Raw genomic sequence first — 72,089 nt, 5'->3', positions numbered from 1 at the left:
AAAAGGAACATGTAGATATCTTGAATTGAATTGAGGTGAATTAAAGATATCTTGAACTGGAGTTATGACTAGTCAGAATCAAATTGAAGATATCTCAAACTATAATTACAGATATCTACAATTCAATTGCAGATATCCGTAATTCACATAGTGGATATCTGCAACTGAATTGTAGATATCTGCAATTATAAACCCCATACAAATAAATGGCAAAAGTGACGTCATTTGTCCTAGGAAGAATGTCTTTGTGGATATCTGAAATTACAATTATGGATAGGAAGAATGTAGTTGGGGATATCTGAAGTGTTCTTTTTGACTAGGCAAAACTGAATTACAGATATCTGTAACACATATCCAGTCTAGCTGTTAAATGTTAAAATGGCTTGCCATACCCAGAGACACTCTGGATCTGCCATAACCAATCGCTAACGTTTGGTCGTGACGTATGTCTACAACTCAAACTAGCGCACCTCAACATCATCGTTCTCAGCCACTCCCTCTGTTGTTCGCTGATTGGACCGCCAAAAAATTGGCCGGAGAAATATGGGGTGAGATTTCGGTCAGAATTCTACGCGCGCAAGATCACATTTTGAGCGTGCAAAAGGGCATTTCGCACGCGCGTGAAATGAGTTTTGCGGAGAAATGTTCGTCTCGCAGATAAGAAAATCAATTTTGCATTTAAAATAAGTATTTGGATGTGCGCGGACGTTCTCTTTCGTGTGTGCAAAGTTTCACTTTCTTGCTCCTTTCATACCAGCCGTGAGCGCTCTCTAAGCGCAGACGGCTCGCTTGCTCAACACAACCCAGCGTTACAATATGCCATAATTCCAGCCAATCATAGATGAGACTGCTAAATTCTGATTGGCTGGCTTGAGTAAAGTTGGCAGTAAATTCACAGATTCGAACTTCCCGGGTCAATAACTCGTGAGCTAAACGTTGTTACACAAATAACACCTCTTTTTAATCGTAGTAATGTAGACAAGCAGCTACAACCTAATTTTCCTCCAAACGAGCTTTCCCTCGCAGTGGACAAAATACATTGATCGCAGGCGGGACCGTCTGAAAAGTGCAAAACCCGAAAAGCGTTACTACGAAAACAGTCAATAACTTCACTGTCACACACTATAGTGTCATCAAATTCAGTTCACACATCACTGCTGTCCTGATGGTTATACTACAACACTTATTTTGTATAAATATCGTTTTGCATATTTTTTATGATTATTATTTATGAAAAATATTCAAAAACTTCACTGTAATTCACTGTATTGTTGCCTAATTCAGTTCACACATCACTGCTGTCCTCAAGGTTATACTACAACACTTATTTTGGTAAAATATATATTTTAAATTGTATATACAATTGTAAATGTATAATTTTTATGATTTTTATTAAACATATTCAATAACTTTACTGTAATTCACTGTATTGTTGCTAAATTCAGTTCACACATCACTGCTGTCCTGATGGTTATACAACAACACTTATTTTGGGGAAAATATATTTTAAGTTGTACAATTGTACATTTGTGATTTTTTTTATGATTTTTATGAAAAATATTTAATAACGTCACTGTAATTCACTGTATTGTTGCCAAATTTAGTTCACCCATCACTGCTGTCCTGATGGTTATAAAACAATCGAATCTGTGAATTTACTGCCAACTTTACTCAACTGCACTAGTTCTCTTCTGCAGTCGGTGATGCAGGGAGTCTTGTGATTGGTATTTCAAGCCAGCCAATCAGAATTTAGCAGTCTCATCTCTGATTGGCTGGAATTATGGCATATTGTAACGCTGGGTTGTGTTGAGCAAGCCAGCCGTCTGCGCTTAGAGAGCGCTCACGGCTGGTATGAAAGGAGCAAGAAAGTGAAACTTTGCACACGCGAAAGAGAACGTCCGTGCACATCCAAATACTTATTTTAAATGCAAAATTGATTTTCGTTCGCTCGCAATATTTTCTTATCTGCGAGACGAACATTTCTCCGCAAAACTCATTTCACGCGCGTGCGAAATGCCCTTTTGCACGCTCAAAATGTGATCTTGCGCGCGCAGAATTCTGACCGAAATCTCACCCCATAGAGAAAACCCAAGAATATACCGCAAATCCAGACGGAGTACTTAAGGAAAATGAAAATGAGCTGACGTACGTTGGAGGGCGGAGCCAGGCTACACTTTACCTGCATTCACTCTACTAAAAGGGGATTTTAACATCGATGCCATAGAATAATCATTCCCCCAGACATTTTTACTTCTACCTGCAAAGACAATTAAATAAAAGTCCAGTTCCATGTGAAATATAGGCTTGTCAGGTTTGGGACAGAGTCTGTAGAAATGGTTTCTTGAAAAATAACAACTTATGTGAGATGAATATCTGCTATAAGAAGTGATGTCAAGCATGAAATTCATGTGTAACTGAACACTAACTGAGAACTGAGTCACAGTTGAGTTACCAAATGAAGAGGAGAGGAATCTATAGCAGAACTTCTTTTAATAAACACAAAACAACGACAATAATCTACACTGGAGAACACATTGTGCAATGCAAGACAAAGAACTGAATAAACTGAGTGCTATATATACACAGGCAAACAAAGGGAGCTAAATGAAACACAGGTGAACTTAATTAGTGACTAACAGACTATCATGGTTAACTTGTAGCTCCACATGAGTTCCTAAAAGAGCAGCCAAAAGTGTGATTGCAAAGGAACATTCTCTCAACCCCAGTTCAGGACTGCACACGGATTAAGCGTTGTAGTATTTTTGCGACTGCAATATTCAGGCTCCACACGGATTGAGGACAACTTTTCAGCTATACGGTGATGCACCTTTGCTGTTTTATGCTTGTTCTTTTTTCTCCATTCTTGCAAACTGACTTGATTTAGTATAACTAAAAAAAGTTAGTTTAAGCAAAAGTATAGATATTGTCTTTTTATTTTACCTGTCCTTGTAAAAAAGTACAAATGTTAACATGCCTTAAAAAGACGAGTACGTTATTGAAAATAAACCTATAAAAAATATACTTCAGTGCAAGAATGTAATGTTTTCAGACTTAATTGCATGTTTATGCATATTTTAAATGTATATTAAACAGTCCTTTGTTTGACTGAAGTACATCTTTATTTGTAATCCATTTCATAATTACTTGTATTGTCTTTGAAATATGGTTAAAGTGTACTGATATTTATTGCGCATTTATGGTCAACTAAAATATATTTTAATATAATTTCTATTTAAACTTATGTAATGCATTTAAAAATATACATGCAATGAAACATGAAGTTGCAATTGTGTACATTAAGAAAATATTAACTTTTTATATTTAATATTGAATAACATAGGCTACAACAGATCAAATTAAGTGTACTTTAAAGCACAACAAAAAGTTGTTTTTTTAAACCAATGTTCTTTAAAGTAAAACTCCTAGTTTGACATTACTTTTTTTTAAAGTGTACATATGCTTAATGCCACTCCTGCCAGCAAAGCGCTATGATCGCCACCAGAGGGCACTTCTCCCTAGACCTTTTCCATTTCCATAAACCTTTGCCTGGACTCATTTTAGTGTGATTACATCCACCTGTATGTCATTGGTTTGTTAATGTTTGTGTATATATAATCCCTCTAGTGGCTATCATAGGCACTTCAGCTAGCAGGTGTGACACTTATGAAAGTGTACGGTGTGTACGGCTTTTTATAATTCATCAGTGTTATTATCTGCAAGTGGACCTACAGTTTTTTTTAATTATTATTGTACTTTCAAGATACTACAGGTACACATCCAATACCAATAAGCGCACTTTTTTTTTTTTTTTTTTTTTTTTTTTTTTTTTTTTTTCACAAGGGTACATAAAGCAATTCAAAAATGATACAGTTTTTTTCCAGACAGCAACATAGTGTCAGCCCACATCTGGTACACATGGATTGCACACGGCCTAAATGTGGGCCGGATCTGGGCCGACACTCTTGCTGTCTGTGTTCTTGTATGGTTTTCCGTTGAAAACTAATCTGGTTGTGCTGTTTTACCTAATGCAACTTCCATTCTCAAAGCTCCCTGCAACAAAGCTTTGACCTTTATTCTATCAAAAATATTACATTCTTAAACCAAACGGCATGATTTCACTGAATCCACTCTTCATTGTAGGCTTTAAAGATCAACATGGAGAAAATCATCCTAATATTCCCTCTGATATTGCTGGTGCTGCATATACAAGGAGGAGAGTTCTCCAAAAATCAAGTTTGTTTGCCTGCCGAAGCTCCACAGCCAGAAGTCGTGGAGTTCGACAACACAATCTATGCCACTTGTGAAGTAACTCCCAGCCCCAATTTGCCACGTAACCAGCCAAAGATCTTTGGGCAAATCCTCTTCAAGCAGGTCTTCCCCAATGGAGATTTAGAAGTGAAAATCAACCTCCGTGGTTTGCCTGCCATCGATCATCAAGAGCGTGCCATGCACATCCATCAGTATGGAGACCTCAGTCAAGGCAGCAGCACTGTTGGTCCTCATTATAATCCAAACGGCGTTGACCACCCTCATCATCCTGGAGACCTAGGCAACTTTGCTTCCAAGCAAGGAGTTATAAGGCAGTTCCTGAAGCTTCCAGACGCCAAGCTCTTTGGGCCTTATTCCATTCTGGGACGTGCGGTGGTGGTTCATGAGAAGGAGGATGATCTGGGAATGGGTTCAGATGAGGAGAGTAAACTCAGTGGGAATGCTGGACAGAGAATTGCTTGTGGTGTGATTGGTATTACTACTCCAAATCTGTGGCAGAAGACTGAAGTGCCCCCCAAGAAAACCTGTGGAGGAGGGAACTGAGAGTCGGATATGGTGGAAGGGCAGATTCAAATAGGATAATCATGATTTTTCCTTTTGTATTCTTTGTATGTGTCCTACATTAAAGTATATTTCATAACCTGAACATTCCCATGTTTTTTCTTGGTCTTTTCAGAGGCTTTTTGGCCATAGCTTCCAATAGTAAATGTACCCTTAAAAATAAATGTAGGGTGAATGCAGGTAAAGTGTGCCGTTTAGTTTGATTTACTGTGCTCGGTGGGTTAACACTTTAAGAGCATGACAATGGCCTTTAATTACACTACACTATTTCTTTAAATGATAAAATGGTTTTGGTTGATGCAATATGACACTGGAGGGTGTGGCTACATCTCAAGGGAGGACACCCTTATTGTTGAAGGTAGACATAACCTCTGACATAAGATTTTATTTTCTAAATAAGGTTTCTCGCTAAATGTAAACAAATGGGTATATTATTCTGACAGTTTATTACTACAGTTAACAAGGACTCAAAATGCAAAAAAAATTTGTTTAAAATGTGTTGGTTTTCTTGTAAGATGTTTAAAGCTACAATATGTAAGATTTTTGTAATAACCAAAAACCACTTGCAAAGTGTGATTATATTTCCTGCAGTTGTGTACTTGCAGTATCCAAAAAGTTCCCAAAGATTTTTTAATTTAAGAGAAATTCCAATTTTAAATAATGGCTCGTCCATGTTCACCTGCTGCCTGTCAATGACGTAATATCCGCGTTATCCCTGGTTTCTGCTCGCACTGCCATAGTAACCATGGCGACAGACGTTGACAACTGCGTTACGTCTAGCCTAGCGGCACGCTCATGGAGTTATTTCGTTCAAACATCATGGACCATGGCAAGCAGACTTTGGGACAAAATGAGAACTAAAATGAGGATCAATATCGGCGTGGTGTTTTGGAGATGCCGAGAGTTCCACATCCGTGACAAACTTTGACTTGACAGACATCTTGCATGTATTTTAGTAGACAGGAGAGCAAATGTACATAAAACTAATCCATGTTATACAGCTCAACATGATGAAATGTTAGAATATGATCAGTATGTTATTCTAATGTTCATCTAGCTGCTAGTCTCATACAGACAAACAAACACATAGAATAACATAACTTTCAACACACACAAATGTAGTTTAGTGTGACAGTGTAGACCAAGTGAAACAGCGCTGCGTTACCTCACAAGTTTAATTCGCCAAATAAACTGACTTGTTACCCCTTTTCCACCAAGGTGGTGCTGGTTCGCAAGAGCCTAGTATCAAATCGGTTGTTTGTTTTTCGACACACAAAGCACCAGGGGCCTGTACCATGAAGGTAGCTGAACAAACTCGGGGTTACAGGATTAGTTTTGAGTTGACAAAACCAAACCGATGCAATCAGACTTTATTGGTACCATGATGCAGCTCATCAACTTTCTCTGTCAACTCAGGCTTTGATCCTCAAGCTATGATTACTCCACGCGCTCGTGCACATAAAAGAGTGACGTCGACACTGAACAACCAATCACGAGTAGAGCGAGAGCGATATATTTTTCCACAGAGCAAGAGATAATCATTCATAATTACGATGAATTTAAATATGTATTTCAAGCTCGAAACAATACGGTCTCTGCTGCCAAAGCAAGAGAAGACTGTTGGAGAAAGATTGCTGATTGTTAATGTGTAAGAAAAACAAATACGTTCTATATTTATGTAAAATGATGTATATGTATGTAGCCTATACGTGTAATATAGCCTATAGCCTATTTTTATAATATATAAAAATGTGCATGTACTAAGAAAGATTAATATTCATTGATTTTTAGATGCAACCCCAACTCCAAATGTTCTTGGCAGCAGATAAAGACAAAATATAAAAATATAATTCAAAGTGGTGAGTATTTACCTCAGCCTTTTATTATTTTTGTGAACATTTTATCACAAACACTTGTTTGCAGCAAACAGAAATAAAGAGTTAAATTCAGAAAACCAGAATACACCTGACTGTGGCGGAGGAGTTGGCTCTGAGTAGGCAATAAGGGACGGCCTATTATGGATGGGATTACAGGTGCTGTACAATCTGACCCTGGTGCTGGCTCCTTTAAGCAAGTAACACTGGGTACGTGTGCAATACATTACTACTTTTTTAAGTTTTAAATATGGCTGACTGTATGATCTGCAGTATAGGGAAATACAGTGTCTTTGCTGAAGCCAGCACACATACACACAGTCTCCCACACAGAGGTCAGTATGCAGCAGACAGAACACCAAACTAACCTGCTTTACAACAGTTATGCTTTACATTGGCCTATTTTTATTTATTAGGGTGGAGGAAGTGATGAAGACACTCTGTCTGTGTGTTCTCAGACAGTTGCTGATGTGAATGCACTGGGCTTTTTATTATGGCAAACATTTGAATGTGTGGCATAAAAAAGGGACTGGCCCTTACACATCTCTTTTATTGTAGGATTTTTCACAACCTGCCCCAGAAACTGAGGCCTCTACCTCAATGGGCTTCAGAAGAAATGTGTAAGGATTTAAAACCCTTGACATAAATTACAGTCAGTCCTGTTTTTGTAGGAAGTCAAGGAACTTTTTGTGATTTGATGAGCCTCCAGAAAAGTTGTAATGATCATGTTTGTGGTGGAATTATGTTTCAGGTGGAAACAGACTCAGTCAGGGCCCTGTACAAAAGGAGTCTTGAACTAGACTGCACACTAAAGGAGTCTTGAACTAGACTGCACACTAAAGGAGTCTTGAACTAGACTGTTCACTAAAGGAGCTGGACTGAGCTGAGGAGGCTCCAAAAAAAAAAAAAAAAAAAAAAAAAAATTGGAGATCAAACAGTTGGATAAAACTGATCTCAGTATGTGAACTTATTTAACCAAGTAACACTTTAGTATGAATATTTATTAATGCAACTTTGTCTTGCTCTCTTTCTCCCTCCCATCCCACAAAACCAATAAAACAGTTTGAGACCTATCTGCAGTTTCAATGTGCTTTTATTAAGTGTAATATTGTATGGTGATTGCATCTACATCTGCAGCAGCTGGGTGGTCCTCTCTGGTGACTCTGAAGCGCCGAACACAGTTGAAACGTGCCTTTAGGAGGCCAAAGGTCATGTCTATCTTCACTCTGGTTTTACTGAGGGCCACACTGAAGCGGTGCTGTGACCCTGAGGGTCATGATAGGGGGTTATTGTGTAGGTTTTTCTATCTCAGTTCAAATTAAGTGTTTTGTACTGTACCAAATTTAACTTGCTTTCCTCAAAGCGCTGACACAACAAAGACTCACGGAAAATTTGTGAGTCAAGCACTGGAGCCAGGCCATTTGGCATCCAAACTTGTGATCATACATTCATGACCACCACAAGTCGTCTGCAGATGAAATGTTTAGTAGATCATTGTTATATCTGTTAATGTTACTATTAATTTAAAGATTCATATCACAGAAAATAATCATCTCACATATTCACATCATCTCTACCTGAACATTATGGCTGTGATAGGACTTCCTATTAACATAATCTGCCTCATGTTCCCCTAGAGCAGTGGAGATTGGAGCAATAGACTGCATACATGTTGCAATGACTCTAGGGAATCCTATCATAAGATTAACAGAATAATAATAAAAAAGATTTAAAATAATTCTTAACATGTATTGTATAGTACATTTGTGAAATTTGCTTTTTGAAAAAAAAATGTGTTCATGTGATGTCACCCTATCAATATATCTTACCGGCAATTTTATAAAAGCCCTATTTTATGGACATGGTCGATAAATGTCCGGGGAACACTATAATGAAACTATTCATATACTCCTGCAGAGCGAGGACCACCTTGCGAATGGTTTGACAAACCGTGTTTTCCCCTAGCTTCTGTGCGTCACCCACCGTGCAAGAATGTAGCCTACCACTTGCAAAAAAACGCAACGCAATATTTGCGATACAGTAGGCTAAGTGCATGAATCCGACGTGTTAAATTCTTTATGTGCGGCTCAAGAAGTTCGCAAAGATAAGACATTGCTTCCGTGGAAAATCTGTATCTTTCATACAAATAACTATCAGTTAAGGCAAGGGGATTTTGTCTGGCTAAAAACTCTTTCTCTAGGAAGTGCTCGTCAAACAATTTGCGCTGAGATGTCCACCGGATTTGGAAGAAAAGGTGAAGTCATTGCAACAGACACTGGGAATAAGTTACGTCACCTATATGTTTCTTTGCTCTCAGCTGATTGGTCAAACTTCAGTCTGAGATCTTGAATCCAGAACATAACCTGCCCCGGAGCAGGTTAGCCGTGCAGCGTAAGATACCATGGCGACGAACACCGATTAAAGCCAAGCTACTTTCATACCTAAAACCCAGGGTTGGCGGAAACCAAACTGAAACATAGCTGGCTAGCCACCTAATCCGGCTTCATGGTACAGGCCCCTGCTCTGAACCAGGAAAAGTGTTTTTTAGTAGTGTATACTTTGTCTGTGTCCTACATTAAAGCAGTATTTAATACCCTGAAATTCCCTAGATTTATTGCCATTACAAACGCCATTACAAACGCTGCTTTAAATGTCTCTTTCAATGCTTTTGAATGGTTTCCAAGCATCCAGCAATTCATGTTTATGTTTTGGTCTTTTCAGAGTCATTTTGGCCATCAGGGACGTGGCTTTGGTATTCAGGGCCTCTGTGCAACTAGTTGCTGTGGGCCCCCTTGAAATCATATTTTGGGGTGGGGGTTTTGGGTCTCTGGTTTACTGGTTGCGAGGGCAGGAGAACCTGTCTCTCATATAAGATCTGATCAACCAATAGCAAACCACAAACATCCAACCATCCAGTCAACCCCCTTATGGACAAAATTAAATCCAGCCCTACTTTTTTTTTCTTTTCAGAAGCCATTTCACTCTGATATATGCTGCAATATGGAAGCAAAGACTATCACAACTTGTGTTTTATGATGAGTTTAACACACATTTCAAAGTGACAGATACCAACCACCAGAAGTGACATGACTTCCACTCACTAGTAAATATCTGAAATCCAGAAGTTTTCCTGGCTCGGTTTCATGATTTATGTACTGAACAACCACCGACAGACAAGCTGCCTCAATTCCCAAGGCATAAACAAATCAAACAGAATATAAATAAGGGCATAAAACGCAATGTGCCGTGCGCTTCCTCTTAAAGTCTGTTTGGGACACTGCTCTTGAAGGGAAAACTGCTGAAATAATTGGATGCAATGAATTTCAGAAGAGAGATGCGATGTCTGCTGTGAGAGGCTGCCATGGGCTAAGTGAACAGATTTGAATTTAGGATCAGTGCTATGCTTGAACTAATAATGTTTATGCATAAAGTCTGAATTGGGATTACTCTAGTGTTTGCCTGATATCGTGAACTGAAAAGAATTATAATATTTTACTGTGCGTTGATGTATTCAAAGCTGTGAGCTGTAGGCCTATGTAAGTTCCACATGCCTGATGACAGAGTCACTCCAGCGGCTACTTGCTGGGAACATTTTGCTCCTTAAAATATTGGGAGATACAAACTTATAAGCGAAACTGTATTTACTGCTTCCATTACTCAGATCACAGCTCAGGACTAAACTCTAAAGCCTTCTGAGTTGTTACTGTATGTGGTACATTTCTTAAGAAAACTAACTGGAGGGTGTGCAGTTATCCATTTAAAAATTAATAAATTACCCATTTAAATTTGTTTTTGTAAGGAGTAGTATGCAAGAACAATTTATGTTAGTCTAGCATTTGAGCCTTTAGATGAAACCGGATCTATCACGCAAAACAAATTCAGTCCAAGTGTCTCCACACAGTTAAATAAATAATGTTAAATGAAAGCCATGTCAATATCCTGGAAAGCATATCTCATTGAGGTTATTGACCCCATGGAAGCATCAGTTATTATTATTATATTTCAGTTATTATAATCAGTTTTAGTTATTTTAATATGTTTATTTTGATTTAAACTAACAAAAATGTTTATGGTTTCAAGTTTTAATAACCCTGGTTGTAACACACAACAAATTAACATAACATAAAAAAAGGCATCAAGTGCAACAGACTTTTCCATTTCACCTGCTGCCTGGTGTCTTTTTGACCCATCATGAAACATTGGCATTAGCTTCTGCCAAATTTGAATAAATTCACAACAGTAATCCCAGCTTAATATGCTAAAGTCCCCCTGTGGTGAAAATCAAGATTTTAATTATGTGGCATTTTTATTATACTTTAAGACAAACCATGTGCAAATTCATAAGTCAACACCATTGTGGAGTATTTTCTCCTTAAAACTGCAGTGAACCAAAGACAGTCTCAAAAACATGGTTTGAAATCGCTGGTGTTTCTAAGGTCACAAGCTACCTTATAACCAATTACGTGTGATCATCATCAAGTGAATCTCTGAGCTGGTGCGAGTGAGTGGAGGTAGGGCTAATTTGCATATTCATTTAAATGAGGCAAGGGTGTAGAGTTACATTCAAGCTATTTTATGACATGAAGATATTTTTTTTCAAGGAAAAAACTTTTAAATATGTATAATTTTGATGATCAAAGATGAGTTTTAAGGGAAAAAATTATTGACTACATAGGGGACTTTAATTTTCTGAACTAAATAGGCCTATGATAAATGTAATATAGCCTAACGTTTTATATTTCACCTGGAAGATAATTATTTACCTGTATATTTTTTTCTTCAGCAAAAAAAAAAAAAGGATGTGAATGACAAAAGTTTCATCACCATACTTCCATCGAAAGCCATTATTTTCATATATGAGTAAGAACGGTACAGTACAGGCTGCTCAAAATGCACGCGCTCCTGTAAAATGAATCCCACAAGATTTCATACAACCACCCTATCACCTGCTTCTGAATATGTTTCTCAATGAATAATTCAACAATGTAGCCTATACGTGCGCATCCTCCTGTACAAATGCAGCGTTTCTTGTCTAATAGGACCAAAGAGCAAGAAAAAGCATCTGGAGAATATGTGTAGCAGTGGGAAGACAGTGACTGACGACCTGCCATAAGGCAGCAGGGAGATGCCAGCGCACCGTGGAGTCAATCAGTGTGTCACGTCAAACTTCTGATTTTAGTCCTAGTTGAGAAGTTTTACAGTACTAGAGTGAAAGGTAGTCAGTGGCAGCAAGGGGACTGTGACAGGAGATGGTGGAGACGACAGATTTGCCTCCTACTTGTGGAGAGATCCTACAGTGCATCGTGCTGCACTGTAACACAAAGTTTTTTGGTTCTTTCTCTTGCTTTTACATTCTATTTTCAGTTTATTTTGCAATGCGAAAGCTGTTTTCTGTGAATGTGCATGACTTCTGATTCAACAATCAGATTGCCGAAACACGCCACCCTCAGCCGGACTGAGTGGCAAAAGAGCTGCTGCGTGACTGGAGTTAAAGGGTTAGTTCACCCAAAAAAGAAAATTTTGTCAGTAATTACTCACCCTCATGTTGTACCAACCCCGTAAGACTTTCGTTCATCTTCAGAACACAAATGAAGACATTTTTGATTATATCTCAGAGCTGTCTCACTCCTCCATAGGCTTCTCTGTAATTGAAACTTGCCGGCCCAGAAAGTTAGTAAAGACAATGTTTAAAATAGTCTAGTGACTACAGTGGCTCAACCTTAAGTTTATCGAGCGATGAGAATACTTTTTGTCGAAAAATAACGACTTTATTCAACTATTCATTTTCTTCTGTGTGGGCCTCTGAGTGAGTTCACGTAGTGTAACAGCGCAGCGCTTCTGGGTTGTACGTCAGAACGTAGGCTCACTATTGGTCAGCATCACACACATGACTAGCGTCGGCCAATAGTGAGCCTACTTTCTGACGTACAACCCAGAAGCGCTGCGCTGTTACACTACGTGAACTCACAAGTCGTTATTTTTGGGGGGGTTTTGCCGGCAAGTTTGGATTACAGAGAAGCCTATGGAGGATTGATCCAGCTCTCAAAAAAACTTAATTTGTGTTCCGAAGATGAACGGAAGTCTTACGGGGTTGTAACAACATGAGGGTGAGTAATTACTGACAGAATTTTCATTTTGGGGTGAACTAACCCTTTAATATGGGAAACTGCGACAATGCGAGTAAAACAAACAATTATCAGTTTATACTAAAGGTTGGACTCGATATAGTGTTCCTTACAACTTACCAAAGATCCAGTGATCCATGGATATTGACATGCAGCCAGGAATCATGTTTCCTGATATTTATATATGTGCATGATTTTGACGCAGGGGAAATACATAAAGCAAAGCCTGTGAACACTTTATATAAATACAAATAGTTCTAAATCCATGTGATCACTTATGTTAATGTTATTTATTTCATCATATCATCCAGCCCTAAAACTTAGTTTATTTAAAAACATCCAATTATGCAGAATATACGATGATAAATATTTAATTGATGAGTTGTCAATACAATATAACAATGCAATATATAGGGTTTGATTTTACCCTTAAGTAATACCCCAACTGACAACTGTGTCAGCATATTGACACAAAATGATTACTGCAAAACCACCTTTCGCTGCCTGGATCAAGTTGTTCCTGTGAATCGCATCGATCCATTTGCTTCTCTGTTCTGTAGCTTTCGGCAGTAAGAATATATCTGATTTCTTGTCAAATCTATTTGTACAAAGCTCTTTGCCGTTTTAGATGCGTTTTGTGTGTTTTTCGTGGCATTCACGCTGAAAACAAATGCTGCCGCTCAGTCTTTTTGCCACTCAGTGGGCGTAACCACAGTCACTGCGGCCTACGGTGATGTCACACGCATACCCTCTATAGACCTTATGTAGCCCCGCCCCTTTTCAGCACTGCGCTTGTCTTTTGTCTTCCGATTTGTTATGACATCCGCTTCAAACATTACAATGCTCATGATAACTTTTGTTAACTCTAATTAGCTGGTGAAGTGGATTTACTTATTGTAGTCTTCGACAGCGAGGCCATAGAAATATGGTAGCGAACGGAGTGGCCAGTGCTCTTGCCTCACACAGTCCAGCGAACCTCGAACTTCTGTAACTCTTTTCCCAAGATCCCGCCAGAGCCGGACAGTAACAGAGTACATTTACTTGAGTACAGTACTTAAGTACAATTTTGAGGGATCTGTACTTTACTCGAGTATCATTTTTGGGGAGTACTCATGACTTTACTCAAGTACATTTGAGAGGCAAATATTGTACTCTTTACTCCACTACATTTCTATCCATAACCGTGAGTACCCGTTACTTCTTCTAAAAAAAAAAGAAAAAAAAAAAAGGAAAAAAGACACATCTCGGAAACCCTCAATTTGTTGTTTCCCTCTCAAATGTGATTGGATTGTGCAGGCGTCACTGATTGGGACAGCCTATCAGCAATCACCTTCAGATTTCTGCCAAAGTCAACTCCATGGTCAGATTTAGATAAGAGACGAAACCATGGACTAAACAATGGATGAAGACGCAGCAGGTCCATCCCGGGAGCGATATTTTTTTTTCCAGGATGGTAGGGGAAGACTCATGAATATTCATTAGGGAAGTCATCCCTGATTGGTCTTAATCCCAGTGACGGGTAGGTTTAGGGGCGGGGTTAGGGAGGTCATAAGACCCCCAGTGACGGGTAGGTTTAGGGGTGGGGTTAGGGGTAGGTCATCAGACCAATCAGGGATGACTTCCCTAATGAATATTCATGAGTCTTCCCCTACCATCCTGGGAAAAAAAATATCACATCCCGGGAATGTGCCAACCCGTGCCCCCACCTCGCCAGACTATTTCAATTTTCTGAACAACTTAATGATATTTTTCGCTTCAAGTGTTTGCTGTGCTTACCAATGTAGTAGGCAGTAGTAATGCAATATTTAGAAAATGTACTCTTGTACTCTTGATACTCAAGTACTTTTAAAAACAAGTACTTTAGTACTTTTACTTAAGTAGACATCTGACTGTAGTACTTTTACTTGTACTTGAGTAAAATTTAGCAAGAGGTATCTGTACTTTTACTCAAGTAATGTAGCTGTGTACTCTGTCCGCCTCTGGATCCCGCCCACACATAACTGCACAGGATCGTTCTTCAGAAGAACAGCCTGCGCATTAAAGCCCCACACAACCAGAACACATGAAAGAACATACATGCACCTAACCCAAGTCTTTAGACTTACTACAATATACAGAGCTACCGCAAAAACGGAAGTTCAAACACAAAATTCTAAAGGTGGCTGTGCGCTTGTTTCTCTGGAGCATAAGATCTATAGAAGTTTACCCAACTATGACGACTTCCACTTCTGAGAAACCCGGAAATGTGAAAGGGTCCATAGCTTCCGGCGAGCAGCTGAAAATATTTTCAGACCTGAAAGTTTATTACCATGGATCATTTAAAACAAACAACCTCCGGAGAATCACCGGCTGTAAAACAACAACAACAAAAAACTTGATTTATTTGTTCAGCCACTGATGTCATAAATCCATGTGTTTACCGGTGCCTCAGACCACATTCATCCGCTCAGTGGAGCAGAGCAGCGGCACAATCACAACAATGTTCTGTCCAAAACGTGGTGCTCTTCTATTCTTAACCACTAGGGGGCCATAATTAACAGTGTCTCTTTCATTTTTTAATGAAATATATAATTTGTTGTTTTTTTCCTCCTGCTTCATTATTCTTGAACTAGTGAATGGGTAACCAGATTAACCTCAAACCTGCAGAGACTGTAAGCCTCATAACTCCATTAGCTCTGACTCCCATCTGTCTCCCAAAAGCCCTTCCTGCCGCATCAGCTGCCTGGCATCATGCCGCCCGATGTGCCCGGTGTATGTGAAATACTGAGAGAGATTAAATAAGAAAAAGCTTCTCTTCTGCAGAACAAGCAGTTCAAACTTTGCCTTTTGATGTATTTGCAGTCAGGAGCAGCTGCCAGCTGAGTCCACTCTGAGGTGTGTGTGCCGCTTCTCAAGAAGTATGGATGAATGTGTGTGAAAGGGACAGAAAGCAATAACTTATACAAGTCTATATGCATGCATTAGGTCATAATCCTTCTAAGTATTTTCAAGGTCAAAATGAATACGTTTTGTTTTCTGAATTAAATAAGATAAAATACAATAAGACAATAATTTTTGGCAGTGAAACAACACATACAAAACATTCAAAATCGAGCGGTTTATATGGCTTCAGTATTGCATACTGTCTGTAATCTGGATTGTGTTATGGATTTTATTCAGATGCTTTGATTCTGACCAGTACATTGGCACATTATCTAAAGTAATTTCATTTCAATATCTTGATTTAAAGGGATAGTTCACCCAAAAATGGAAATTCTGTCATTTACTCACCCTTAAGTTGTGACCTGTATGAATTTCTTTCTTCTGCTGAACACAAAAAGATATTTTGAAGAATATTTGTAACTAAACCGTTGTTGGGCACCATTGACTTCAATGTTATTTTTTATTTTTCCATACAATGGAAGTCAATGGGGTCCATCAACTGTTTGGCTACCGACATTCTTCAAAATATCTTCTTTTGTGTTCAGCAGAAGAAAGAAATTCATACAGATTTGGAACAACTTGAGGCTGAGTAATTGATGACAGAATTTTCATTTTTGTGTGAACTATCCCTTTAAGAATAAATAAATATTTATATATATTTGTCTTATATTTAAGACAAATCTACTAAGTAAAAAAATATTTTTTTTGCATTGAATGATACATAAAACTAACAGTCGAGGGGTTTATTTGCTTCAGCATTGCATACTATAAGTAATCTGGATTGTGTTATGGATTTTTATTCAGCGTCTTTGTATCCAATAAATCACCACATTTTAGACATTTCTAAGGAAAGTGTCTTCAGACCCTTCAGACCTTCAGTTCCACCTCCTATTATAGAATAGAAGAGTCACTTGGTTCAATCGGCTCTTTCTTTATGGAGGCACCTTCCAAAATATTTTCAAAGTAAGCTCTTTGAATCCCCACAGAGGCTTGAAAGTTGACATTTTCACAGGCGGTTTGGTCAAAAGTAATTGAAGATATTTGCGTTGCTGGAGCCAGAACCAAAACTGCATCTTCAGCCTCCTCCGCTATCAGGCACAGCTCCACTAAAACCTCACCCTCGTTCACAGTTGGGCTTCCCTCCATTTCCCGACCGGAACACGTTTTTGTGCAGACGCCTGTCTTTTTTTCAACAGGACCCTCCTTCATCTCAGTCCCGACCTGCCCATTAGTCTGCCTCACAATGTCTGTCCCACACAAGACGATCTCTTGCCTGTTGTCAGGGGTGACAGGTGTGTCCACCTCCTCTCCGCCTCCATCTGGACAGGGGTGGGAGCCGCGCCACATGTTCGGGAAGCTGTCATTGCCAGCTGTGTCCTGCTCCCATGGCGATGGCCCTCCTCTTCCTGTCCTGTCATCTGAGCCAATCAGGGGGACAAAGAAGATTAATGGACATTGTGTTAGTGCCATGCTAATGAAATGGAGCCCTGCGAGGCAAATGTGTCGTTTACCACAGTAGTGAAGCTCAGTTAAGAATTCACACCATGGTGAGTAGCGCTTGGCCAACGGGAGAAAACTGTGAGGGCCACAGCGGTACAATCCAGAGATCACATTACAGATTTTGTTAGTGGTGTCTGCTAAAGGTGAAGTATGTAGTTTCTGTGACACTAGCGCCACCTAGCGGAATTACAAAAATAAAGCAACTTTGCAAATACCCCTTTCGCGTATACAGCTCTTACGGGGACATAAAGGCATGTCTCAACAGGTAAGAATAGGCTACTTTCAATAAGGTCCAACATATTAAGAATACTTTTAGCCATGTTGCTATGTGTCATTGTCTAGACTCTAGAGCGAACACGAGCATCTCACTTATAATAAACCCATTCAAAGTATCTGCACTGGGCGCATTTTTTGACATAATGCACCACAGCTGTTTGATGTGGTCTAACTGGATGCATCAAAGGCCCTGTTTACACCTGGTATTTAGATGTGTTTTGGCTACATTTAAATCACTCACAATTCTTACATAGTGACAAAGCATGTGTAAGTTTCAAATAGCACACTAGAAAATAAAATATACACAACAAAGGCATCCAGCTGGGAAAAGGAGTGTGACGGCCTATCAGCGATGGCAACAGCTTAGTTCTGCCTCTCCTCTGCATCATTGATGCCTATTCTGCTGGATTACTGACCCATATTTGAGAGCATTCAGCTAAAAGGTTAAACACTGCATGCAGCTTATTTGTGGGACAACAGAAACGAGAAATACCACTTTACATAGAAGCATCCATATTTATGGGGCAGTCCTGACTGCAAAACACGCCCCAAAAGTTGGTGAATGTCAGCGAACGAGAATTCACTAGCATTTGCCAAATGCCATGACATTTGAAAGGGATTGGGCGTTCATCTGGCCTGACCAATGAGAGTATGCGTGAAGGATAGGTGTGATAGCAAAGGGACAAGAGGGGTGGGCTGTTCAGAGAATTAGCTAATTACAGCTCTTCAACCTCTTGGCGGGATGATTAGCAAATGGCAGATTTGGTTACACACAATTACACACGCTCACCTGCAGGAGGTCGTGGGTTAGTGGTTTTCTGTGCTTCTGGCTGATGCGGATGGTCAATAGAGCACACAGGAGTGGCACTCAGAGTGATGGCATCTCTGCCTCCTGTTGAACGCCAGAGAGGAGCTTGACATCATTTACAGTGTGAAAGGACTGTTATCAATGCAAACTACCAATAGATGATGAAGGGAATGAATCTCTTTTATATAACCAGATGTACAACACACTTAAAAGTGCAGTAAGCAATTTCTGAGAAACACTGTTGAAAGTGGATTGGACAGAGCACCACAGAACACTTGTAACCAATCAGCAGTAGGGGGCGTGTCCCCTCATGACGGGGGAGGAGAGAGAGCTAGAGGGAGATCAGAAGAAGGACTGTAGAAAGAGAGATGGCTGAGAGACATTACAAAAGAAAAAAGGAATATCACTTTAAAAAGAAGGGTTATGATCAGGCAAGAACTTTAAGATCAGCTTTAATATTAGAAATGCTTTCCAGCGCTGGAGAGACAGAAGCGGAAAGGCCTGAAAATGAATGCAGAGGTTGTGTTGTTTCTGCTCCATACGTGAGTAACATTGGTTTTGTTATGTTTCACAGAATCAAGATATGCTGGTGTTGTAATGTTAGCTATAGTAACAGGACAGTTTTGAGTGTCATTGTTTGCCTTAGAGTCCTGCACGGGTTTGGATAAATTTTGCTCAAACAGGTGAAAAATATCCAACTGTGTCGGATATGGGTGCGGGTCGGGTCGGACACGGGGGAAACACGGGTCTAAAAACGGGTTTAAAACAATCACATGCAAACGTAAAAATATATGTATATTTTTAGGAACACATCTACAAAAATATGCCTGTATTTCAAGTTGATGAAATAATTTAAAATCCACATCAGTTTATTTGTGCCCACGCGCCACGCCCTCCCAGGAATCTATAACGTTACCTATAGGCTACTTTCACTTTTAAAAATTCATCCTAACCGATCGCGATACCGATAGCGATCTGCTTGCAGTCGTCGAGATGGATGCTGAGGAGTTGAAGAAAAGAATAGCTAGTGGAGATTGTAAAGTTGTCGACAATACGTCATAAAAAATCAAGTCCAGTGTGTGGGAGAAATTTGGAGATATCTGAAAAAAAAATATTGTGAACGGCTTATTTGCTGCATGCAGTTTCGTGTTGGATAGCCACAAATGTGGAACTTCATCGCCGAGAAAGCACGCAGATAACTGTGGTAACAAACCAAGCAGTTCTATCGAACAGTATTTTTTCAAATTTAACACTGTTAAGTATGTGTGGTGTGCAGGGCGTGTTTGAACCCAAAATTGTCAAATGTAGGTTAGACGAAATTGCGTGGCATATAGTGTTGTAGCCGCGTCTGTTCGATTGGTAAAATGTTACAAGTGTATAAATGTGTCTATAATGTGATTGGCTAAACTGATTTTATTTCGGGTGCGGGTCGGGTGTCGGTTCTATTTTAAGCGTGTCGGGTCGGGGGCGGATTTTAATTAGTGCTGCTGTCGGAAAACGGGTCGGATGCGGTTTTAAGCACTGCGGGTACGGGCGGGTGCGGATTTACAAAATCGGACCCGTGCAGGACTCTGGTTTGCCTGGAGCTGGTGTTGCTTCTTGTGACCAACAATAAACAATGAACTCTTGCCTTTATATACTCTTGTGTACTGTATGTTCAATTTTTTGTTCTTCCTTGTCGTTTGTTCATCATCTTCAGCTTCAGCTATGATAAAGAGACATCCACTCTTGCATTATGTGTTTGTGCATTTTGGGGGTGGAGCAATGAAGGGAGGGATGCGTTTGTTTGGGCTGATCTCAAATAGCAAGAGTTTCTCAGATATCGCTTACTGCACCTTTAAAGCAATAAAAAAACAACTTCAATAATACAGTGTAAAAATAAATAGTAAAATAATAATAATAATAATAATAATAATAATAATAATAATAATGTTATTTAAAATGAATTAAAAGATAAACAAATAACATAATTATTAGTGCACACAATTTGTAATGCATTTCCATAAAATCAAATTAAATAATATTTATAAAAAATTGGCACATCAAATTATGTGTGCAATAATTTTACTTTGTATTTAAAATAATTTATTTATTTAATTACATATTGTAAATAAAATATAAATATATTTTGTAAATGAAAAAAAAAAAAAAAAAGTCAATTTAATACTTTATACTAAAATTTATTACAGAGTAGGTGGCTTACGACCGCTCTGAGCAGATTTTTTTTTAAAAATGCATTGTGGCATAAAATTAACACAAAAATGTATGGATAGTAAGCCATTAAAATGACTAAAAATAATAATAAGAAAAAAAATAAATGTTATATATATATACATACATACATTTACACCGCTCTCCTAACACAAAAGGTGACATTATATAGAGGTACTGTATATATGGAGACTGAAAAGTTCAGACTGGCCACATACACTCACACACAGAAAGTGACTACAGCTCCCTCATCTGTCTTCATTAGTACTGGCTGCATGCATCACAGGTTAATGCCATATGTTGCCCACAGGGGACTGAGCACTATATGCTGGTGCCATCATAACACTGGCCACCAGTGCTTCCATGCTTCCACTGTCTGATCAGTTTAAACACTGCTTTCTAGGGCCACTGTGGTATGAAATATAATAAACAAGAGAGTCGTGCAGTGAATAGGAACCACAGCAGCGTAAAGAAGCACTGAGCTTAAGAGATCAACATGAACATGGATTGTAAGCCTTGTTGCCACAAAAAGTGTTTGGTTACTTAAAAGTAATATTTAACACTACAGCACGTACTGTATCAAATTTAATATGCACATTTCTCAGGACTATTATCAATTTGGTTGCTGAAAAACCTGTTGCACACAATCTTCTACATGCCTGTGTCTTTTTGCTGTGAAATCGTGACTGATTTTTATTAATTAAACATAAGAATAAGTTTTCTATTACGATTTCAAGATGAATACTTACTGGACTAAAGTAACATAGATTTACCTGATTATCCATACATCTTTAATTCGTTTTTTGTTGTTGTTAAAAAAAAAACATTAAAATGTGAGTATCAAATATGATCCATCAGGCTTGTGAGGAACGTTTATTTATTCATCTCTCAATCATCATTGCTTAGTTTTATGATGAAAGCTCTGCAGTTTCTATATAATGCAACACAATATATTTAAATATCATCTTACTAAAACGTATTATTGGGTGTATAGAGTGACTACTGATAATTATGCATTTTATGTAAGTAGTCTGCTACACTGTTATAAAGATCTCATTGATTTACTTTACAAGCTATCAGAATTTCATCTTTTTGGCCATATAAATATCAGCAACTGCAGTTTTTGCTCAGTTTGAGCATCTGAATAAAATTGAAGTGTTTTCTCCTTTTCAAGCTCTATTCTTTTTAGATTTTGTCTTAAAGTTCAATGAGCTATTGGATTTAAAAAAATATTTTTCTGACTATAATTTAATGTTTCAGGCTTTATAGGGTTAAAAACATCATTGCATTAAAATAACTAAATTGGTGTCAATAAAAAAAAAGAATAAAAAAAAAAAAAAAATGAACCAGTCAGTGATTTCCAAAACAACATTTTACTGTATGTACAAACAAAACAGAGAAATTTTTTCAAAAATCTCTTCATACAGGTATGGAACAACATGAGGGTGAGTACCAGTAAATGATGACAAAATGTTCGTTTTTGGGTTGACTATCCCTTTAAGAGTGGTTTGAGTGGCCAAAACTGGCCGAAAACTTTTTGGCCACACTTTATGTAAATCTCCAGAAATGATCCTAGATTGACAGCTGACAGCAGCCATGCGCCTCCATATGTTCCTCTGGACTCAAGATCTCAAGAGAGGGTTTATTTTTAAGAGGCACTGAAATGATGCTTAAGCAGCTCTAAGCTCAACTTCCTTTGTTTGAAAAGGTCATTGTTGTGTTATGGAGACCGGCTTCTGAGCTAATTAAAAAGCCGGGCTAATTCTGTATGCCGAACAGCATGGGGCTTCACTGCGGCTGCTTCATGGCCCGCTGTGCAAAACAGGATGGATGGATGAGAGGCGATCCCCACCTGGCAGCTGCCCATCCATCCATTCATTCCCTGCTTGTCCCTGCCTCACACTGGGGAACAAAACCATCTAGTTTTATGGACAAACTGAGCTTTGCGTCACATCGTACGGCTCGAAGTCACAGAAGTCGCTGCAGAAGACTGCTAATTTCCTCTCATGGTGACTTCTGGCACATTTCAAACAAGAAATGATCTCTCTCACTTGTTGTTTTGTCATTGCGATGACAGGTAAGAGGAGTCGTAAGGGGAAAACAAGTTTAAGTCAGACAGGCTGTTCTGACAGGACTGCAGTAGTCAACGAGGAAACAAGTACAACCTGTCAACTAAACAGACAACAAGAAAAAAGGATGGGGATGTCCAAGATCTTAAAAAAAAACAACTCTTCTATTTTCTTTCTCGAATGCACTCACTATGTCCATGCTAAGCACACTTAAGCATACTTTTAAAAATAGTACTTATTACAGAAATAATATACTTTAAAAGAATATACTTATTTGATAGCTGAATGTAAAGTTTTCAGACACTTAAATGCATGTTATTTGCAATGAAATTAAAATGCAATTAGCTGAACTGTAAAGTGCTTTTTTGACCCACTTATTTAAGATTTTTCTTTATATCTAGGCCTAACTTCAAAATGACTTAAACTGTCTTTTTAAATATCAAGCAATCTAAAATACATTTCTATTGTAATATAATTTCTATTGAAACTTATAAGTCATGTATTTTGATATATTTAGTATTACACATTTGTAATGATGAATTTGCAATTTAGTCAATAAAAAAAAAAAAAACTTTAAATGTAATATTGAATACACTACAGCTCAAAATATAATCAAGTACTTTACATGTGCTTTAATATCTGAGTCAACACATCAAAATAAATGCATTTCTTTAAAGCAAGACAAAAGATTGTTAAAACAAAGCTTTAAAATGTACTTTAAAGTAAAACTTTTAGCTTGGCATTTACTAAGCGCACTTTTTAAAAGTGTACTTAAGTGTGTTGTAGTCTCTTAAACTAAAGTGGCTTTTTTTTTGGCTATCATATTATCTGCAAGTATAGTTTAAAAAAAAACAAAAAAACATTTTAAGATCTGAAGTACACTTCAAATGCACATTCAATACAATTAAGTGCACTTCTTTTTCACAAGTGTATTATACTGACACCTATTGGCATGGAGGCACACACCAAATCAGCTTTTATTAGGCTACTATTAGTCTCCATCTCATGTGAGTCACTTTAAACATTTTGTGCCAAAAGTACTATTAATTTCTTTAGAGTTAAAACTTCTTTAATGAGGGAATAAAAATTGCGAGTGCACTTTAAACTGATTTCCCCCGTTCATTTCTGCAGGCCACCAACTCTGCCATTCGATCACTTTCAAATACTGAGTTGTGATCCTCTCTCTCATCCACAAAGTTCCCTAATAATACCACATTCCCCAAATGTGTTTGTAATGTGGGCAATCAGTTTCAGTAATGGATGCCTGTCAGTTTTATGGGCAGAATGACAGTCTTATGACATGTGAGCATGTGATCTGTGCTTCAGTGACAGTGCTTTACTACCCTCTTGTGGATGGCGACTGCAAGTACTTCTCTTGTACTGGTGCTTGTACTGCCATTTTACAAAAGTAGGCCAATGTAGACACTTATTAAATGGCCCATATGCCATATAAAATTAAATGAGGTCCTTGAAACTAAACTAAAATCGTTTCATTAGTGGCGCTTACCAAGTCAAGCATCACTTCAACTATTGCTCATACTTAAGGTTAGGGATTTGAACCAATGTCTAATTGTATGAATTGTACCCATTACTTTTCTAAGTGACCAGACTTGCAAGTTTTGCCTGGTGAACAGTAAAATGGAAGAAACTGGGGCAGGATATAATATACTTTAATGTCATTTCTATAGAATCTTGTGTCATGTATTTGTAATTAATTACACATTTGTAATTAAGTTGCAATTTAGTGCATTTAAATATATATTAACTTTAAATGCAATATTGAATAACACACTACAGTTCAAATTATAATCAAGCACTTAACATGTGCTTTAGTATGCAAGTCACCAAATTAAAATAAGTGTACTTCTTTAAAGCATGACAAAACACTATCAAAACAAAGATTTAAAAATGCATTTTAAAGTAAAACTTTTAATTTGATCTTAGAAAGGTTATAGGTTTGTCTAAACTGTAACTTTTTGTGCTACAGAGAAGAATGACATCTCAAATCAAACAGCTTGTTGAATCTCATCTAAAGACTAGAATATCATTATTGTATTCAAGGCTACAATTCTATCCTACAAACACAAAGATATTAGATAATTAGATATCCGATAATGTGAGGGTATACGGACAATTAATTCTAGTTACAATTGAACAATATCAACAAATGGAAAATGAAAAGCACAAAAACATGATCAATTTGCAAGAAACTCTTACCTGGGAGACTCCAAAGTCCCGAAATTTCCAGAGTCTTCAACTTCATCTCCAAATCAGCAACTCGGTTTCCCAGAATTCTATAATTCACAATAAATTCACCCAATACAGATTTATGTATAATATGAGACATCTTTCTTTCAACACTTTGTGTATGAAGCCTGCAGGTAAGATATTTAAAGGGATAGTTCACCCATAAATTAAAATCCTATTATCATTTACTCACCCTAAAGTTGTTAGAATTTCTTTCTTCTGTTGAACACAAAAGAATATATATCGAAGAATATGGGTTATTTTTCCATACAATGGAAGTCAGTGGGGTCCATCAACTGATTGGTTAACGACATTCTTCAAAATATCTTCTTTTGTGTTCAGCAGAACAAAGAAATTCATACAGGCTTGGAACAACTTGAGGCTGAGTAAATGATGACAGCATTTTCATTTTTGGGTGAACTATCCCTTTAAATGTTGCTTTTTTTTTTAAATACACTGGTAAAAAGTTGTAAATAAAGATTAATGGAGAACATTTTACAAGAAAATTTTATTTCAGTCTTTCTACTTCAAAATATCATGTTTAATTCAACGTGTTACTTGCCATCTGAAATTGTGAAATTTACTGAGTGAAAATTGTTTCTACACCAAACTTTTTTAAGTGTACAGGCTATTTCTGAACTGTCAGTGCAAATATAGTTACACACAAACCTGTTGGTCTGTCTTTGGTGTTGAATGATTATGTTCTTCTCATGAATGGTCTCTAGTAAGGCTGTCGCTAAAGACTTCAGGTCTGAGATAGACTGAGGTGTGGCTGGTAAACTGCAACCACTCTCCTCTGACAGCAACCCTTGCACTGCAAACAGCAGGAATAGAGGCGTATTTGAGTGAATAAACGTACACAAGTGTATGCAGACATATGCTGTATTGCAACATTTCTTTGCTTCTAAGCCTTCCAAGAAAAAAGCAATCACATGACTCAAGCACCTTGTTTAGGAGAAAGGACTCCAGTAAGAGCGCTGCTGTTAGACTTGCAGGAGATTTCAGGATTTCTTCTTCGATCCAGAGCAGTCTACAAGATATTCAGGAAGACAGCAATATTGCAAATACAGAGAAATATTACAATATGAATTATACAATTTTATAATAATAATAAAAATGAAACAATAAAATATTAAAGCCGTGTAAAAGACTTCTCAGCCTTACCTTATATTTCTGTATGTTACTCTTCAACAGGCTGACCTCCTCTTGAACTTGTTTTAATCTCTCATGCAAGTATCTGCAATATGACAAAAGCTTTTGTTGCATGGAAAAACACATCTCATCTAAACTGAAAAAAGACAACATGCATGCAAACCATAACTGCTTACAAAACACATTCAGTCTAAATCTCCGGATTTTTTGTTTTAAAGGGGTGGTTGATTATGATTTCACTTTTCTAACTTTAGTTAGTGTGTAATGTTGCTGTTTGAGCATAAACAACATCTGCAAAGTTACAACGCTCAAAGTTCAAAGCAAAGGGAGATATTTGCTTTTAAAGAAAATGTTTTTTAAGGACTACAACAAACGGCTGGTAGAGACTACAGGACATTCCTCCAGGGTTAGTGACATCACGAACCCTAAGATTTACATAAACCACGCCCCCTGAACACGATTTATAGATGATCAAGACAGAATATGCTAATCAATGACTAGAAGATAACTACACATAAGCTACATAAATTCATCAACAAACCATTCAGAAATGTTGTCTACATGTTGTCACTTCTTAAGTCTCTCCATCATTGTCTGACTCCGGTTTGAACATAAAAGTTCAGTGCATGTCTTTGTGAGGTAAAAGGACACAAGCTGTTGAAGCTCCGCCCTCTGTGCCGGGAACAGCAGCTCATTTGCATTTAAAAGAACACACAAAAAACGTGTGTTTTTGCTCAACCTCAAAAAGTGACAACTTTAACATGCTTTATAAAAATATCTGTGGGGTATTTTGAGTTAAAACTTCACATACACACTCTGGGGACATCAGAGATTTATTTTACACCTTGTGAAAAGGGGATTATACCACCCCTTTAATGGCTAAATCCTTGCTAAATGTCTAACTAAAACCAGCTTCAGATAGTTTTTAAATGGATTCCAACTGGTCCTTTCTGGTGACTAGCTAGCCATGACTGGTCTAAATGATCAATCAGCTGCTGGTGGGGCTAGTTAGAGCTGGCAGTCCACCTTAAACCAGCAGCAAACCGCCTACAGTGATTCAAAAACCAGTTTGAACACTTTAATTTTTTATGATAACTGTAGGCCTCAAGAAGACTTAAAATAAAAAAATATTAAAAATAGCTAAAACAACTCAAAATCAAGCTAATTCTAATTTTAATTCATGCCCTCAATATCTGTTGTAGTTTTTCTTTCTCTCTAGTTTTTCTCATGGACTTTGAAAACCTGGATATATGAGGAAGTCTAATTTTAAAAATGTGATTTCTAGATGTCATGTAAATTAATAAAATCTTAAAATGCCATCAAGCATCACTTTTATCAAGAATCAATATTTTTCTAGTTATGCAAAGCTCCAAAATATTGTGAGTAAAAATATATTTTTTTAAATCCTTATCCAGTAAATTACATGCATCTAGAAAAGCTCAATTGGTTAATTTTTTTTATTTATTTTTTTTATTTATTTTACAAAAATTCTTTATCTAGTAAATTATAAACATCTAGAAAAGATGTCAAATTCATTGGTTAAAAAGAGAGGGTAAAATTATTTTTTACAATTATTTATCCAGTAAATTCCAACATCTAGAAAGGTCAAATTCATTGGTTAAAAATAGAGACTGTAAAAATTGTTAGTAAAGAATATGTATTTTTAAATCCTTTATCTAGTAATTTATAAACATAGAAGTCAAATTCATTTGTTAAGAAGTGTGGATTTTTTTTTTTTTTTATCCAGTAAACTCCAAACATCTAGAAAAGTCGAATTCATTGGTTAAAAAGACTTGGTAAATATTGTGAGTAAAAATTATAAAAAACAATAAATAAAAAATGGAAAAGTCACACATCCCTGAAACCCATTCAGCTCTTTAATATTTGGGAATTCTGTAACTTATTTTAATTATAATTATTTTAGTTACTTATTTTAATCTATGGACACACTTAGTTTCTGTAAATTAAAAAATATTTTTTTGAAAAAAACTCATTACAGCAGATGAAACCTAGAAACCTAGCCTACATGGGTGGGCCATCAAATATTATTGAAAACCACTGATTTTTAAACATGATGAAGATATGACAAGCTACAATAACACTCCCTAACTTGTTCTCCATGCAGAGGGCGTCCACGTCGATGATGCGCTTCTCCTGGCCTCCCAGGATGTGGTTCAGCTCGAGGTTGAGACGTTCAGCTTTCTCCTTGAACACGGTCCTCTCTGCCTTTATATCCTGCAGTTCGTCGCTCACCATCTTCAGACTGTGTTCAAGTTCTTCTCTCTTAAAAAACAGTACAAGTAGATATTCTCACAAAGCACCATATATGATATGAAAATATATGATTAGAAAACAAGAAAGAACTAGAAAAATATGTTTTTCTCATTCACTAGAACTAGAGAAGTGCAATAAATAAGGTTGGGAATCATATAAAACTTAAAGACGCACATGTAGTGCTGCTTTCTCCAGTTGCCTGACCAGATCCTCACGCTCATGAACAGGGAAATGTCTGAACCCGACTTCATCATCTCCAAGCCTCTGTTTTGTGATGGTCATTCTTAACAGCTATGAAGAGAAGATCACAACAGGGATAAGACAAGTACACATATACACTACCGTTCAAAGGTTTTAGATAGTCAGATTTGTTTTTAATGTTTTTTAAAAGATGTCTCTTCCGCTCACCAAGGCTGCAAACAGAAACATTTATTATTATCAATATTGAAAACAGTTGTGTACATTTTTTTTCAGGATTCTTTGATAAATAAAAAGTTCACCCAAAAGAACAGCATTTATCTGAAATAGAAAGCTTTTTTAACATTATGCACTACCGTTCAAAAGTTTGGGGTCAGTAAGATTTTTTTGGAAAGAATTGAAAAAAAAAATAATACTTTTATTCAGCAAGGATGCATTAAAATGCACTATTTACATGATGGAATTTGATTGTCTCCAGAGCGCAAACTGCTTGTGCGCGAGGTAAAAGTGCGCAAGCAGACCACTGAAACTAGTAAAAAACACTTGCATCGCGCTTGGCGCTGCATTGCGCCAGGTGTAAGATTGGGCCCAAAATCTTAAAATGCGCATAAACATACACATATTTTTATTCTTTAAAAAAATTTGCATAAACTACAATGGAAACACATTTGATGAACAAATTCTTGAATGTGCGACAAAAAAAACTCATGTGACTTTACTTCAACAGAGGATGTGATTGGATAACTGGACTAACCAGCGGACCAATCACGTCACACAGCATCTCAAATATTGTTTTAGTCATTATGAAATGCCTGAGCATGTCTGTAATTAAAATGATTTGGTATAATGACCTCCCAGAACTATCTCACACGATTGCGTTCCCAAACATCAGGCATCCGCCTCCGAACGCAAGATACCATGACAGTGTTTTCATCTGTGCTTTTGAGGCACAAATCATTTTTAAGTAGAAAAGAAGTCACAGGCTTTTCTGGTTGCAGAAACGTCTTATTATTTTACTAGTGATATTTGACGCCAGTTTCCCAGGAAGAGAAGATCTCTTGAACACATGGGATGAAAACTGTGCTTTATTCGCAAATGTTTGGATGCAAAAATATGTTTGCATCCAAATTTTTCTAAAAGTTTGGATGCAAACATAGCTAATTTGAATAGTTTTATGGGTACCTTATTGTCTCCCTGGGTCTCACTGAGTCTCTGAGTCAGTTCCTTCACCTCTTCAACTAGCTGCTTATTTCTCTCCCTCGAATCCATCAACAATTGTGCCAAATTCACCTGAGAGAAAGGCAGAAAAGCAGAGAGAAAAAGAAAGTTATGACCTACAAGAAGTTGAACAGTGAAATAACACAAAGTATAAATCAGCTGACCTGATTTCGTTTTTCTGGGGGAAGTGAAGATTCACCATCCTGAAATACATTATAAAGCATACGGATGAACTAAGAAGCCAAGAAATGATCATCACTTTTAAATATAAATAATAATGAATAGTAATCGGTTAGATGACACACAATTAGTTCTCTGTATTTCTTCTTCAAGCCCTGGTGTGTCTCTCGCAGCTGGTTGGCCATCAGTTTGTACTGGTCTCGCTCCTGCTGACAGGTGTCCAGCTCTTTGGACAGAATGAGAAGGCCGTCCTTCTTGCTCTCCAGTTTACGTTTGCATATCAAGAACTGCAGAAACAAGAAACCAGTGTGGACCTGTGCAGTACCGGTCAAAAGTTTGAAAGAAGTCTCTTATGCTCACCGTTCATTTTTCATCATTTATTTGATCACAAATACTGTAAAAACAGTTTTCTATTTGCACATGTTAAAATTAATATGTGTTAAAATCCTGTAATGGCAGAGCGGAATTTTCAGCAGCCATTACTCCAGTCTTCAGTGTCACATCAGAATCATGGTTTCCACAAAAATATAAAGCAGCACAACTGTTTTCAACATTGATAATAATAAGAAATGTTTCTTGAGCTGCAAATCATCATTTTAGAATGATTTCTGAAGGATCATGTGACACTAAAGACTAGAGTATTGATGCTGAAAATTCAGCTTTGCCATCACAGGTATAAATTACATTTTAAAATATATTCAAATAGAAAAGTTCATTTAAGTTGTAATTATATTTCACAATATTACTGTTTACTGTATCTTTGATAAAATAAATACAGCCTTCTTAAGCATAAGAGACTTCTTAAAAAAAAAAAAAATCTTAAAGGGGTCATATAATGGTACATGCACTTTTACAAGTTGATTGTACTGAAATGTGTGTTGGCAGTGCCTGTACACAACCATCATAAAATGCTAAAAATCCATCCAGTGTTTTTTTTTTTTTTATCTTCTTATATGTTTTCCCCCGTCTCAAATCAAGCCGTTCGATTTTTTGACATCACAAAATTGACGCCCCTCCCACGATGGCGTCTAAGCGATTGAGGTGTTCTGTTCTTGGGTGTAATAAGGAACACAGCAGTCATTTTGATGTTCCTAAATCCGAACCGCTGAAGACGCAGTTGCTGAGTTTTGTTTTCGAAGGGAATATTCCCCACGATCAACGTCAATGCTTTCATATTTGCGCGAATCATTTCACACACCAGACTGCTTTACAAATGAGGGTCAGTAACGTTATAAAGCTGGTTTTGCTAAGAAGCTGCTCCTGAAAAAAGGATCGGTACCAACTATTCGTGTTCCTGCTGCACCTCCAGAAGAACTGAAGTGAGTGTAACGTTTTATTAACCTTTATATTAATATTTATATTAATCTTTGCAAATCGCTAGCACGCTTCATGACGAATGCGGCTAAGGTTTACACTCAGGGTACATTACGGCATGTTTTCTATGTACGACGTTCTCAATATAATTCATAATCCCACGTTTATAATGAACAACGCGTTAAGGTTATTGTGTTACAAACGGTGTACGCACAGAACAGAGGGGCGGGGTGAGCAAAGCTCATTATCATTTAAAGACACATGTACTTAAACGGCGTGCTGAAAACAAAGCTGTTTTTGACCAGGTAAAATGAGTGTTTTCTTACAATACTAATGAGAATTTTTAATTAAAGTATATTACAAACTTTTAATTTAGACCCTAAAGAATCATATTAGCTTGTACAAAAATGGCATTATATGACCCCTTTAACTGGAAGTGTACGTGTAGTGAGGCCAGTGAGGCACAAAAATAGTAAAATAGTAGCAACAATACAAGCATTATAATGAGGCTTTAAATATTTAATTATCATGCATCAATAGGGCAGGCAGTTAAAAGTTAAATAAAAAAAATGTTTTTATTTATAAAGCATTCATTTATAAAGTACCATAAAAACAAAAATTTTGTTGCATAAAAAAAACACATTTCATCTAAACTAGAAAACAAGAAAACATATCAGCAAAACAAAACTGTATGATCGGAAAACCACATTAAGTCTAACACATTCATTCATAATTGCTAAAACTTTATTGAAAATTCTAGCTAAAACCACAGATGGGTTTTACATGGTTTCTAGCTGGTCTTTTGTTGTCACTAAATCTCATGGCTGGTCTTCTCTAAATGATCATAATTAGCTGCTGGTCAGACTAGTAACTGGTAGTTCACCTTGAATCAGCAGCAAACCAGCTAAACCAATTTTTCACCAGTGTTTCTATACCACGGGTCCTCAGCAAACTTCAAAGGGGCCTTAACATGACTAAAAATTATTTAAAATAAGACAAAGTAAGCATTACAATAAGCAAAAACAACTAAAAAATAAATATATTTTTCATTTTAATTCATTAAGTCGAGAGCAAACTTAAACATAAAAACATAAAATTCATACAGTTTTTAACAACTTAAAAGCACATTCGATTTTGTATAAAAGATCGAGTTCAAGTGGTTTTGACAGCAGTGATGCGGTACCATATGGAAACAGCTATCATCATCATCATCATCATCACCACCACCACCACCGTGTTTTAGTAACGCATCACTCACCTCGCTCACTAAACCTTGCCAGTCACTTTCACTTCTTTTGGACGAGTTCATTTCTTCCAGTGTTTGGCGATAATATTTGATGTTATTCAAATCTAAAGCTAGTATTTGCGCGAGCTTTCTGGAGAGGCAGAAACTTCACCCTTCCTCTCAGCCACTGTTTACTCTGGGTCAGCTGGTGCACAAGATCCGGGTTTGTGAAACACTGAAGCAGCAGCGATATTCAGAATATTAGTGAGGGCGTGGCGAGTAACTGTGAATATCTAGTAGCGAATTTATAAAACAATGTGCAAGAAAACAAAAGTGTAGTTTCTCTCTTCTTTTATTTTTTTATTTTTATTGTAGAGGCATTGTACATGTCCAACCAGTAGATGGCAAACACAAATTATGGGAAACACAAAATACCATTTGAGATGAATAGTGAGTGATCAACGTTTGTTCATTGTTTTAAATGAGCTTAATAGTCATTATATATTTTGTACTTATTATTTGCATAATAACAGCCGTTAACTGTTACCCATCTCTTGAATGCACTCAAAGTCGGCAAACTATTAAAAAGGTAGGCTATCATTAGTTACTTCAAACTGTCCACCCAACAATTTTTTTAAATTACTTTTTTATAATATTTTTTATTATTTATTAACCTATTAATATTTTAAAACACGACATTATTTTCTTTAATCTTTTTCAATAATAATTTGAATTAGGCTACAAGTTAATTCAATAGAATCCTGCATGATACATCAGATGTTTTTTGATGGAGAGTTTTACAGTAATGTGCAATTGTCATACACATTGACAATTTGTAAATGTAAATGACAATTTGTAAATAAATGCAACCAAGCTGGCTTAAAACTGTTTACTTCCTGTTAAATCTGTCCAAAGGGTTATCAAAAGGTGATAAATTAATATATGACACTGTTTTTTCAAAGGTTAAGGCCATGTTTATTTAGTTTGAAAATAAAAATTTCCCCCTTCCCAAAACACTAAAGAGCAACAAACATCACAACATCATGTTTCACAGCAGTGAGAAGTTTTCATGATCCATTAGGTCATTTGCATGCAATTACAAAATATTTATTTTAAACTTGTATATTTTATAGATTTATGTAAAAAAAAAACTTTTTTTTCTAACAAAAGAACAGTTTTTAGCAACTAAGAGAATACCTCAAGCTTTACTCAGTGTCAAGTGTACAATTTTTGTGCTCAGTCACTATGTTTAAATTATTGGTGACTGCTGAATAACATTTTATCTCAGATTTACAATCATGATGCCGAGTTGATGTCCATCATGACACTTTCTCTGGCATTCCATCCTCTCTCCTTGGCAAACAGGTACACACTCCCAAAAAGATCAGGGAATTCAGTCATCAGGTTGATTTTCACAGCATCTGCTTTACTGTGGAGAGAACGTCACACAAACAACACAATCATTGTGCAAGAAAGTCTTATTTAAAAAATAATTACTTACAAATCTATGAATCTACTTCTTCCCTCCTGTCTGTTGATCATTATTGATCAGGTGTTACTTTATTTGTCCTCCACCTTGCATTGTAAACACATTACCAGCTCGGGTTCATTTTATATATAATTTAACAGTCTGTCGTTAATTATTTCTGTAACTTACTGATGCGCGTGTAGGTTGCGTATAAAACGCAGCAGGCCCAGTGTGTTCTCAGGATAGACTTTCTTCTTACCATCCAGTTTCTGGACAAGCTCAGACGGCAACTGAGAAAACAATATTTTGACACATTAAAAATACAAATAAAAAATAAAGCTGCAATGTATTAAGTTAAAGTCTAAATAAGCTATTAGCAGGTTTTCCTGATTGTTTCCTCACTTCAGGTTGCTCCCATGTGTCTGATGAAGCACCAGTTAAAGAAGAATATAAACTGCAGGACAAAACATCTTAATTTATGTATTCATAAGTTATATGAAATGCGTTGAGGTTATACTTACTTTAGTTTTCCATTCAGAAAAGCTTTTCCCCTCTGTGCATTTTGCAATGGCAGTAAGGAGCTCCGTATCAGCATTACGACAGTTTTCAGCCTCTTTCTCATCTCCCAAAATTTTCAGATACCGCACTCTCCTGGGACGATTTCAGAAACATTATACAATAAGCTTTATCATCGACAGCTACTGTATATGACAGCTATGCCATCTATATTGTGTCTCTAATAAATTGTGATTGAAAACATATTTAGGCTTAAGAGGAATATATTTGGATTAGTGTTTCATGAACACTGGACATATTCATTCAAGTTTCGTACAGTATTTCAACTGTCAAATATCATCAAAATCATATTCTACCTTTCATCAGTCCAGAAGAAGGGGTGTGCAAGGGTTTGCTCCACGGTTGGTCTCTCCTCTGGGTTTTCATTGATCATCCACTCGACGAGATCCTTCGCTACTTCATCATCCAGATGTTCCAGTGAGTATCTTCCTCTTAAAATGTTGTACTCACAGTCCACATCTTCACCAAATGGATGGTGTCCTCCAGAGAGAATGTAGTACACTAACATCCCAGCAACCTTCAAATAGGTTACAGTACAAGAATTCAGAATTATCCGTAAAAACTGGTTACGTGTATGTTGCATTCATTTTTTTTATTTTATTTTTTATATCGAAAGCAGAAAAAATGAATAAACAGCTTTAATATTTGATTTCCAAGTGTAGGCAAGCATGAAACTCCCCTTTCCTGTGATGGTCATTTTTCTGCTTTCAAAATTAAGTTTAAAAAAGTAACACAACGTTGAAGGACCAAATACACTTTTGAGTTAATTGATTAATATTGAAAACACACCTGAATGTCGGAGCTCCTCTTGTACCCAGTGTTGACCTTCTCCTTTATGATCTCTTTTGCCTTCCAGCATCTAGTTCCAGCAATGCTTGTTCGTATGGTGGTTTCGCCCTGTTTTAGTCGGCGACTAATGCCAAAATCAGCCAATCTAGCTTTTCCATTTATGTCTGTAACAAATGGAAAGTCCACATTATTTCAAGGGGAAAAATTTGGGATGATATATATATATTTTTTTATTCAGTTTAAAGTTACAGGGACAGTGCACATTAATAAACATTTATGTAAATGTGCCAGTTTAGCCAACTTGGCTAATTTTCAACCGCAGTCCCTGGGCAGGTGTGATGTCAGATAGACTACATTAAAACAATCAACAATACTTATACATGCATTAAATCACATTTCATAAAATACATAAAGTACAGTAACACAAAGACAACAAAACATAAAACAAGACAAAATACGCTTCAGATCATTTAAATAACTAAAAAGTATGGGCACACACTTGATTGTCTTTTAACCATGATTTTAAATTAATTTTAAATGACCAATATGAATCACAGTCTCTGATAGACGTAGGCAAACTGTTCCATGTGTGAGCTGCTCTCACAGAAAAAGCTGACTGTCCAAAGGCAGTTCTCCTCATTTGTATTACACAGTCACCTCTTGACACAGACCTGGTGTGTCTAACAACAGTTGTTTTCTGCTTTATAAAAGCAGTAAATGGGGGAGGAGCTAAGCCATGTAAAATTTTATAAACAAGACAAGCATCTGTAAATTTGATAAGATTTTCCCAGGTCATTAAATTATGTTTTTTTAAACAGTAACAGTGGTGATAGGTATTTGGCTTCCTATCAAGCACCTTAGAAGCTTGGTGGTAGAGTTGCTCCACAGGTTTAAGTGTTGTACTGGAAGCTTGTGCCCAGCAAGTCAAACAGTATAACAGATGTGGCATGATCATGGAATTAAAATATATTGTCGCTGCCTTTGTAGTTAAACAATTTCTGATATGACGGAAATTTGACAGATTGAATTTTACTGTATTAATAACTTTTTTTATTTGTTTTTTAAACGTTAAATTAGAATCAATTAATATACCTAGATATTTAAAATTAGATACCGTTGACAACTGTTCCCCTGCAATACAAATATTGGGTGTAAAATTATCTGTAGACCTCTTCGTAAAAAACATACATGAGGTTTTCTTTATATTTAAATGAAGACAGGAATTGTTAAGCCATTGCATGACATCAGCCATCACTGCTGTAAGCTTAATAGCTGCTTGCTGTTTAGTCGGTGCATGTACATAAATGACAGTATCATCTGCATACATTTGAATGTCAGACTCATTGCATACAGTGGGAAGATCATTTATGTATATGCTAAACAACAGGGGCCCTAAAATTGATCCCTGAGGTACACCAATATTACAACTGATGGCCGATGACACCTCATCATTTATCCGGACTCTTTGTTCTCGATCTTCCAGATAGGATTGCATCCACTCAATAGCTTTTGGGGCGACATTGAACCATGAAAGCTTTTTGAGTAAGACACCATGATCCACAGTGTCGAAAGCTTTCTTTAGATCTAAGAATATAGCCCCAACAACTCCTCCTTTATCTAATTTAGATCTCACATTCTCCAGGAAAAAGCAATTTGCAGTTTCCGTTGAATGGTTGGATCTAAAACCAAACTGCATGGGATGCAATCTGAAAGGGCTGTTGTTGAGGTGGCTAGTAAGTTGTTCTACTACATGTCTTTCGATTACCTTTGACACTATGGGTACTATGCTAATTGGTCTGTAGTTACAGACCTTAGATGTATCACCTGTTTTGTGAATCGGTGTTATTATAGCTGTCTTCCATGCTTTTGGATAAATTCCTTCATTGATGGATCTATTAATAATGTGAGTTAATGGACTAGACAAACACTCACTAAACGCTTTTAAAAACATTGTGTCCAGTCCATACACATCTTTGGCTTTAGAATTCTTTAGGGAACTTATTATCATTCTCACTTTGGCTTCAGAAATTTCCTGGATCTCCAATACAGGTTTATTGTAGTTTGCAGGCATCATATTTAGTGAATTAGTGGATAGGTTACGTGTCAGGGTCGATACTGATTCTAGAAAGTATAAATTAAAAATTGCTACTATCTGAGCTAGCTGAGCTATCTATTCTAGTTAGGCAGATATTGCAACTCAGGTTTAAGTCCTACCAATCAGAACATTCTGGGGTTTGATATCTCGATGAAGTACTTTGGTTTTCGGTTGGTGTAAAACCTGTAAGCTGCAGAGAACTTCCTTCACCAGCTTCTTCAGAACCAAACTTCTCTCAGTGTTATCATCTGGTAAATGCTCTTGTATATATTCCTCCAGTGTGTACTCACAAAGCTGAAGAGCAAGATATCCAAAATGCTCATCTTCTCTAAAGTCCACATATCGCACAATGGAGGGACTGTCAAGGTCTGGATGTCGTAGAAATTCCTCCTCATTTTTGAGGTCTTGGTAATTAAACTTATCCATTCGTTTCACAGCCACCTCTGTGCCGTCATCCCTCAGTCCAAGGAAAACTTGTGTTCCATCACTTCCCCTAGCAATCAGAAATTCAGGGTTGAGAACAAGAATAAGACTTCCCAGCTTATATGTCTTGTTAGCATCCATGTTAGCTAGCTTCTCAAGCTTGGGTCTCCAACGATGGCTGGTTTGATGCCACCTTCTTGAGTTCTCAGCAGGCTGTGTGAACGGCTGCACACTTGAGTTTGATTCCTCAATGGATTTCACTACAGTGTCTGGATATGGTTCCTCTTTATCTTGCAGCTCACCTTCTTGTGATCCCACTTCTTGCTGGATTTTTTTCTTCTTTTTCTTCTTCTTTTTCTTCTTTCTGCTTGTTGATAGAGCAGAAGTCTCCTCACATAAACTATCCACTGCACTTGAACCTGCTGGATGTCTCAGTGATTCATCAAACTTTTGCAGTTTTTTTTTCATGACTTCATCCATCTCTGTCTCTGCTTTTATAAGTATCATCTCTGGGATGGGAGACAATCCACACGATGCAACAACATCCGGAGCAAAGACATTTATATTGGCGAACAGTCCATACGTCCACACTCCAATTAGACTTGAATAATCAGGACGTGTGAGAGGCAATAGACTTTTGCATAACTTCTCATAGACAGAATTGTTTGTACTCTGTAGTTTCTGCTCAGACGTCTTCTGCATCATGACATTGATTATCTTTAGTATCAGATGATTGACTCTTTCCCCTTGTGCATTTCCAAAGCGCTGAAGACTGTTTGTTAGAACTGACACAAGCTCACTGAATACCTGAGGAGAGATGCTTTCACTGACACACAAAGCAACATTTAAGCAGTTCAGTGCACTCTGCCAGTTTTCCTGAGGGATTCTTGGGAAGCGCTTGATGAGTCCCTCAATGTATCTGTCTGTACTGTTTGTGTCTTTTAACCACTTGATGGCGGTCTGACGATACTGCTCTGTACTTGGACCAACTACACTAAAGTAGAGCTCAAAATAAATCAAATTATCAAAAGGATCCTCTTGAAAGAAATGTTCCTTAAAGTCTCTGTAAACTTCTGTCTGTTTTTTCGTTCGTACAGCACTATGAAAAGAGAAAGATATACGTACTTTGTCAGACACTTCACCCTGTGAAGATAGTCGATTAATCATTCTCTCCACTTTTCTATAAAGTTCTTGATTCACCCCATTGTTCCTTCCGGGTGAAGCTCCAGCCTTTATAAGTGCTTTCACAATGTCTTCACGGTCATGATCAACAGCATACTGCAATGGAGTAAAATTTTGTAATCCATGTCCATTTGGGTCAGCTTTTGCTGCAAGTAATCTTTTCACAATACTCAATGGAACTCCAGTTGTTAAAGCAGAATAATGTAGAGGTGTCTGTCCATTTGTTGAGTGTTTGTTAGGATCAGCCGACTCTTCAAGAAGATAAGAGCAGATTTCTTCATTTCTGCATATAACTGCTGCTGTCAATGGTGTAACATCATCATCCCAGACTTCAGAAGAGTACAAACCATTAATATCTCTGCCTTTTAATAATTTCTGAAGTCTCTCTGCCTTGTTGTCTATGATACATTTTATTATGGGGTCTGTTTTTCTAGGTCCTACTGGAACTGGAACTGGAACCGAAACTACCTGGAGCTGGAATGCCATGGATCTTCAAATACTCATTACAATCTGTCAAAAGATGTTAAACACTTGAAATTCAGGCACTGAATAGCATTATTACTTATTTTATTATTTATTTACATTGATAATAGACACAGTGTTAATCTTTACATAGTTTTTTTGTCCGTTTTTGTGTTTAGATGAAAATCTTTAAAGTCTGTCAATGCCATATGCATTAATCTCAGTCAATTTTACTCTGATTGTCAATGAAAAAAAAAAAATTAAATCGTTTTATAAAATGTATAAACATTTTGAAAATGTATAAACATGAAACTGTCCTTAACCTGAGCTCCTGAAATAATGCCATAGTACACTGAAGTAGCCTATTATTGTTGGCAGCAGCTATTTGCAAAAGCAATAGATGCTATTTACTATATGCTATTTAAGTGTAATTTAGCCTACACTATAGATTATATTTACACACTGTAAAAATAGCAGTATTTTCTTTGCAATAAGTGTAAATAGTAGTTAGATAATATTTGCAACTCAGTATTTTAGTACATTATAAAATAGTAAGTAATAATAACATATTGAGTGTAAATTATATTATCATATAAATGTCGCCTTATTGGGACATTAATCCCTCACCACACCCATAACCCTATCCGACACTTTATTATTAACTAACAACTTTAATTCCATTTTTTACATATTTTCTTCATATTTATTGACAATAAATGCCTTTCCAATCTGATATACGATGGGAAAAGGTAGGAGAACGAGTTCGGCTAAAGGTGGATTCGAACTCACTTCGATCATGTCAAAAGCATGTATAATATGCACCTTAATTCACTACGCCACTGCAGCTAACAAGATATACTGGTGTAACTTGTATCTACCAACATTGCGGGATATTTGCACTTATTGTAAATAGACACTCCAATTACTTTTTTTCCAGGTGTTAAAAACGTTCTTGCTTTAATAACATTGTTAATGTTTCATGTTTTAGAGCCTCTTTATGATATTGCACTTTGGTAATCACTTGTTAGAGCTACATATTTAAAACATATTTACACATAGCACATACCCTTCCTGTCCATTTCCTCCCCCCTCATCACTTTGTCTCTAATAATATAGATTTTAAAATATAGGCTTACACGGCTAGTTTGCATGTTTTCATGAAAATGAAACTCGGAGTGAAATAAAATTAATTTGTTACAATATTATAGTTTGAACAATGCCTCCTACACACCTACTGCACATGCAGTCGATAACAGCGCGCTCGTTCATAGCCAAGAGCCTATCGAATAGCCAGTTCGAATAAAAGTTGCTAAAAGATAGGTAATTATCTATGATTGCTGATAGCCTAAATGCTTTAAAAAACAGTCTGTCTGTTAAAATTACGTTTTTCAAATATAATCTTACGTAAATGATTATAATTACCTGTTTTAATCCCAGAAATTGCAAAAACTTAAATCAAAAATCAAATCAAAAGAGATTTGAGTAAAAGAGAGACTATCGGTATTATAGGCCTATCTATCGTTGATACCTGGATAATAGGCTACTTGGTATCCGACAAAAAAAGAGGTAATGTCTTCCTGGTTCTTACACACTGTATGCGTCATCCACCGCGCGAAAGGGTTATGCAAATAATGTTTGAAATGTTTGGCAGCTTCCTGTATAATACACTGTTGATCATGCTACAGTATGCTAGTATACTATGGATAAAAATAAAACATCCTAAAAAGAACACAATGAAATAATTCTATGTGCTTTTTAATTATTTTCCCCCCAGTATTTGTTATTGTTGTCTATGATACATTTTATTAGGAGGTCTGTTTTTAGGTAGTGCTGGAACCGGAACAACTTGGAACTGGAATTCCATGGATCTTCAAATACTCATTAAAATCTGTCAAAAGATGATAAACACTTGAAATTCAGGCACTGAGTAGCATTATTACTTATTTTCTTATTTATTTACATTGATAAGAGACACAGTGATAATCTTTACATAGTTTTTTAGTCCGTTTTTGTGTTTAGATGAAAATCTTCAAAGTCTGCCAATATGTTGTCATTCCATAGCCTATGCATTAATCTCAGTAAATTTTACTCTGAAAAATTAGATTAAATCGTTTTATAAAATGTTCAAACATTTTATAAATTGTTTTATAAAATGTATAAACATTTTATAAAATGTTTTATAAAATGTATAAACATTTTGAAAATGTATAAACATGAAACTCTCATATGTAATGCCATAGTACACTGAAGTAGCCTATTATTTTTTGGCAGCAGCTATTTGCAAAATTAATGGATGCTATTTACACAGTGAAAATAGCATATTTTCTTAGCGATAGACTATGCTATTTAAACTAAGTACAAATAGCAATATATTCTATTTACACTAACTGAAACTAGCAGTATTTTTTAGTGATATGCTTACACCAAGTGAAAATAGCTATAGATTCTATTTACACTGTAAAAATAGCAGTACTTTCTTTGCAATAAGTGTAAATAGTAGTTTGATAATATTTGCAACTCAGTATTTTAGTACATTATAAAATAGTAAGCAATAATAACATATTGAGTGTAAATGATATATTTATTATATAAATGTCGCCTTATTGGGACAATAAATCCCTCACCACACCTACCCATAACCCTATCCGATAGACACTTTAGATTTAAATAACAAGGCACTTTAATTCCACTTATTACATATTTTCTTTAGATTTATTGACAATAAATGCCTTTCCAATCTTATGCGATGGGAAAAGGTAGAAGAGCGAGTTCGGCAAAAGGTGGATTCGAACTCCCCTCACGAAAAAGAAGTATACTTCAAGTTCATTTTATGAAGTATACTTAAGTAATGTTCAAGTATATTTTAAGTATTATTTAGTAAGTATACTAATATCAATGTGTACTTGTAGTAAACTTGTAAGTGTACTACTTCAATACTAATACTAATATATACTAAATTTGCCCACTTTTAGTATATAAAAGTATACGTTTAAGTGTACTATAAGTGTAAGAGTAGTAAACTACTTAGTTTACTATTTTAATACAAGTAGTACATTTTTAGTTGATGAAAGTACACACTTAAGTGTACTCTCAGTAAACTACTAGTTTAGTAGTTTAAACTGCAAGTATACTTGTAAGTTTTCTTTAAGTGAACATAACATTATACTTATAGTTTACTATTTATATATTATTTTTGCACTTGCAGTATACTACTATGTTCAAATGTAGATGTTATTTTTTATACTTGAAAAATACCAACTGTACTTTAATTTTAAAAACATTGTATTAGCTTCATGCATCCTTATTTAAGTGTTTTCAACACTTGAATGTCGGTAAGTTTCACAAAGAAAGGCAGCATTTTAAACAAAAAAGTTGAGAAAATCACATTTTTGTCAAAGACTACGCCTTGATCAGATTCATCAGAAATGTGATCAAAACACAGATGGAGTAGATCGAGTCCAACACCATCAAAGCTTCATAGTCGTTTTCTCTTCATGGGTTACACTTCATTTCATTTGGTAATATTAAGCAGTTTTGATTTACACACTGTTTAATGTTTGATGATGATCACGTTGCTTTTACATTTGAGTGAGCAATCTTCTATAGGCCCTGTCCCAAATGGCACACTCCAGACTTGTGGATTTCCACAAGTCTGGAGTGTGTCTGACATGTGGACATGACGTCTCCACGTGTGACGTGTGGACATGACGTGGACATGACGTCTGACGTGTGGACGTCATGTCTGACGTGTGGACGTCAGACATGACGTCCACACTTTGGTGACGTCATGTAGTGCAGACCTATAGGACCCTTGGCGCGAGTCCACAAGGGCGCATTGAGAGGTATTTTTGGGACAGATTCGATCGTCACGTGTTGGACAGGAGAAATCACATTTTTGCGCTCCGACATCTTATCTCCAAGTCAACTACACAGCCTAATTTTACAGTTCTATACTTATTGTGTATGCCACCTGGGCATTAGACAATAGCCTACATCATGCTTATTTAAATGATGTATACAGTTGTAAATAATGATACATCCATTTGAACTAAGATTACAATTTTAACACATAATGAAAATGTTTCAGATGAATTTACAGGTTTCAATATTCATAGCCTACTGTGTTTATATATGACTCAGTAAAGCTCTGACATTCGTTTCTATTTATTTAATGAATCATAAGCAACCATGCGTTGCATCTCAATGCATTATTCCTCTTATTTGAGTCAAAATAATGAGGGCTTGACAAGTCATAAAGTTCAGGAAATCCCTGGACCGCAATGATGAGCTGCTCCTCCATTTTTCTGCTGAGGTTTCAAAGTAACAGAAAAGGTGAGGAAGCTGATTGGTTGGTTCTTGTCACGTGACCTACGGTGCGCTTGCGGCATTCTGAAAAGTTGAGATGTTTTTATATCGATGCCGATGCGGCGCGGACGCGCTTGGAAAAAACGAGCGCGTCGCTTCCATTATAAGCGCGCATACCGCGCCTACATTTGAAATAACGAACTTGAGCGCGCAAAAGACGCGATATGCGAACAGGCCCTAAGGCTGTATATGAAAAACTATGTAAAAAAAGTATATTTAATAGGCTACTCAACCAAAAGAGTTAACACAACTACAAGCCAAGAACACAACTACAAGCCATGTATAGGCCTACTTTGAATACTTAATTATACTTTTAAGTATATCTTGATCAAAAGATAGAGTACAAGTACAGGCCAAATATACTTGGAATTTTCTCTCAGTATAAGTCAAGTACACTTAGGCGTGTAATTTTAAGTATATTTCTGAGAAGTAGGCTATACATAAAGTATATTTTTGAGAAGTAGCCTATATAAAATGTAGACTGAAAGTACACTTTCTTATTTTCAGTTTAAAATAAGTATACTAATAGAATATAGAACACTTGAATAAACTTATTTTTCGTAAGGGTCGGGTCGATCATGTCAAAAGAATTTACTGCACCTTAAAATAGACACTCCGATTACTTTTTTTTCCTGGTGTTAAAAATGTTCTTGCTTTAATAACATTGTTAATGTTTCATGTTTACACATAGCACATAGGCCTACTCTTCCTGTCCATTCCCTCCCCCTCTTCACTTTGTCTCTAATAATATAGATTTTAATATATAGGCTTGCAGCGTTCACACCAAACGCGAATAGAGCGTCTGCCACGAGTGATTTCCATATTAAGTCAATGTAAAGACGCGATGCGCGCGAATGATTTTATTTGGTGCTTTTTGTGCATTCCATAGACTGTAAAAAACTTTTGCTTTTTACGCGCTTCAGTTTCGCTCTGGACGCGCGAATGGATTCAAAATGTTCCAGCGTCCAACTAGACGCGAATTTGACGCTCTATTCGCGTTTGCTGTGAACGCAGCATTACACTAGTTTGCATGTTTTCATGAAAATGAAACTCGGGGATGGGCGGACCGATCTCGATCAGAATAGATAGGCAATCTACTTTCGGTGATGGGTCCTCACTTAACGAAAGTTCCTCACTTAAATTATAAATTCATTTGTTACAATATTATACAGTAGTTTGTAGGCCTACAATGCCTCCTGCACGTCTGAACACACTGCTGTACATGCAGTCGATATTGTTTTACAACGAATGGAAATGTGACATTTAATAAACTGGTTTGTAGCCTATGATGTTTGTTATGTTCAAATTAAAAGTTGCTCAAAGATAGGCAATTATCTGTGATTGCTGATAAATGCTTTAAAAAACAGTCTGTCTGTTAAAATTATGGCTTTCAAATATAATCTTGCTTAAATGGTTATAATTAGCCTACCTGTTTTATTCCCAGAAATCGCAAAAAATTAAATCCAAAATCAAATCAAAAGAGATTTGACTAAAAGAGAGACTATCCGTATTGATAGATATCTATCGTTGACACCTGAATGGTATCCGACAAAAAAGAAAAAAAGAGGTAAGGTCTTCCTGGTTCTATGCGTCATCCACCGCGCGCAAGGGTTATGCAAGTAACCAATGAAATGGAAATAAATAAAAAGTAACCAATGAAATGTTTGGCAGCTTCCTGTATAATACACTGTTGATCATGCACAGTATGCTAGTAGCCTATAATATGGATAAAAATAAAACATCCTAAAATGAACACACTGAAATAATTCTATGTGCTTTGTAATTCTTTTTCAGTATTTGTTATATGCACCAAATGAAGCAGATGGTAAAAAAAAAAAAACAAACAAGCTTTTGAACAGCCTATAATACTTATATCGAAAATGAATGCAGGCCTACAGCCAATTTAATCCATTTGTCTTGACCCAGTAATGTTTATTATGGCATAATTCAATGTAATCTTTATATCACCTGCATCATTTATGAAACATCACCGTCTTTCTGAAAGCTAACCATCTTCCTTCTTTCAAAACACTAACTTTACATTTTGTCAGAAACCAAGAGTGATGTAGTTTTATAAACAGCATATATTTAAAAAATGTACTTCAAATGCTATACATAATCAAATGCTAATCAGTGTTCATAAGCATTTATTTACAATAGTTTTCAAAATATGCCTAACATTTAAAAAAAAGTCATGATTCACAAAATTAAAATTCTATTTTTGCATATCAGATTAAGCTAAAAATGGAATGAATAAGGACATTATCAAGTAAAAGTTGTTCTTTATTGAGTTTTTATAAGACTTAAAGGAATATTAATAGCTATTTCTTTTACTGTCTATGGTAACAGCTCCATAGGCTAAGGCAATGTAGTCGGTATCGGAAACAGAAATGATCAGTTCACCTCCCGAGTGTTCGGGTCTGAGTCATTCGTTCTTTTGTTACGTGACGTGACAGCCGTATTGGATACAATAATTCCCAACCTTCCTTACCAACAAATGCTTAGTTAGTTTTTTAATTCTTACAGGTAATGTGTTTCTATGCAAGTTTATATCTCACAATTCTGACTTTATAACACATAATTGCGACAAGAAATAAAAAATGTAAGGTAAATGTGATTAAAGATAAGGTAAAAAAAAAGACCATTGTTGGCCAACAAATATTGTAATCAATACATTTTATACATTTTTGTCATCCTTTCTGTTGAAATCTACCTCCATATAATTGACCTTTTCCTATGACATTGTGAGTTTTATTTTGATTTCCTGTTCAACCAACAGCTATAGCAATAGGCCTAGAGTAAAATTTTTGTTTTACAAAAAAAGATTGCAATTCATTATTTAGGCCTATATGAAATTGTCAATTTCATAGAAAGATAGAACATAGCAATTTAGATCAGTGTGAAATAGATTCAGTGTTATTTAAAATAGAGCCAGCCACATCTTTCAGTATCATGGGAACAACATTTTTGTTTCCCCAGGCATAGCGAATAAATTGAATTAAACTGATGTTGCACTTACATAAATATGCATTTTTTATTTGTGGCAGTAAATAACATTTAAAATAAAAGGAGCAATTCTAATAGCGTCCTCACACCATCTGTATTGGGCTCTAAATACAGGTTAGGACTTTATGACTGGCACGTCCACTTTTATTAACTATTCATTGTTGATATCATCAATTAATTTAGCCTTTAAATATTATGCTGGTCATCACTGCATCCGATTTTATAGAGGCAAATGATCAGATCTGTGTTCTGTTTGTGATGCGTAAATTTGTGTCTTAACACACATTCATTCTGTAAAGCTTAAAATAAAAACAAACAAAACATCTTTAAAACAAGAAACAGTACAAGAGTAGCCTGTAACAATGACAAATAAAAAGAATACTTATGCACAATAGTTTTGTACTTTTTGAGTGTAATGGCGTTATAAACACTCTTCAGATTTATGTGGAAATGAAACTATACACACTTCCTCGTTCTCACACCTGACAGAACACGTCATTTATTACAGGATCACCTGAGCAAAACAATGTGTTTGACAATTTGTTGAATTCATCATACATTTAAAATATAAAAGTAAATAGTAAAAACTATATCTTAATATCTTAAGGGACTGGTTCACAGAATTGCGTAGACCGCATGCTCTGCATTAGTTAGTTTAACAATAACAAAAGAATTAGAAAATATTTGTTAAAATAATATAACAATGGGATAGATAATTGCTCTGTGCTGCAGCCCTGCGTGTTGAGTTAGGTGTTATCATCAAAGCTTTGACTTTGCTCAAACCACACTCGTCCAAAGTTCAAAGGGGTCATATAATGCCATTTTTGTACAAGCTAATATGATTCTTTAGGGTCTAAATTAAAATTTATAATATACTTTAATTAAAAATTCTCATTAGTATTGTAAGAAAACACTAATTTTACCTGGTCAAAAACAGCTCTGCTTTCAGCACGCCGTTTACAACAACAACAACAACAACCTTTATTTATAAAGCACATTTAACACAATAAAAATTGATCTAAAGTGCTGTACATAGTGCATAGCAGGACTACACTATAAAAAACAACAATTACAAATTTCCAGCTAAAGCTAAGGAATAAAAATGTGTTTAAGTTCATGTGTCTTTAAATGATAATGAGCTTTGCTCACCCCGCCCCCCTCTGTTCTGTGCGTACACCGTTTTTAATAATAACACAATAACGCGTTGTTCATTATAAACGTGGGATTATGAATTATATTGAGAACGTCCTACATAGAAAACATGCTGTAGCTGTAATGTACCCTGAGTGTAAAAATAGCCGCATTCATCTTGAAGCGTGCAGCAAGCGATTTGCAAAGATTAATATAAATATTAATATAAAGGTTAATAAAACGTTACACTCACTTCAGTTATTCTGGAGGTGCAGCAGGAACACGAATAGTTGGTACCGATCCTTTTTTCAGGAGCAGCTTCTTAGCAAAACCAGCTTTATAACGTTACTGACCCTCATTTGTAAAGCAGTCTGGTGTGTGAAATGATTTGCGCAAACATGAAAGCATTGACGTTGATCGTGGGGAATATTCCCTTCGAAAACAAAACTCAGCAACTGCGTCTTCAGCGGTTCGAATTTAGGAACATCAAAATGACTGCTGTGTTCCTTATTGCACCCAAGAAAGAACACCTCAATCGCTTAGACGCCATTCTGCTAATAGACAGTGCTCCAGCGTATCAACAATGACCGCGTGGACTATGATTGACAGCTCGCGAGCGAGGGCGGGTCTGTGTTGAAACGCTGCTGTCAATCAACAATCGTGGGAGGGGCGTCGATTTTGTGACGTCACAAAATCGAACGGCTTGATTTGAGATGGGGGAAAACATATAAGAAGATTAAAAAAAAACACTGGATGGATTTTTATCATTTTATGATGGTTGTGTACAGGCACTGCCAACACACATTTCAGTACAATCAACTTTCAGTACAATCAACAGTACAGTTGTAAACATTCAAAATTTTGGCTAAGTCGACCCAATCTGCCAGACTTGCCGACTGCAGCTTTAAGCAAAGTTTAAAATATAAGAGTCAAACCAGTTTTATCTGCAACACTGAAGAGACAATTGTTGGATTTTTCAAAGATGGGTTAGACCTACACTTCATTTCAGTCCACTTTACACATTCTACTAAATATAAGTAACTTTGGAAAATGCAGCCACCTTCCTGAAAGAGGAAGATGACACTTCTGAGAGGGGTCAGCATGGGGAGACAATTCAAGTGACAATTCACTTGAGACTTTTCCTAAAGACCATTTTGCCATGCATTATGACATTTTGTGGCAGGATAGATCAAAAGCCAGACCGAGGAGAGAGCCAGACAATCCAATGTATGAACCTTGTGGGCCAGGTGCTGTATTTCAATGATCACTACAGAGACCGTTTCAAATTTAGTTATTATTTAACTTGATTGTTTTTGATTATCCACTGGATAATCAAACACTGGATGTTTCAGCAATTCTTCATTATTCTTGCAACCAGAGCCCGTCTACGGAGAGCCTGCCCACTCCCTATTAAGTCCTATTGTACCGAATTTTGGTTGTAGTTCCACCAGAGTTCCACTGGGGCGATCGCCCATGAGTGCAAAATGAATGGGAGTCTATGGGGCTAGACGGCTAAATTTGTCTCTTTCACCCGATTGCCGTTGAGAAATCTCAGATTTGATTGTAGGTTTTGCAAGTTCAACATTGGTTATAGGTTGAAAGTTGAATGAACGAGTACTTATGTCCTTTCGATTTCTTACAGGTTAAGTTGTTGTTGCCCATAACACACTAGCATTCTGCTAATGAACACTGATTGGTCAGTGAAGGACTGATTACGACCAGAGATACAGCTTGATGGCATCGTGGCATCCGAACCGGGACCAGAAACAAACAAAACAAAAACTCATCTAGCACGTGTATTTACCTGTGTCAGCTGTGTTGTCGATGCCTCGAGAGAAAAGAAAGTGTAGAGCGCGAAAGCACCAAAGTGACTGAAGGATTGCCATAAAGCAGTAGCTCTGGTCGTACGATGTGAATGACGTCATTGACACTTTAAAAGACTTTTTAAAGCAAATAAGTGACTCTAAAAAATCTAACACCCAGCAATGTGTAATTTCTTTGCATCTCCTTTCGAATACAATATTCAAATTACTAGACAAAAAATTATATCCTGAGAAAAGTGGATTTTGATGGCTGTAGCGCCAGAGACCTCCATTCATTCTGCACTCGTCCTGTGAGCGCCCTCATATGGAATCAGAGTGGAACTGCAACCAGTTCAGAAGCCGGAAGTGTACTGAGAGTGAAACTTCTCGCCATATTAGACATTCTCTGGTGCAACTAACACTTTCAACCTGCTTTCAATATGTACCAGTAACAGCCCTACTGCAGGAAGTTCAATAGCAGAAGTGAGTGCATGACTCACGAACTGGTTAAAACTGGGACTGGATTCTCTGGAAAAAAACATTACATTAACCAACTAGTGGTAAAAGCATGTATTTGTTGAGAATAGAAAATACATTATGAATAGAAATTCAACAATATATTTGTCACTCCATTTCATTAAAAGGTATAATTTTCTAGATTCAGTAATAACAATGGATCTAATTATCATCTAACTTTTGAAATCACATGCTGTCATCACCAGGGGTACGAGATGGAAATGTTATTTTCTTTTGAAGGAATTGAAGGAATATCTTACAGGTATTATAAAGTAAAAGATGAAACTTGGAAATGATTAGAGATATCAGGTGGTATTAAAGTCACTGACTTAATGCGATGATTTGGAAAAGATGAATTAGATTGCAGGTAAATCATGCGGGTATGGAATAATTCATTAGAATAATTAAAAATCCAGCTATAGTGGTCGTGTATGAATACGACCAGAGAGGGGAATTGTGATGGATTTTTTAATTAATCAACTTTAATTAATCAACTAACATTTGTTTTTATTGCAGGAATGACATTCATATGCTTTTAAATGTTTCTAAACTCTATGGGGAAAACTTGTGACTTTGAGAGAGAGAGTGTGTGTGTGTGTGTGTGTGTGTGTGTGTATGTGCGTGCGCGTGTGTATAAATAACAATTAGGGGAAATCAAACTAGACAGATGACTAGTTCTCAAACCTTGTGATTTGGTGACCTTGTAAATTAATACAAATTTTACTTAACAGAAGAGCCAATTTTCAGTTAAACCTTTTAATTAATTTAGAAGCATTTTAAAGGAAAAATGTGAAGTCTGCCATCCTACCTACCTTAATTCAATTTAAACCTTTTGAAAGTTTTAGGGTTTGCTGTGCCAGCCGAGGAATTGCCATTGAGATCCACTCAACCATTCTGTGTAGATGTGCACTGTGGGTTGCTCTGGGTTTTGCCAAGGTTTAGGACAAAATGTTGCTCCAGTGAATATTAGCCCAATAAAATATATTGAGGCCATCCTTACCTGTTTTTCACGGCCACAGGGGTGTTTTTAGTTCCTCCATTTAAATAGCTGCATTTAGACCTGTTATCTCCTCCTGCTTCAATGGCTTTGTGTTACAGTCACAGGTTTTATAATTTTATGAGAGTATTTCATTGTCAATTTTATTTACATTACATACATTTCTTCTATAAAGGTTACAGAATCTGCAGAATAATGCAGTATCTGTAAGATGTTTATATATATTTGTTTATATATATATTTTTAAAGTGTGATAATTTTTAATTTTAGTACTGCCAAGGTTGCTTTGTAACAGATATTTACATATTTTCCGCAAGATAAAGCAAGAACTGAAATTACCCTGTTTAAAAATGTTCTACTGACATTTTTTTATCTGTCAATGTTTTTCAGTTGTCAGGGCCTCATTTCCTGAACAACAATAGACCTTAGCTCATCTTACATCTGTCTTTATTTAAAACTCATTCATGAAATACATTCATGATGCAAAATCAATGTACATATTTAAAAATAACAACAATCAAATCTGTGGAACTGAGCTGAAGAACTTTTTCAGACTCGCCCTGAAGTTCCATCCTCTCTCCTTTGCAAACCTGAACACATTCCCAAAGAGATCAGGGAATGAATCCATCAGGTTGATGCTCTCTGCGTCCTTTGGACTAAAAGAGACACCAAAAAGCATGGTCTGACACACAATACTATTAAATTATTTAACAAACGTGCCTCACGTCACATGTAATTCAATAATGTTTGTGAAGGTTGCGTATAAAACGCAGCAGGCCCAGTGTGTTCTCAGGATAGCCTTTCTTCTTACCATCCAGTTTCTGGACAAGCTCAGACGGCAACTGACAAAAGAAATATTGCGACAGAAAGTGGTTCCCCACTTTTTTCAAATACTCCACTCTACTGACAGGATTTCAAAAACAGCACAATCTCTTCAGATTATAAAAAAGTATCTACAGTGAATGAAATTTCCTCTTCATTTAATATAAAATCATAATACGCTAGTATACTATAAGTAGTACTGAACCTTTCTGGCTTATTTAGACTGATCAATGCCATTGTCAAATCAATGGAATATTCTACCTTTCATCAGTCCAGAAGAAGGGGTGTGCAAGGGTTTACTCCACAGTTGGTCTATTGTTTGGATTTTCATTGATCATCCACTCGACGAGATCCTTTGCTAATTCATCATCCAGATGGAAATCAAAAACCATAAGTCTTCAGGATCAAAGATATCTCCCACAAAAAATAATAAATAAATAAATAAAAAAATCATCAGTAACTAGATCAACTAGATTAGGCATAAGACGAATCAAATGTTGTCCTTCAGGAGGCACAGCTTATTGATGGGTCTTTCTATAATGCCGTTTTTTGTTTTGACTTGAACTTGATGAACATGCCCCCTCTTGTCTGGAAAGACATCCATAATACGTCCCATAAGCCATGATTTTCTCTATGCCATATCATCAATGATGAGTACTATATCCCCCGATTTAAGATTTTTTCTAACTTCGTTCCACTTCTGTCTCTCTTGCAAAATGGAAGGTATTCTCTAGTCCATCACTTCCAAAAAAGGTTAGCAATATATTGTATCTGTCTCCACCTCCTTCTTGAAAAGGTATCATTTCTTTCAAAGGTACCAAGGGGTAAAGTAACTTGACCTTTCAATTGCAAAAGATGATTGGGAGTTAATGCCTCAGGATCTCTGGCATCTTTACTTTACTTTACTTTACTTTACTTTACTTTATTAATCTTCAGAATCTTCAGAAACTGTTGTTATAGGTCGGTCGTTGAGAATAGCCTCAATTTCACAAAGTACTGTTTGCAAGCCTTCATCATCTAGAGTTTGTTGTCTTGTGATTGAATGAGTCTTTCCCACGCACCGCCATGATGAGAGCCATACGGAGGTTTAAATGTCCACTTGATTGCTCCGTCTAGCATCACATTCTGAATCTTGTTGGTATTAAGATGAACAAGTGCTCTTTCTAGCTCACGTTCTGCTCCTACGAAACTTGTTCCATTGTCAGAGACTATTTCTTTGACTTGTCCTCTTCTACAAATAAATCGTCGTAGAGCTGAGATGCAAGAATCCGTATCCAGTAAATAAACAACTTCAAGATGTACGGCTAAGACAGGTAAAAAGAGCCCCATATCTTTTTGCTAGACTCTGTCCTCTTTTCACTTCTATGGGTCCAAAATAGTCTAGGTTGACATGAAGACATTCGGAGACGGTCGGCACAGAAGACATTCACGAATGATCCACCTTGCTGCTGAATTGGCCTTAAAGATCCAGTATTTCTTTCTGAGCATAGATAAAATTTGGTTCCTTCCACAATGACCTATCTTGGAGTGAATGTGATTCAAGAGTAGTTTTGACAGATAACAATCACTAGGGAGAATGGCAGGATGTATTATCTCATCAGGCATTGCAAGCTTGCTTAGTCTTCCTCCGACTCTTAAGACCCCATCCTTGAAGATTGGGTCCAACTTGTAGATTTCACTGCTCTTCTTAACATTGCTTCCTCTTTTAGTGATGCTATTTCATCACAGAAAGAGTTCTGTTGGGCGTGAATCACAAGTGCTTTCTCTGCGTATTCAAGATCGTATAGGGAGAGGGTTTGGGGACCAAGCTGTTTTTTGTAATTTGTCATTAGATAATCTGTCTGCTGCTTGTAATTAGGGTCTTGTAAAGAGATTGATGACATTATTTCTTTTCTTTTTTTATTCAGAAGTCTAAAAATAGACTTGAACTTCAAAATCCATGCTGCCATCTTTCTCAGGTGATCCCAGGATGAGAATCTCTTAATAAATTGGGTGATTGGATTTTCATTCTGTGTAACAGCTGCAGTAAATGTGACAGCTGTTTTCTTGAGCTCTGGATCGTTATCTTCTAGAGTAGAAGGTTCATGGGGAAAATCTGGCCAGTTTGTTTCAGGTTGTCTAAGAAAATCTGGGCCCCTAAACCATCGCTCTCTGTCGAGAAAACAATGGACTGCCAGTCCTCGTGATGCATCATCTGCGGGATTCAAAGTTGTCTGCACATACTTCCATTGGGATTTTTGTGAGAGGTCTCGAATAATGCTTACTCGATTTGCTACATAGGTCTGAAACCTTCTGTTGTCATTAAAAATATACTTGAGCACAGAAGTACTGTCCGTCCAAAAAAATTAATTTTGTACTGGTAACTCGAGTTCCTTTTTCAGCATTCTGTCAATATGAGCTGCTAGAACAGCAGCTGCAAGTTCCAACCTTGGAATGGTGATGGGCTTGAGAGGGGCAACTCTTGCCTTGCCTCTTATCAGAGCTGTATGAGTTTGGCCTGTCATGTTAGTGAGCCTAAGATAGCTAGCGGTGCCATAACCAACTTCACTGGCATCAGAAAAATGATGCAGCTGGACACTCGTAGGCTTCGCGAAATTGGTAGGTTTAAGATACCTACCTATGTTGAAGTTTGATAACTTCTCAAGCTCATCCAGCCAGTTCTTCCATTGATGTGCAAGACTTTCAGGGATTTCTTCATCCCACCCAAAATTCATTCGGCACAGTTCTTGAACAATTCTTTTAGCAAGAAAAATCAAAGGTGCTAGAAACCCGAATGGGTCGTAGATTGAATTAACAATCGACAGAATGCTTCTTCTGCTGATCAACTGTTGCTTTGGGCTGACTTTCTGCTTTCTGAAGAAGAAAGTATCAGTTTCCACATCCCATTGAATGCCAAGTGCCCGATCCATGGGCAATTTATCCTTTTCAAGGTCTAAAGCCTTAATATCTTTTGCTCTGTCCTCCTCTGGAATGGAAGCAAGAACAAGACGACTATTGCTGACCCATTTTGTGAGTTTGAACCCGTCGGAGGCATATGTAGCTTGAAGTTCATCTACTAAGCCTGAAAGCTCTGAATTCAAAGAGGTGCCTCGAAAGGTGGAAGTACAATCAAAGACTACTCATATCTTCCCTTTTCTCTTGTGATATCCCTTACGAAAAAGAAGTTTATTCAAGTGTGCTATTAGTATACTTATTTTAAACTAAAAATAAGAAAGTATACTTTCAGTCTACTTTTTATATACTTCTCAGAAATATATTTATGTACTTCTCAGAAATATACTTCAAATTCCACTTAAGTATACTTGACTTATACTGACAGAAAAGTGTAAGTATATTTGGCCTATACTTGTTGATCGAGATATACTTAAAAGTATAAAGTATTCTAAGTATTCTTGGCTTGTACTTGTGTTTACTATTTTGATTGCCCAGGTGAAAAAAAAGTTCACTAAAATACATTTTATTTAAGTGCACTTAGTACACTTGTAAACTGTAAAAAAAAATAAAAAAAAATACATTAACATAAATATAAATAAACCTAACTACAGTCAATAAAGTGCAGTCATTAATAGCTGCAAACAGTTACAGTCAGTGGCGGTTCTACATTGAATTACACCCTGGGCGAGACCCCCTTCGAGCGCCCCCCCCCGCTTTGAGCAAAAACTCAATTTTTATTTATTTCATCAGAAAACAAGACTTAATATCTTATGTAATTTTACTACTTTAGTAAAATAACGTTATGCATCTTTATTTAAGAACTGTTTGATATTTGGACTGGAAACAAGACAAAAATACTAAGTAAGAAAAGCATTTTTTTGTAACAGTTTTGTTGCAAAGCACAATATTATGGTGAAATTAGATCTCGTGTTTGAGTTAAAACCGAATTATTGTTAAGCATAGCAAGAATCATAGCAAAAAGGCTAACAAATAAGAGTTATACCAACCAATTAATATTGCCCCTTCATTCATGACATGGATACCGTAATCATACAGAGAAAACATAGTTGCATACCTTTATCTTTCGCTCGTTTCTAAATTGGGCACCTGATGGCTTTGACCTTTCTTGTCCATCTCTTATTTGGCACTCGACATCGACAATCAACAGATTTCCCCGATCCCACCATACCAACTGTCACTCACGACGAGTCACGACCAGAAGTCAAGACTAAACCAATTCACCTTGGTGGTGGTGACCAAGTAATCGTTTTGTATTACCTATTTTTATTAGCCATTCAGACAATTCAGAAAAACAAAAATGTGCAGGAAATATAGAGGCCTGTATTTATAATATTATGAATGAAATGTGCGTTATTTGGAAGAAAGTCGAGGTGTGACTAACTTAGATAACAATATGGATCCCCCCCTTGTCCGTTCCATTTGGGAGAGACCCAGAGGTGAACTGTCATCCGCGCCCGCGCCTCCGCGCCCCCTCCTCCCCTTTCCCCTTCTCAAACAAACAGCTTCTGTGCACGGCATCTTCTCAGCAAGCAGGGGCGCCTGCAGCTGCAGGGGGCGCAAATTTGCCAATTCCCCACACAGTGAAATGACAGATAATAGAAAACCGCTTCGCCGCGCAGATTTTTTTTTTCTTTCTGCTCGTGCCGGCGGCGCCGCCCCCCCCAAAAATGCCGCCCCGGGCGATTGCCCGGTTCGCCCGTGCCAAAAACCGCTACTGGCTACAGTACTGTTACAACTCAAACCATCTTCATCCTTCAAGTGAATTGGAGTGATTGGTCTTTGAGTTTGCCTCATTGTTGCATTTCCTTAGAATCAGTGCTCGCACCTCAGACATGTTGGAAATTGTTTGATCACAGTGTCTGTGAAAGGGGAAAAAGATGAGTTTATTTTTATATTAAAGCAAAATTAACCTCTGTTAAAAAAGTAACTGTTCCCTTTTAAAAGGGAACTTGCACTGCTTCGATGATGCTATTGGGGAACGATGTTCTCTAGGCGCCTCTTTAATACTTCTGAGTCGCACTAGTAGTGTCATAGGCTGTCGCCAGTCAAATTCTATTGCCGTAATTGTACAGCTTTTCAAACACCGGTTCACATGGAGGGTGTTCCCCATAGCGTCATCGATGCAGTGTCTCATTCCCTGTTCTCAGGGAACAGAGGTCGTAACCTAGACATTTTTTATTACAGTATGATGTTTTGACATTTCCCTATGTTGTACACACAAGGTGAAAAAGACGTACTGTTAAATGTATTATAAATGCATTAAAGTACATTTGTTGTGTACTAAAAACATACTTAAGTACATATTTAATACATTTAATAGTAAGTCTTTTTCACCTGGTAAAAATGAAATTCTTTAACATGGCATGTAATGCTTAGTTCATATATTTTAACAGTAGACATTCAATATAAAATGTTAATGTAATTTAGAAAAGGAGTTATTAAAAAATCTCTTGAACAACTGTGAAGTCTACATGGTATGTCACTGTATCACAGCAAAAAGGGCAATTTAACTGTTTAACTGAAAAAGTATACCCAGCCAACAAGAATAATAATTATAATGTACAACAAATGCTAATCTTTATTTTTAGCATTAATGTTTTAGTCAGCCCCCTTTGACTTTGAGAGCAAAAAAAAAAAAAAAAAGTGATGTACAGAAACACATACACTCTTCACCTCTGTTAAAAAAGATTTAAGGAAATTAGAAGTAGTGCAAAATATTGTAAGCCAGGACAAGTGACTTGCAGCTGTCCCAAAAAACAATTAAATAAACAGATTTTTACATGAATGAACACAAATTAGACTAGGAAACTAGGAAAAAATGTTGGGGAAAAAAATGTTGAAAAAAAATAAACAGTGAGCTATTTATTTATGCAAACAGCAACTAAAACTTACCAGTAACTTCTGATAGCAGTATCTTCATCTCTTCGAGTCTGATTCGACTTCGACTTGAAAAGCTTGGCTTTGATTGGTCAAATTGAATGTAGCTGAACTGAAAAAGACGTGCTGTTACACCGCGTCAAAAATACGACTGGCAAAGTAAACTTAAATGTAATACAAATCTTACCTAGAAACATGAGGTTCCAAATGTCACACAGTTATGTTTTCTATTAACGTTAGATAAAAAAAAAAAAAAAAAAATCTAAATGCTGTCATGATCACTCAACCTAAAGTAGTTGCAAAACATTTAAGAATTCCGTTAATCTTCGAAAGAAAAACTGAGATATCGTAGGCTAATGAAACCTGAGAGATTTAACTTATATCCCTCTGATGAACGATTCACCAAAACTGTTCACGTTTGAAAAAGTTAATCGCAAAAAACATTATCTAATCCATATGAATCGCATAGTTTCCTCCAAGTCCTCTAAAGAAACACGATCGCTCCAGTTTAAATTTAGATTTCTAATCTAAATTATTAGAAATCTAATCACATTCAAGGAACACACAGCAAGCTCTGAGTGAGGTGTGAGCTCATTATTATCACAAGAACCAATCACAGCCGTTCAACGGCTCTGGGACCAATCAGGATTAGTCACGTGTGTTATTCGTATTTTTCAAATTTAAACAAGTACAACATTTAAACGTCTTTGGAAAATGTATCTATGATGCATTTAAAATAATATGATGTTGATATCCTTGTGGGAATTTCAGTAAAAACATATCATGTAATGGACAACAGCCTAGCCCTTTACAAGTATAGCCTACAAACAAGTAAAAGTGAACAACATTAATTTTAAGTGCTTATTGCAATGCTTAAAGGACAAGTTCGGTATTTTACACTTAAAGCCCTGTTTACAGATCGTTTCTGATGAAATAGAACGGTTAAGATTAAAATTTTGACACATGCTGCTGTCCCGAGAATTTTAGGTTTATTTCGCTTTCCCCCCCACCTACAGAATGGATGCATAGGTGCACTCGAACATATCCTTCCTAAAACGCATTAAACTTTCGTTTACAAAGAGATGAAACTCACCGAGTGGTCAGGGGTGTTCACTGATATGCTCATACAAAAATCGCTGCAAAATATGCTTTCCAACAGGTTTTATCGTAGTTTTTGTCCAACTCCATTGACTTGTATTGAATGTGCTGTGTGAGGTACGGTATTACCAGAGAATGTCTAATAGGAAGAGAATTGGCACTCTCTGCTTACTTCCGGGTTCTGGATTGGTTGCAGTAACACGTCTCTATCCATGCGGGGGCGCTCGCGAGCGAGTGCAGAATGAATGGAGGTCTATGGCGAAAAACCCACAAAATCCACTTTTCTCAGGATATAATTTTTTGTCTAGTAATTTGAATGTTGTATTCGAAAGGAGATGCAAAGAAATTACACATTGCTGGGTGTTAGATTTTTTAGAGTCACTTATTTGGTTTAAAAAGTCTTTTAAAATGTCAATGACGTCAGAATGCTGACGTCATTAGCAGAATGCTAGCGTGTTATGGGCAACAACAACTCAACCTGTAAGAAATCGAAAAGAAATAAGTACTCGTTCATTCAACTTTCGACCTATAACCCATGTTGAACTTGCAAAACCTACAATAAAATCTGAGATTTCTCAACGGCAATCGGGTGAAAGAGACACATTTAGCCGTATAGCCCCATTGACTCCCATTCAGTCTGCACTCGCTCGCGATCACCCCCAGTGGAATTCTAATGGAACTGCAACCAAAATCAATACAATGGGGCTGAATAGGGAGTGCCAAGGCTCTCCGTAGACGGGCTCTGGTATTACTCCGCCGCTTCTTCTTCTGCTTCTTCTGTGTATTCAATGAAATGCCAGTGGTTTGCTTGCAATTGGCAAAGGTGCATTATCGCCACCAACTGGGCTGGAGTGTCTATTATTCAAGCTCTCAACGGAAGAATCTACGGGTGTGAGACGTTTGGAAAAATAGATCCACAGTTTTACAACGAATGGTAAAACACCTGTTGGAAAGCATATTTTGCAGCGATTTTTGTATGAGCATATCAGTGAACACCCCTGACCACTCGGTGAGTTTCATCTCTTTGTAAACGAAAGTTTAATGCGTTTTAGGAAGGATATGTTCGAGTGCACCTATGCAGCCATTCTGTAGGTGGGGGGGAAAGCGAAAGAAACCTAAAATTCTCGGGACAGCAGCATGTGTCAAAATTTTAATCTTAACCGTTCTATTTCATCAGAAACGATCTGTAAACAGGGCTTTAAGTGTAAAATACCGAACTTGTCCTTTAATAATAGTTGACAAATGTTTATAATACATTAGAAGTTGGTACATTATACAAAAATCTAAAATATTAAAATCATAAAATCATATTACAAATATATTGCACTAGGTCTAAGTGTTTAAAGTACTTTAAACAAACTAAAAGTTACACAAGTGTACTTTAAGTAAGAGCAACATAAGTATGTTTTCTTTAAATACACTAAAACTTCACAAAAATGGTATGATTGTGTTTATAAACTAGCCTAACATGTTCAGCTTTATATAGTAACAAACTTTCGGCTGGAAGAGCTTATAGAGCAAATAAAATAAGTATGGAAAATAAGTTTATTCAAGTGTTCTATTAGTATACTTTTCAACTAAAAAGAAGAAAGCATACTTTCAGTCTACATTTTATATACTTCTCAAAAATATACTTAATTACACTTAAGTGTACTTGACTTATACTGAGAGAAAAGTCCAAGTATATTTGGCCTATACTTGTACTCAATCTTTTGATCGAGATATACTTAAAAGTTTAATTATTCAAAGTATACTTGGCTTGTAGTTGTGTTAACTTTTTTGATCGAGTAGCCTATTAAATATACTTTTTTTACATCGTTTTTCATATACAGTCTTATGAAACTTTGTTTGAAAATATTGATTAAAATATTGATATAAAACAGATATGTTTCTAATTCTGCGTATCTGAATTTTTGTGTAGGCTAGTCCACTGGTGTACATAGGAATTTACTTTAATTCAACTTTTCCCCACCATTGACTGAATAGACTATGTGCACATTAGCATATGCTACTTCCGGCTGCGAAACCGATAGGGGGTGTCTAGTGGAGGATGTATATTTCTCCAGATGTCTTGGACATTTGCCGAATATTACAGTCGATGATGTTCATCGACTGGTTAGTGATTTTTCTCCAGCTCCCCAGAGCAAGAGAGAGAAGGGGTTTAAATATTACATCTCTCAGTATTTGCATAATTTTTAAGGTAAGTCACAACAACATCCATGCTACGTGCTCAAGCTATGCTATCTGGTAACTGTTATGTTATCTCTCTATACATTATAAAAGTCGAAATCATGCGTTAGCATTTTCCCGAACAGTTTGTGTTAGTCATTGTTTTGTTTATGATGTTCGGAGGCTATGTTGTTGACAACCACTCCTACACATGTCATACAGGGAGTAAAGGTATCCGACGTTGGTTCGTTCGTTATCAAGTTAGGCTGTTTTCACACATATTTCTAGACAGGTCTCCCTTGCAAAATAGGTTCTAACCCCAAGGGCTTCTCCTGGTTAAAGGGTATAATATAATAATAATAATAATAAATAATTAGTAGCCTAAAAACTTCCGTCTAGTTGTCATGGATACGCAACGCTCCACTCTGTAAAGCGACTGCTTGGGTGCGATGACAAAAAGCAGATGTGAAACATTGTTTACTTTTCACAATGCAGCAGCGCCTGGCTCCACCCAAATATGTGTGAAAACTGTGTTGATTGACTTGACTATGAACAAACGAACATAGTTTTAGATAAATGGATTTAGATAGCTTAAGCTTTAGATAGCTTGACAACAATATGTTCCTAATACAGTTGCTAATTATTATACTTACCAACTAACTTGCATGTTATTCTATTACTAACTTGCTAATATTGTTATTTTTCTGCAGTGTCTGAGAAAGATCAGGGCTCAGGAGAGGTGGTTGTCAGGGCAGAGTGCTTCAGGTCCATGAGGAAAGCTGAGAAACCTCACAAGCTCAGAGTATGGTTACAGTCAGCAGCAGTGTGAAATTGTGTTCAGTGTACAAATCCTAGTAGACCTAATGTTGGGTAGGGTATTGTTAGGCTGTAGGGTATTGATGGACGTAGGGTATTGTTATTTTTTCTAGGATCATGTCAGGCTGTCATCATGTCAAGGGGGTGTTCAGACAGGCTTTTTTTTAAAGAAATGAGTAATACTGTCAAGGGATATGCATTGATTACATTAAATACATTGATATGTTTTACTTAATAGGTTGTCCTAAAAGATTTGCAGCCTGTGCAACTTCTGCACTTCTGCTGCACCTGCAAGGCTGGGAAAGCTTTATGCAACCATTGTGTAGCTCTTCTGTTTCAATCTGCACACTATTCGCAATTGAAACTCCAAGTTGTTCCCCCAATATTAAGCTGCACTGAAGGTGAACAACAGTGGCATAAGCCTAGAGTTATGGTGAGTTCAATCAATCAAACTTTATTTATAAAGCGCTTTTCATAAATACATTGTACCTGCTTTACAGTGGATTAAAAACAATCCTACTTGCCTACATTCTCTATTTATTTTTCACTATATTGACATAGGGGATAAAGCCGGGCCCTGTTGACAAGATGGCTGTGATCTCAGCCAAACCGAAAACAAGAAAGACCACAGAGGGAGTGCGGTAAGTGCTCCATTTATGGGATTTCAGAAAACAACATTCCATTGGACAATAGCATTTAAAACCAGTGGGGGGAAACTGAAATTATTATTGTTACAAGGTAGGTTCTATGTGTTTTACATCTAGTGAGTTATAGGTCCAACCAATTTCATAAATGAATGATGCCACTTAAAATGTGTCAAATCCTTCTGCAGGTGTCTTTCAAGTTGGCCAAAGCAGGCTCAAACCAACTCATGCCTATTATTGGCAAGTTCAGGGCCAACTACTTGTCACCGGTATGAATTGGTGCGATTATGTCGTCTCCGCTCAAGATGATGTTTTCATACAAAGAATACAGAGGGATGAGAGTGTGATGGAAAAAATGAAGCGTGGGATAGATAAGTTCTACTTTCACGTGTACATGGACAAATACATGGCAGTGGCGTAAATTGGTTGCTTGTCATTTCTGAGTTTTGGGCACATTTTTACAGAAGACTCCTTTAAATCTGTTATTATCTTGCATAATTACCTTGATCATTTCTCATATTATAAATGTTCATTTGTGCCTTTGTATGCATTGTTATTGAAGGGCAGTGACACTTTCATGTTAACCATTTATGAAATTGAAGTTTGTCAAATACAGTTCACTTGAAATCTATTATGTGTTTTTGCTTTCTGAAGAACAGAGAAATGGTCTTTTGAAAAATGCATTTTTACAAAATCTATCAAATCAAATCAAATCAAAATTTATTTATATAGCACCTTACAACAACGCTCAGGTTGACCAAAGTGCTTTACAACTGTGAAACCCACAAAAACAGATAATACAGAACAATACAGAGCAAGAATCACATATATATATATATATATATATGTGTGTATATATAGATAAAAAACACGTCAAAACCATATAATAACTAAATTATTAAAATATAAAACACCTTAAGATAAAATATGAAAGTGCTAAAAAAAAAAAAAAAATCAAAAAGCCAGTTTAAATAAATGGGTCTTCTAAAAAAATCTATCACAGTCAACAGGAAGCACACAGAACAAAGCTGTAGACAACACTGTAAAAGTAAAGCAGTTTTATTTGCAGAGTAACAGTAAATTATTTCCAAAACTGTATGGAGTATTGTTAAACATCCTGTGATGTGTTATTGACCTTTATTTTGCCAGGAGAGTGTGGTGTCAAAGTTCATTATAGAATGGATTAGGAAATCCGGCCACCAGAAAATCAGACCATCCATTTCTTGACCAGGGGTCCAGACTGATAATTAGTGAGGAGACATGCAACAGTAAAAAGTTGGTTTATATTCCCACAAATGGAGAGAGGGATGACCATGTCAAAAAGTTTGTTCTCTTTGACCCTCCTAATGAGCCTCTCGACGTGGACTCTCAGACGTGCAATGGCCTGGGTTTTAAGGACGTCCACCTCTGACATTTGATCCTGTTTGGACATAAAAGCTGGGCGATGCACTTTCCCGGAAACTAGCTCATCTATCAGAAACCCCTTGTCTACCATAACTTCCATGTCGGGTGTTAGGAGGGAGGTGATGCCGGAGTGACGAAAAATCTCCTTGTCACTGATGGAGCCTTCAAAAAGTGCCGACACAAATGTCAATGCTCCATGGGGGGACATACCAATAAGCGCTTTGAATGTACAGTGCGACTTGTATGTGGAAAATACCTCACTTTGGAGCAGAAGGGAGGTAGGGGTTTGGCACCTCATTTCTGTGCAGTCAAGGATGACCTGGGTGTTTTCATAAGTCCCATGGAAATCTGTGGGGCAGTTTGCTCTCACTGATCCGCTTGTCATCCATATCGAGAGAGATCCAAGTAAAGTATATAGAAAGTTGGACCACGTCACAACTATTCGACTCACTGTAGCTCTGTGGATGTTGAACTTGTGAGCAAGGTCCCTTTGTGTACAGCCGGTTGATAGATAGTTAAGGAAGAGGAAGAGCTCGTCAATTGGCAGCAATTTCTGGGGAAAATAGTTACCGTATTATTAATAGATAGAAACACTATACAACAAAGATAAAATACACAAACTAAGGTGATTAAAATATGCAGTGCATGTGGGGGTGTATGTAATCTAAAAATTGGAAACTTTCATCAATGATTTAACTGGTGGTAAAGAGTAAGCTGCCTATAGCAGGCCAGCGTGGAGCTGAGCAGCCAAAGGAGCAGAGCAACAAAAGCAGGTAGTCGCTTGCACAGACAACAAGAGTGCCAGAGCAAGCAAAAAACAAAACACAGCTAACAGTGCAAAATGTGTAATTCACATGGACCAAGCTGGTAGTATATGTTTATTGTAGAACTTACTGTTGATCTGTTCATAGGGCTCTCAGTGGATGTACTGGTGGAAAGGTTCTTCTGACCACTGGTGACTCTCACCATTCTGCTCGTTGCCTCTTGGATTAGATTCCAAAAGGCCATGAAATGCTCATATGATGGAAATCTGCATACAAACAGCACATATCATATAGTTTTTCTATTGATGGCATTCAGATTACATCAAAATATTCTCAAGTTGTGAACATGGAATCTAGCGTCGTTTTCTCTAGATCTGTTAATTATATTTCCTTCATTATATTTTATTCTTCTTTACTGAAACACACAAAGTCACAATCCACACACATCAGACACTCACCACACACGCATTGTATGGAACCGCAAAAATCCATACTAGCCAAACTATTATACAGCTATCATGAAACTTTAAAGCTAATCACATCACCGGCTGCTGATGATACGTTTTTTATTGCCTCGTCAGCGGAGATGAGGCTGACTTTGTTGGAAGGGATAGATCTGTCCCGTGACATGTATGTATATATTCATAAAATATGTATTATTTACAGAACAAAGAAAAGAAAATACACCAAATGTGATGGTGTGAAATCTCTGATTTCTTACCTGGTATAGTACCGAAAGTCATCAGGTGATGTGGCAAACCGCTGCAACCCAAATCTCTCCAAATGATGTGACTCGAGCTGCCTTGTGAGCTCCTCGATCTGCCTTGACATGTTCTCAAATTTCATCCGGTCGACCACGATGAAAGAGCTGGCTGTGTAATCGTGGTCTTTCATCAGGGGTGTCGGAGCCAACTCAGCACAACCAGAGACAGGTGTGTTTTCATCCACCTCAGTCACCATGTCCACGGTGGAGTCATCCTCTGGAGCGCGGTCCAAAGCCTGGATTGCTCGAGGGCGGCGCTCCCAAACTCCGGGTCGCTGGGGTTTTTTAGTGTAATTATTCCAACCGAACAAGGATGGAACTGCCTTAGGTCGAAGACACCGCTTTCCAGAAGAAGATATTACTATCTCTTCTTGCTCAAAGTGCCGACTGCACACTCTGGAGTTGGTGGTGGGGGTGAAACCTTCCCTTCTGATTTTAACAAGCCACTGGGCGCGTAAATTAAGTTCCTTTGGGAAACTATGGAAGCTCAAGGTTGTGTTGAATCTCCCCCCGGCGGTACATAGTGGCACGCAGCAATGGTGGTTATTACCACCGACTGCCCTTTGAAAAGTGAATCGGGTTTTTTTATGTTTTAGGTCCATTGCGAACGATTAAACTAACTTAACGCCGGTCCACTGATGTAAACAAGGCGGCAACCGGAAATGAATTACCCAATTTCCGCCCTCAAACCGGAAGTTAGCATTTTTCTCGTGCACAGGGTAAATTTTCCAGCTACCCATGTTTTCACTGGTATACGTTAGGGGGCGCTATGACACATCTTCTAGTACATAATCTCCGGATCAAAATACAGGAGAAGAAGAAGCTGAAACAAGTGATAGAAGATTGCTCACTCAAATGTAAAATAATGTGATCATCAAACAGCTTGTAAATCAAAACTGCTTAATGTTTCCAAATGAAATGAAGCGTAGGCCTAACCCATGAAGGAAAAATAACTGAAGCTGTGGGGGTGTCGGACTCGATTTACTCCATCTGTGTTTGATCATCGTTCTGAATCTGATCAAGGCGTAACTTAGTCTTTGACAAAAATGTGATTTTCTCAACTATTTTGTTTAAAATGTTGCCTTTCTTTATGAAACTTACCGACATTCAAGTGTTGATAAAAAAGGATGCATGAAGCTAATAAAATGTTTTTAAAATTAAAGTAGAGTTAAAGGTATTTTTCAAGTATAAAAAATAACATTTGAACATAGTAGTATAGGCCTACTGCAACTGCAAAAATTGTATATAAATAGTAAACTATAAGTATAATGTTAAGTTCATTTAAAGAAAACTTGTAGTATAAAACTACTAAACTAGTAGTTTACTGAGAGTACACTAAAAGAGCAAAAATAATATATAAATGGTAAACTATAAGTATGATGCTAAGTTCACTTAAAGAAAACTTGTAGTATAAAACTACTAAACTAGTAGTTTACTGAGAGTACACTAAAAGAAAACTTGCAAGTATACTTGCAGTATAAAACTACTAAACTAGTAGTTTACTGAGAGTACATTAACCCTCTGAGGTCTGAGCTGTTTTCTGCGCCCTGGAGGTGTTCTGACATGCTCTGACATTTCTGGTTATTTCTGTTACTTGTGACATTTTCATGGCTAAAGTCTAATTACACTGTATTCAGCACAAACTCTGCTACAATAATATATCAGCAGCATGTATGTAAAAGTTTGTAGTTTTGAGATAATGACATTTATGCGTGGTTTTTGAAAATACAAAAAAAAATTCTCACTGAAATAAGGCCATGAAACCCATACTGATTATTTCTTCACAAGACTTTTGAAAATTGTATGACGTAGCCTAGAATATTTGCTGCAAAACTATGTGAAAATCACCCTGACTGCTCATTCAGATAAGACAATATATTGATTTAAAAATTTTACGACGTGTTTTGTGTGAAAAAGCCTTATGCGAGAGCTCATTAATATGTAAGCTTTTCTCACCTGAGAAAGACAAAGAACCTCCCCTAACGGCCCTATTAGGAGCTATCAGGCCCCTATCATTCTGAGCAACCTTGCACAATACTGTAAATGAGGAGATTTAAAAAATAATGGCTTTTAAATTGTTTGGATTTATTTACAACACAACATAATCCAAAGATACACAACAAATGCCAAAAAAGCACTTCAAAGACAGAGACCTTTGTGCCATTCCTAAAAACATTGTACATACCTTTCATTTCCAAGATTTTCACTTTACCATGTTCACGTACTGAGACTCATGTGAATGTTGAAGTCCTCAGTGGCATCTGGGACCTGAAAAAAAAAAAAGTGAACATACTGATATCAAGAGAAAGGCCTGCACGATTTTGGAAATAAATATTAGATTTTTCTGGTTAAAATTGCTTTTTAAAATTCACAGAATACACACACACACACGTTTCCAACGATATATAATATAATGAACACCAGGTTTGTTGTGCCTTGTAGGCATAAGGTATATGCGCAGTGCGGATAAAATAATAATAACAATAAATAACCTATAGCAGCCTATAAATCTTCCAAAAGAAGCTAGAGAAAAATATATTGATTATCATGTTACTTCAAATGTTTCCATCCGTTATGATGATATGAAATGAGATAATAATAAAAACATGAAGCCGTTTGGTGCGTTTTGCTTTCATCCAAAATATGATACATTCAAACGCGATCGCTTGCAAAATATGATACATTCAAACGCGATCACTCTCAAATATAAAACATTATGGTTACCATAAACATATCTATGTTTGAGCAGATATCCACAAACACAGTAAACACATATGATACATTCAAACGCGATCGCTTGCAAAATATGATACATTCAAACGCGATCGCTTGCAAAATATGATACATTCAAACGCGATCGCTTGCAAAATATGATACATTCAAACGCGATCACTCTCAAATATAAAACATTATGGTTACCATAAACATATCTATGTTTGAGCAGATATCCACAAACACAGTAAACACGGGTCTAAATATTATAATATTCCCCATATATCTAGCAACAGTTCAGCTGCAACGTGACATTTATGCAACAATAACAAACTAGGCTATGTAAGAATTTCTTACCTTATCTTTCTTGTCTTCAAATCGCGTTCTTCTTCTTCTGAGGTAGCCTAAATCCAATGTAAGCTCAGGCACGTCTTTCAAACTCGACGAAAAGTGAAGTGAAGTGTTTTGTTGTTGAGGTAACGAGCGCGTTCGCGTTCCATGTGGAGATTTGCATGTGAATATCTTTTGCGCGAGTAGGCGTGGCCAAATTAACTGTAATGAGCAAGCGTTTGAGAAGCTGGACATCTTGTTGGTTTTATACAAATTACTTAAACAGAGAATATTTGTTTTCGTTTTGAATCCGATCATTTAAAAGTACACACTTAAATGTTTATAAAGGTATATGGCTCATAAATGTGTGACAAGTATTCGCTGAGTTTTGTTTCAGTTTATAGACGTGCTCAAGAAAAAAAAGTTCACCGCGACGGAGAGGCAGAACGCACACCCTGTTTATTTTCTTTATTTTACAAAAGCACAATGTTTTGATTTGATTGTAAGTGGACACATACAAAAGGAGAAATATCACAGATTCTTTTTTTATATTTCTTTTTTCTGTATGACCATAAATGATGGAGTAATTTAAGTTTATAGTGCTACAATGTGGAGAAAATCCGGCAAAACGCGTCGGCGCGTTTGTCGACCTCAGAGGGTTAAAAGAAAACGTACTCGGTTACTAACGTAACCTCGGTTCTCTCTAGAAGAGGGAACGAGTACTGCGTCTTAGCTAAGACGCTGCGGGAAAAGTCTCTTTTCACGAAATACTGAAGCAAAAAATTATCCTTAATTTTGTAATATTGTAAAGCGCATTTGCAGCAGCATACAGCCATAGGCGAGACGGCTCGCTCGCTCATTGGCTGCTCTGCGGCAACTGCATAAGCCTATCGAGCGAGGGCTGATGCAACATCAGACCAATGAGGGCGCTTCGCGCCCTCCTTGCCACTTCCCGCCGAAACGGGCGTGGCCTAGCCTTATAAAGGTAGCTCGAAAAGGCTGACTCACTTGATTTATTTCATCGCCGAAGCGAACCAGAGTGAATCGTACGCACGGCGGGGAACGCAGTACTCGTTCCCTCTTCTAGAGAGAACCGAGGTTACGTTAGTAACCGAGTACGTTCTCTTACGAGAGTTCTCTCGTACTGCGTCTTAGCTAAGACGCTGCGGGAACCCAATGTAAAACGCCGTGCGTGCAGGGATGAAACACCAATAAACCTGGAAGCGAAGCCCAGGATTTACAGTGCACAATCACTAGAGGGACTCACAGAGAGTCCTAGAACAGGAGGGGGAACCCTCCGTCCCCATATATAGCAGCGTCCGCAGACGCGATAATATGACATCACATAGTCAAGGCAAGAGCCTATATGACAGTCGGCAGCGCGCTGCGCTTGCGATCTCAGTGTTCCAATCAGACTACTGATTCAGCTACACCGACAACAGCTTAGCCTGTAAGGCGGGAACCTCTAGGTTATAAAACCTGATAAATGTAGACGGCGAGGCCCAACCTGCCGCCATACATATATCCTGTAAGGATATCCCACTAGACCAGGCCCACGACGAGGCAACGCCTCTCGTGGAGTGCGCTCTGACACCCAGTGGGCACTGAAGACCCCTGGAAGTGTAAGCTAACGCTATGGCGTCAACTATCCATCTGGATAGGCTTTGTTTCGAAACAGCCATTCCCTTGGAACGTCCACTGAACGAGACAAACAGCTGCTCAGTCTGTCTGAAGACAGCAGAGCGAGACACATAAGCTCTTAAAGCCCTAACAGGGCAAAGAGAACTTAAGTCTCCTTCCTTTTCCGACACCGGCAGGGCAGACAGGGAAATAACCTGAGCCTGAAACGGTGTGTTGAGGTTTGAGTATGACTCCTGAGTCATTAGGCCCAAACTCCAAGCACGTCGGGCTCACCGAGAGCGCGTGCAGGTCACCTATGCGCTTCACTGAAGCGAGAGCCAGCAAGAACACTGTCTTAAATGACAGATGTTTGAGGCTAATCGTCTGGATGGGCTCGAAAGGGGAACCTTTCATGGCCTCCAAAACCGTAGAGAGGTCCCATACAGGGACTGAGGGAGGTCTGGGAGGATTCAGCCTCCTAGCTCCCCTGAAGAAGCGGATGACCAAATCGTTCCTTCCTATTGACTGACCATGCGTTGTTTCAGAGAACGCTGCGATAGCCGCCACATAAACTTTGAGCGTGGAGGGGGCTCTGCCCTTATCCAACAGCTCCTGTAGGAAGGAGAGAACCTCCGTCACCTCACAATCGAGGGGTGAACATCCCCGAGCTGTGCACCAGCTGGAGAATACCGACCACTTTGAAGCATAGAGCCGTCGAGTCGACGGAGCTCTAGCCTGAGTGATAGTATTTAGCACTCCCACTGAGAGATCAGCGGGTAACCGTTGAGCGCCCACACGTGGAGGGACCACAACTCTGGTCGAGGGTGCCAAATCGAGCCCCTGGCCTGCGAGAGGGGGTCCCTCCTCAACGGCACTGGCCACGGGGCAGTGTCTGCTAACTGCATCAAATCTGGAAACCATGGTTGGTTCTTCCAAAGTGGTGCTACAAGCAGCACTGAGCATTTCGTTTCCCTCACCCGTTCTATCACCTGAGGAAGGAGGGAGACGGGGGGAAAAGCATAGAGCGGACAGCGAGGCCACCTTTGGGACAGCACGCTTTCGTTCTTGGAAAAGAACACGGGGCAGTGAGCGTTTTCGTGGGACGCGAAGAGGTCCACTTCCGCTCTGCCAAATCTCTCCCACAGCAGCTGGACTGTTTGTGGGTGTAAAGACCATTCGCTCGTGGGAATGTTGTTTCTGGACAGTCTGTCTGGACCCAGATTCTGTAGCCCAGGCACATGAACTGCTCTCAGCGAGCGCAAGTTGTGCTGAGCCCAAACCAGGAGGCGTTCCGCCAACCTGTACAGGTCTCGGGATCTGAGACCGCCCTGGTGATTTATGTAGGACACCACAGACATGTTGTCCGAACGGACTAAGACGTGATGGTCCTTGATTCGGGGACGAAAGCGCGTCAGCGCGTTTTCCACTGCCAGCATTTCCAGACAGTTGATATGTCGGAGCTTTTCTCGTTCTGACCACAGGCCAAAGAACGGTCTGCCCTCGAGCAGCGCTCCCCATCCCAAGGTGGAGGCGTCCGTCGACACCACTTTCACTCTCGAGGAAGTCCCCAGGCTTACACCTGATTGGTACCAGTCGTTCGCTGTCCAAGGTTTTAGAGCTGTAACACAGCTCTGATTGACCTTGAGACGCAGCCGACCGGATACCCACGCTCTGCACGGTACCCGCGCTTTCAGCCAGAACTGCAAGGGGCGCATGCGGAGCAGGCCCAACTGAAGAACTGGTGATGCTGAGGCCATGAGACCTAGCATCTTCTGAAATTCCCTGAGCGGGAAGGTCGCGCCGCAGCGGAGAGAGCTCGCTGCGCGCTGAATGTCCAGCGCGCGCTGTGGCAACAGCCGCGCCATCATAGACTGTGAGTC

The 72,089-nt window shown here is 37.4% G+C and overlaps 5 protein-coding genes across 7 annotated transcripts in view; 1 reads left to right on the top strand and 4 right to left on the bottom strand.

The window, feature by feature from the left end:
- The first annotated feature begins 2,682 nt into the window (after positions 1 to 2,682).
- Positions 2,683 to 4,961, top strand: LOC311080101 (extracellular superoxide dismutase [Cu-Zn]-like). The gene is made up of 2 exons (XM_084109868.1): positions 2,683 to 2,818; positions 4,141 to 4,961. The coding sequence occupies exon 2, from the start codon at positions 4,156 to 4,158 to the stop codon at positions 4,810 to 4,812; it is 657 nt and encodes a 218-aa protein (XP_083965994.1). The 5' UTR covers positions 2,683 to 2,818; positions 4,141 to 4,155; the 3' UTR covers positions 4,813 to 4,961.
- An 11,571-nt stretch (positions 4,962 to 16,532) lies between these two features.
- On the bottom strand, positions 16,533 to 32,651 carry ccdc149a (coiled-coil domain containing 149a). The gene is made up of 12 exons (XM_084109373.1): positions 32,457 to 32,651; positions 30,010 to 30,171; positions 29,869 to 29,907; positions 29,669 to 29,776; positions 28,463 to 28,579; positions 28,125 to 28,297; positions 26,027 to 26,099; positions 25,808 to 25,892; positions 25,532 to 25,676; positions 24,833 to 24,909; positions 18,318 to 18,419; positions 16,533 to 17,169 (listed from the first exon to the last, which is right to left on the bottom strand). Exons 1-12 carry the CDS (start codon positions 32,505 to 32,507, stop codon positions 16,643 to 16,645), a joined length of 1,659 nt encoding a protein of 552 aa, XP_083965499.1. The 5' UTR covers positions 32,508 to 32,651; the 3' UTR covers positions 16,533 to 16,642.
- Positions 32,652 to 33,379: 728 nt separating this feature from the next.
- LOC311078572 (uncharacterized protein) lies at positions 33,380 to 45,362 on the bottom strand. 2 transcript variants are annotated; one of them, XM_084107460.1, is made up of 7 exons: positions 45,213 to 45,362; positions 37,471 to 39,466; positions 35,257 to 35,420; positions 34,764 to 34,984; positions 34,413 to 34,542; positions 34,081 to 34,181; positions 33,380 to 33,852 (listed from the first exon to the last, which is right to left on the bottom strand). In XM_084107460.1, exons 2-7 carry the CDS (start codon positions 39,440 to 39,442, stop codon positions 33,720 to 33,722), a joined length of 2,721 nt encoding a protein of 906 aa, XP_083963586.1. In that variant the 5' UTR covers positions 39,443 to 39,466; positions 45,213 to 45,362; the 3' UTR covers positions 33,380 to 33,719. The 2 variants fall into 2 exon arrangements, with proteins under 2 accessions (XP_083963586.1, XP_083963587.1); XM_084107461.1 differs by having other exon boundaries at positions 37,642 to 39,466.
- Positions 45,363 to 51,373: 6,011 nt separating this feature from the next.
- Positions 51,374 to 72,089, bottom strand: part of LOC311080418 (uncharacterized protein) — a 48,577-nt gene continuing 27,861 nt past the window's right edge. Inside the window, exon 6 of the mRNA XM_084110395.1 lies at positions 51,374 to 52,077. Coding sequence (XP_083966521.1) covers positions 51,973 to 52,077 — 105 coding nt within the window. The 3' untranslated portion in view covers positions 51,374 to 51,972. The remainder of the gene's footprint in view (positions 52,078 to 72,089) is intronic.
- Positions 63,699 to 66,244, bottom strand: LOC311079347 (THAP domain-containing protein 1-like). Of its 2 annotated transcripts, XM_084108655.1 has the most exons (4): positions 65,506 to 66,239; positions 64,915 to 65,050; positions 64,472 to 64,573; positions 63,699 to 64,368 (listed from the first exon to the last, which is right to left on the bottom strand). In XM_084108655.1, exons 1-4 carry the CDS (start codon positions 66,147 to 66,149, stop codon positions 64,315 to 64,317), a joined length of 936 nt encoding a protein of 311 aa, XP_083964781.1. In that variant the 5' UTR covers positions 66,150 to 66,239; the 3' UTR covers positions 63,699 to 64,314. The 2 variants fall into 2 exon arrangements, with proteins under 2 accessions (XP_083964781.1, XP_083964780.1); XM_084108654.1 differs by having other exon boundaries at positions 63,699 to 64,573; positions 65,506 to 66,244.

The sequence above is a fragment of the Abramis brama genome (assembly GCF_963993115.1).
Source record: "Abramis brama genome assembly, chromosome: 3".
In the NCBI taxonomy this organism is placed as follows: Eukaryota; Metazoa; Chordata; class Actinopteri; order Cypriniformes; family Leuciscidae; genus Abramis; species Abramis brama.
This window is presented reverse-complemented; position numbering and strand designations above follow the sequence as displayed.

Excerpts from the sequence above, each read along its gene's own strand:
- LOC311080101 (XM_084109868.1), top strand. The coding sequence starts at position 4,156 with ATGGAGAAAATCATCCTAATATTCCCTCTGATATTGCTGGTGCTGCAT.
- ccdc149a (XM_084109373.1), bottom strand. The coding sequence starts at position 32,507 with ATGAACTCGTCCAAAAGAAGTGAAAGTGACTGGCAAGGTTTAGTGAGC. Across the intron at positions 28,580-29,668 it reads AGACCCAGGGAGACAATAAG|CTGTTAAGAATGACCATCAC; the intron begins GTACCCATAAAA and ends TTCTCTTCATAG. Across the intron at positions 26,100-28,124 it reads GCCCTCTGCATGGAGAACAA|ATACTTGCATGAGAGATTAA; the intron begins GTTAGGGAGTGT and ends GTCATATTGCAG.
- LOC311078572 (XM_084107460.1), bottom strand. The coding sequence starts at position 39,442 with ATGGCATTCCAGCTCCAGGTAGTTTCGGTTCCAGTTCCAGTTCCAGTA. Across the intron at positions 34,543-34,763 it reads TTCTTCTGGACTGATGAAAG|GAGAGTGCGGTATCTGAAAA; the intron begins GTAGAATATGAT and ends AAATCGTCCCAG. Across the intron at positions 33,853-34,080 it reads CGCAACCTACACGCGCATCA|TAAAGCAGATGCTGTGAAAA; the intron begins GTAAGTTACAGA and ends TTCTCTCCACAG.
- LOC311079347 (XM_084108654.1), bottom strand. The coding sequence starts at position 66,149 with ATGGACCTAAAACATAAAAAAACCCGATTCACTTTTCAAAGGGCAGTC. Across the intron at positions 65,051-65,505 it reads GACTTTCGGTACTATACCAG|ATTTCCATCATATGAGCATT; the intron begins GTAAGAAATCAG and ends GTTTGTATGCAG. Across the intron at positions 64,574-64,914 it reads GCCCTATGAACAGATCAACA|AAATTGCTGCCAATTGACGA; the intron begins GTAAGTTCTACA and ends TATTTTCCCCAG.